The sequence below is a fragment of the Adiantum capillus-veneris genome, chromosome 14 (genome assembly GCF_014529385.1).
Source record: "Adiantum capillus-veneris isolate H3 chromosome 14, ASM1452938v2, whole genome shotgun sequence".
NCBI classification, from domain to species: Eukaryota; Viridiplantae; Streptophyta; class Polypodiopsida; order Polypodiales; family Pteridaceae; genus Adiantum; species Adiantum capillus-veneris.
This window is the reverse complement of record NC_140944.1, coordinates 141,849,190-141,921,278: the sequence shown is the minus strand read 5'-3', so window position 1 is coordinate 141,921,278 and position 72,089 is coordinate 141,849,190.

The following is a 72,089-nucleotide window of genomic DNA, read 5'->3' as shown; positions in this document are numbered from 1 at the left end:
TCCACTTCCAACCCATGTCGTAGATTGTCCCAACTCAACCTTACAGGTGGATCAGCCACACGCAACTCCTCTTCAAATGCTTTAGACCAAACTCGTGCATCACTCTTCAAACAAATTTGGAGAAGGCGTAACATTTGCGTAGGGTCATGAATCTGGTTGCTAATGCAGGCAATCTCCATATTTTCCAAAAATTCTTCCACATCTTCATCACTTCTTCCATGAAACTCCGGATAAGAGAAAGCCATGGCTACCCAAATTATGATGCTTTGAGAACCCCTTCGAACACACGTGCAAGAACCCAAAACTTTTCACTACCCAATCCCCAGAAACTTCAATGGAGCTCAACTTTAGATAAGGACAAACACATGCACATCAAATGAGTTTTCATAGTTAATCATCGGAATTACAACAGGCAAAGGACATTCCAGGATCTCTCTCAATCTTCTTGGCCCAAACATAAAGACTATGCGCTGCTGGAAAAAGATCTTCCTGGACACATGAACTGAGGGCCATTTTGATCATCCATTAAAGCCAACCATGAAGCTCCCAAGAAGGCACACCTGACTCAACGTCTGATTTTGCCAAAATTTCAGCAGCATAACAGCATAAATGGCTCAAAATACCAAAAAACCAGCCATCATAACTTGGGAAAATTTCGACAGAGTTTCCCCAGAAGTAGAGCAGTGTGAACCCAAAATATAGACTGTCTATGTATGCATAAACTGTCAACAATAGAACTCGAGCATCAATTAGGACTCACTAGTACATAGCCTATGGCGAGGTCACAAAAAGGGTGCTCCAGCTACCTGTATCACCGAAAGGATCTCCACATTTGAGAATCCCCCAGCTCAATAAAAACCTCACGCTATCGACCCTCACACGAAGGATAATGCAAATCGCGTATAGTCAAGTCTCAGAAATGACTATCTTCCAGACCAAGTCTCAGAAATGGCTGGGTCTGCCAAATACAACCAAGTATGGCTCCACAAATGCGTACAATGGCAGTTTTCACAAGTAACGTACAATCCAGCAGACAATGCGCTCAAATAGGCGCCAAGTGATGCATACCCACAACAACTGCAAGTGACATCACTGCTAGTATATCACTGTACTCCAGCTACCTGTACCTGTGTGAATCATCTGTACCTGTACCTGTAACCTGTAACCTGTAACCTGTAATCCCGAAGCTCGAAGCTCGAAGCTCGAAGCAGAAGGTACTCGAAGAAGATCCTCCGTGGGGGCGCCAAAAGAATGTGAGCGAGATGAAAACACACATAGCGCCTCTATAACGACCCGACACACACTCTTGGGAAGATACACACACACACTATGGGGCACCACTCGGCTTACACAACACACCTGGCCGAGACAGGGAACACACCTCTGGAGTGAGAGGAGAGAGACTATCCACTTGCCCACTCCACACACACACACACACACACCCAAAAAACTCAGCTCAAAAGAGGAGAATTTCTGATGTATAGATACAATTGAGCTTGGGCCAACACCAATGGGACAAACAGCTCACACAGTATGGGTAAAATAAGCCAGATATAATCACAAACTGGAGCAGAAACTTCGCTCATAGGAGAAACTTACACAGAAAAACAGCAGGAAAAGAATGAGGAATTTGGCAAAATGGACAGCGCCATCGCGTCCGGAACGGCCCAAAACCCCAGTCTACAATGTCAAAGTGCTCAAATCCGACCTCGGATGAGCAGTTTACGGCCAAAACAGGCTCCAAAAACCCAAAAAACACACCTGCGGCTGTTCCTCCTCTCTTCTCCACGTTTTTTCTGGTCTTCTCTCTGTTTTTTCAGTTCCCACACTTAGCTTTATTAGTTGGGCACCCTTGGCCTTTTAGATGACCTCAAACAGACCCCGAACAGGCCAAAAACTGACCTCGCAGTGCATAGTCGTCACCCTGCTACATCCATGCGCACACCTGGCACTCATTTCTTTTAAATAATGCGTCTCGCAACCACGTGAAGTGGCCCCAAAAAGTGGTCCTCATGATGACCTTTTTGCATAACTCTCACAAGAAAACACCCACGTTGTGTCCATCCTCATCCGCGTGCAAATATTGACCTCGTTCGCCCTCCTGACGCCACTAGATGCCATCTGATGCACCTGCTGACCTCACGTCGTCGGCCCGCGGATAGCTTTCTCGAGAAGTTTTACGCGCTATAAACTCCTCATTATTGTAGAAAAAACATACTGGTACTGGTGATAGTGAAAATCGATGCACTATGTACACACTGTCCTACCTGTACACATGTGGGCCCCACATAACCACTTGGCTAAGGAAAATGGGCAATCCTTTATTTGATGCACCATGCATGTATATGTACATATGCGCAATCCCTTGCTCCAAAAAACTCCTGACAACGCCATCCTCATCCTCTGCAAACGAGAGTACACTTAACTTATGGAATGTTGCATTACTTGAAGAAGACAAAAATTAGAAGGTATACTCCTGTATAAATATTTTTTTGCTTCCCTTTATGAGAGTTTCATGTGTATATACCAACACTTGGCTTTTATTTCTCATAGCTCGTAGTCTATGATGATAAGTTCATTCCTCGTCCCCGTGGACGAGGTAAAGGAGACTTGGGAAAGAATTCCTCTCTTGGTCAGTACTTGGAGAATTTGAACGCTCCAAATTTCCTCTGCTTCCATTCTAGCTTCTCCGAAGACAAGGCTGAATTTCCCCTTTTTGTATTGAAAACACTCTCAAGATATCTAGGAGGCGCGGCCGTCAAATGGAACGCAAAAAAGGTGATGCTCCTAGACAAGCAAGCAACGATCTCAATTTTTGGTGTAGGGCCTAGCATGTATGGGTTGCACAGTCGCTACTTTTTGACACATGTTGCGTATGGTGTAGCTTGTGGAATCATAGACCCACGCCAATTGTCACAATATGGAAAACATGATCTGTTAAAACAAAAGCAGCCAATCATTCAACTTATATAAGAGGCCCCGCAGGTTGAGGCAACTAAGGAGACCCAATTGCTCGACCTCAACGTGCTTGCGACGGATGTTGATGACAAAACGCATCATTCAAAGAGACCAAGGCACGAGGAAGAGGGTCCTTCAGATAAGGACAAGAGGCCAAAATATTATGTATCATTTCGAGATGACTAGAAAGAAATAGAATGTATTTGTTTTATGCATCAAAGTTAGATTGATTATGTAACAATGTCTTGCAATGTATTTTTTTTGTTGCAACCATCATTCATAGTATGAAAAGTTGAAATTACGTCGATTCTTCTAGATACATTAAGTTTGCTATTTGGATCTTGCTATGGCTGAGAGTTATGGCATACTTTGCAACGGTGTTGTCCAAACCCTTTCAAACGCGTTGTTTTCGTAGCCGCCAATCCTCACGCCGACGATAACTCCCATATCTCCTTTCTTCGCGTTTTTTGGCTAATCTCACCGCATGGCCAATCTGACTTTGTTTGACTTGTTCCTTGCGATGTGACTTGTGCATTAGTTTCAAATTCGTCCATTGGTGTAGCTTCTCTAAGCTATTTGCTTTGTTCGCAACACCTCCATGTCAAGTGTGACTGAAATAACCAGTACGAGATCGGTAGTGGGTTTTTTCCATGCCCTGTGTAGACCAAACACCCAAGCTGCCATATTGCCTTGCAAACCAAGGCATGTGGTTACAGATAATGTGTTGCACACAAAGCATGCAGACATTACTATAAGGATGAGTATTCGCATTTCAAAAGATTATCATGTCTTAAACAAATTACAGTACCATGTAGTGAGTAATATGTTGATTTGTCCATGCACTTATGAATGTTTTGTGGAAGGTCTCCACGGCTTCTTGGAAATTTATATAGTTTCCATCAGTCCATGAATTCAATTTGCAGAACCTAAATATTACGTCCAAAGTTTTCCATACCTTTGCTTTGCGAGTCCTTGATGCACCATTGTATGCATGGTCAACTACAACATTGTGTAGATTTTTCCACCTGTTGTATCTTAATGCTTGTCTTTCTTGTGCACTTTGGATTTTGCGTTTTTGTCCAGTTGTGGACACTGAAAGGAAGATTCGGGCTTTCACACCACCAATGGATAGCTTCTTTGGAACATCCCGACTATTTTTCGATCTCTTCTCATTCTGCTCTATCTTAACATGTCCTCCTCCGTGCAAACCCATTTCTGAGAAGGCCATCTCTAAATCCGAGATTGTCCTTTGCTTTGCAGATAGAGGTCGAGTGGTCTAGGCAAACAGACGTAGAGAAACAATAGTTTTTCTATTATTCTACAAAATGCATGCATTGTGCATATGTGTACTCTAGATAGTGGGATATCCAAAATGGATTGGAAGTTAGGGTCGCGCAAATTCCCATCTGGAGCTCTCCTCCAAAATGGTTTGTCAAGGATGTGAACCCCTCCCATGCAATACAAGCAAGGGCTTTTGCTTGTTGCTCCTTTGGAAACGTTGTACATGCATTTCAAGGTTGTAAGGTCTCCAGCCATGTGCCACTCAACATTGTAGGATCCAATGCCCTCCACAACCAATTTCTTTCCATTTCTCTTTTCGCTTATTGTTTTTGGTATGTTTGTTTGATGAAAAACCCAATTCAATATATCAAAGTTCTCAATGGGCACCTGAAAGGATAATTTTGAACTTTTTACAATGCACCTTTGAAAGCATTCAACTGAAACATAACGATAAATTATCTTAAACATAACTTCTACAAACCTTGAACATCGCAAGAAGAAAAATGTTGTGCTCAGATTGCACACTAAAGTTTCGAGGATCATCTGGTCCAATGCTTGCATCTAGAGCTCTATTCATAAGTGTGAGTGTGACTCTCTCAACCTTTGTCTCCTTTACAAGCTCGCACTCATCTAGCTTGATGACAAACTTCAAGACGTCGTTGCACTCTTCAGCAGTGACATCGAACAACTGCACAATGTATGACTGCAGCGCAATGATATCATAAAAAATATTGTTATAATTGTCATAGACCATTTCTTCTCCTTTTGGCGATCTGTATGTCAATTCAACATGGAAAGGACTTCCTAGCTTTTGAAGCACCTCCTCATTGATTTCTCATCTTGGTTTTTGAATAGAGAAAGGGTTTAGAAGAGGCGTGTGCTTGATGCGAAACTTTTTGACCTGTGTTTGCACATACCTGAGTAAGAGGAGTTAAGAATCAAAACCCTTTTCTAGTAGAATAGCACTGCAAATGATGCAAAACCCTTTTCTAGTCGAACAACACTACAAATGAACTATATACTTGAAAATGACAGCATATCGCTTATTGGATATACCAGCTTCACCCAAAATTGATTGAACGTCCTGTGCAAGGAGTTGGTTCTCCTTTAAAAGGCTTTCAAGCTGTTTAGCAACGATCTTACCATAGCGCTTATCATCCAAGAGGCCAGCTACAATTTTGCGATTCAATGTGAGCCCGTAATGGGCCGAGGAGGTGGTTGTGCTATGCTCAACTCCTTGTCAGGGTGAAGGAAAGATCTGCGCAAGCATGTTAGCAGTAAGAGATGTGAGAGTTTATGAATATAAACCTAAGAAGGATAGATACACTCACTTGATGGCTTGCACTCTTTTCTTAATTCCTCCCGAGCCAACTTTCAAGTCCTCGATGTCTCTTAGTTTTCTTTCTCTTTGGCGAAAACCTAACGTTGGTTTTTTTCTTTGAGTTTTTGTGTAAGCTCCTTGATGGTCTCCTTGCTACCTTCAACCTGTTGAGCACATTGCACGACTTTCTGGTGTAAGCGGACATTGTCGCAGTATACAATATCTCTCTCTCTTGTTTGTTACAAAACGTCATTTCTTATAGCCAACTGCTTAGTGTAACCATACAAGCCATGGTGGCCATCTTTGACATAGTTGACTAAGGATGTAATATCCTTAAAAAATGGAGTGGAGTTTGTGATGGGATGCTTTGGATACATTCTGTCATCCAGTCAAAGGTCCACATTTTTCATGCCTTGCGATCTTAAGTTCTCTTTCGAAGCTTCAGAAAGCGTCTGCTGTTTGTTTTTCTTGCAGAGGGATTCATACTCTCGTGAGAGCTCTATATGCATGTGATATACATCTCTCCTATTCCTCGTAGAAGTTCTTCGTGGAGAAGCTACAAGTGTCAACTCAGATATGACTGATCGAAACTGTGTGCGGAAGGAGGTAGGGGCGATTGAAGAATGGCAATTTGAATATCGCGCGCGTGAGAGAGAACGCAAGAGGAAATGGGGGGACAAGGAGGCGAGGAAACAGAGCTTAGTTTTCAAAAATGCAGAAGATTGAGATAGTCGGCATTGAATTCAGTAAGCCGCCGTGCACAGTGAAGTGTTATCATGATTGGAATACTTTTTGGGCTTTTTAATAAGCGTACCTTGCATGAATAAGATATCCAGATTTTAGAAAACAAGTATGAAAAAGGGTTAAAATGAATTTTCTATTATCTCTCTCTATGCTGACATGGCATTTCTTACAAGGCCCAAATTTGAGTCCAAACTTTTCCTAATGTCTGCATAGCGGTCATCTTTCTCTCCAACTACTGAGTTGACCTTCCTTCACTGCTCCACAGTGGCTCCCCCTTATCACGCCTTCATGTGGCTCCGAATTTGGCCCTCCCACTCTTCTCATCTAGCTGGCAGTCCTTGTAGCCTGCGAGCTCGCCCCTTCTTTGAGCTTTTTTTTCCCCTTTCTGTAGCCCTACAATCCTCTTTCACATGCCATGGCGGCCGTCCCATGAGCAGCCCATGCTCCCCCTTTTTCCATTTTTTATAAACGCCCCCTCTCGATGGCAGTGGCTCTTCACATGCACACCATGCGTGCAAGTTGCCAACCTTTCACACTTTACATAAACATTATGTTATTAAAGACCTCATAAGCCCCCATTCCCATAAAGCCTTTGCAACTTGCATCCGATCTTCTTCTTGGACTCGGTGAGCTTAATCCATTCCATTGTATACGGTGCCCTTACCATCTCCTCTTCTTCCTCAAAATCTTCTCCCATCCTTGGAGCTTTGATTTCATCGATGAGACGATAGCCCTTGACCAGATTATTACCAACTTTGAAGATCGATAGACTGTTGGCCAAAAAGTATTTACCCGATTGCCATCGTTAAGATTCAAAGAATTGATCCCAGGCAACTCGACCGTTGAAGCTTCTACATAGAGTTATCTTAGATTTTCTCTAGTGTCCACATAGTTGTATCCATCACGCTCAAAGGTAAAATTCCTCTCTTCCAGAATGCATAGTTTGAAAAGGATCTGGACATCATCTTTGGCCAACCCTCTTGTTGAGCATTCATGCTCAACTGAAGCTTTACTAGAGAACTATGCACATGTGCCGCCTCTAACCTGTACACTATATTGAAAGATTTGAAAACATGAAAAAGAAAACATATGTACATTGTAGTCGGCTTTTCCCTTTACTACCTCCACCTACTAGATACTCAAAAAGGAGCTTTGCCTCCATCAAAGGGAAAGCTTTGAGCCTTCCAACTTAAAGAGCAACACCCTCCCGGATCAAATGGGAAGCTCTCAACCTCTCTACTTGAAGACGAGCATCCTCCTGGATCCCAAATAAATAGAATGTCTTCTTTCGGCATATACCTTGAACACAATGCTCTAGAACAAGAACTTGAGCACGTAGACAGGGTGGGCATCCAAGCTATGCTACCGCTTGAAGCTCAACACTTGTAGTTGAAAGGCCATCATAAGCCCGCTTAAAAGCACAATCATCCAGAGAGTATATACCATGCATGAGAGAGGCATCTCCTTGGTTGATTTCTTCGACCTCACGAGTGCTCAGAGCAGTATCTTTTAACACTCGTTGATGCTGCCTTTGGTGCTTCCATTAGGAAGTGAATGGGGTAGAGGAGGACCTCTTTATTTGGCAGTTTAAGAGAATGCTTAAAGCTGAAGCCAAGTTTGACCAAGCATAAAAGAGAGGGCAAAAAGACCTATGCTGAGATTTTTTTAAAAAAACCATTTTCATATTTTGAATTTGATAATAGTCTATTTAGTAACCCAAAAGATACGTGGATAAATGAATTTTAAAATGTCATTTTCCCACCCCTCTTCTCTCTCTAACATATAGAACACTCTCTCTCACTTAGAACTCATCTCATTGTATTCTCTCTCTAAAACGTGAGCCAACTCGCTCTCTTTCTTTCCCCCCTTTTTTCTCATGTCACTTCCTCTTCCAATCATTAAGGAACATTCTTGGCTGCCTCTTTCTGAAAAAGTGCAGATCCTCCAAGGTTGCAGATCTATCCTCTCCTACTCTCTTCCTTTATTGTCTTTTATCCCCCACTCCCTCCCTCTCTCTCTCTCTCTCTCTCTCTCTCTCTCTCTCTCTCTCTCTCTCTCTCCCCTCATGCTTCTCCCACTCCAGCTCTAGCTGAGTGCAATGAAAAACTCTGTTACCTTTGTGTGCAACAACATTTCTCTCTCTACAATCCTGATCAACAATTCGAATTCAAAGGAGATTGAGTTGCACTCCCTCTCTTTATTCCCTCCACAACCTTTCTCCTATCTATGAGTACTCTCCACTTCTTTCCTCCATAGCCACATTCACTTGCTTGTAGCAGTCACCATTACACATTCTCACTAATTTTTCTTGATTAACTAACACAAATGTCATTCAATCCCCTACCACTGCAAGACATTACTAACAAGTCAAAATGATATCGATTAAATGCTGATTTAGAGCAGGAGTACGCTACTATACGACTTGGGACCTCTAATCTCAATGTTAATGACCAGCTACGGAACCATGGATGCAAGGCAATCAACTTATGGGTTGATGGACATATTTACCCTGGTGATCCAATGACCAATGCATCACCGCCTTTCCGTAATGTCACTGAGCTACTATGTTTTATTGGAGATGGAAGAGACAAACTGTTTGGCTACTACTGGAGATTACATTCAGCTTTTGTCAATGAAAGGGAAGCAAGAAAACATCTCTGTGCTGCCTATTCATCATTGCAAGAGAAGTACGTGAAAGGCATTCAACAAGTCAGAGGAAGCCAATGAGAAGACGAAGCAGCTAAATGACGAGATGTCAAAGATTATAAAAAAGACAGAGCATCAAAAAATGGAGCAAGAGCATCGTCTAAACAATTATGTTCAGCTACAACACACTGCACGTAATATGCGTCGGCGAATCGATCATCTCATACGCATTCCATTGGGCTATCACATTCGCAAGCGCAAGAGACATGCAATGTCTATGCTATCTTCAAGCGGTGGAGCTCGAAAGAAACGTATCCACTAAACTCAGTAGGAATACAAATGCAAGCTTTTAATTTCATACATTTTTTGCAGGTTGTTGTAATATTATTTTAATATGGAAGAACTTGGCTCGGACGATGATGGGAATCGATTCCAATGTTGAAACAACTGGACATATTCTGCTGCAGCATATCATCAAATCAAAGGAGTAAGTGGAGCTATTGGATGATCCATCCAATGCTGGCATTACTAAAGTTTTGCACCATAAGTATTTCAGTGAGCTAAAGAGCATTTTTTCACCTCAGGGAATGATGGAGGTGTGTGATAGCGTAGGAATAAGTTTCAAGGCCTACGAAGCTTTGTATAGACTTGTCACACTAGGTCACAGAGCAAAAGGTTTGGTTAAGTTGCTGCCAACACCTTACAGTGTTAGCATTGCGAAAAGGTGTGCCAATAATGATGTTGTAAGCTTATTGGGTGAATTTCAATATGTGGAGAATGCCCAACGATTAGAAGAGAACAAATCATTTTGTTACAACGAGTTCAATAATGTCTATGTTGAGTTGTTGAAGCTCCAGGAGTCAATGATCAGATTTTATGGATTAACACACGAAGAGTGTGATGGCAAAGTTATATTTGTGATGAAGCTTAATGAATGCCAGATTATCAAAGGTCAACGGCTTGAAAGGGTATTACGCTTATGAACAGAGCCTTGGTGGACGTCGATCTTGAGCTAAATGGCAACAAGAAGGGAAACACATGTTTAGGTGTTCAGTCCGAGAAGAATATTTGGTGGCTGGAAGCTTTTCATCTCCCCCATGAGACACATGAGTCCCTCAAATGGTATTTTAATCACACCCCAATCGTTGACGTCATTCGGCAACAACAAGAAGGACAACGATTGCAGGTTTCAGGTCTGAGTACGTTCGAAGTGGAGTGACATTTGGCAGGAGACTTGAAAACTCTCAAGTGTATGTTAGGATGCAAGCAAGGTGTAATGATCCTCTTTTCATGCATTTATTGCTGCCACAATAAAGTCTCAAATTACGAACTAAGGCCAAGGGTAAGGATAAGGGTGGCAAAGCTGCAGTCAACTCTGCAAAAGGTAAGGGTAAGGGTAAGGGTAAGGGTGGCAAAGCTGCAGTCAATTCTGCAAAAGGTGTGACCACTACACAAACAATGGGTAAATCACTACAACCATGGTTTCAAGGTATCCTTAGTTGTAACCAGACTGTACCCCCTAATCGAGACATGGAAAATCCAAATTGGCATCCTATTCTACCGATTCCTCTGATAAATGTGCATATGTGCACTCTTCATGCCCGTCTATGAATTCTTGACAAGTTGCTTATGCTCCATTTTAATTATGCTTGGAATATGGAGCCTACAAAAAGAATGGAAGAGTGTATCAGAAAACTCAAATCTACTCTATCAAGCATTGGCTTGCATGGAGATGTAGTAGAGTTATCAAAGAACAAGAAGGCATCTAGAAGTACACAAGATCGTCCTAATAAAATATGTATGAGTGGTAGAAAAGCTAGGCATATGTTTTCACACTATTCTAACTCCCAAAGTCCCAATAAGTTTCAATGGTGGAAAAAGGTGTATGACATTACCACCTACAAAGGTAACGAAGCAGCCCTAAGAATTAAAGGTGCTCGTGTGTGGCAGTTTGTAGATAATATTTTTTGTTTGCTTGAAAAGGACAATTTAACTTCTCCTGAGATATCCACCTTAAAGTTTGAAATCAATAGTTTCACATCGCAAATGGTGAGTGACTGGGGGGAGACGCACATAACACATTACATGGTGGGTTGAACACTTTGTCTTTGTAGTAAAAACACATCAGTGTTTGAACTAAAGTTTTATATTTTTGCAGCACATTCTTTTTGCTCATACCTCATTTTTTCTTGACACATTTGGTTCATTGGGCATCTGGAGTAGCTAAGGAATGGAGCGCTCACACTATCAAGCAAAAGCAGTGTATTTTAAAAATACAAGGCATGGAGGTGGAAGGAAACAGAGCAAAGCCCTACACAAAATGTTCAATTGGTTCTATAGAGTTTTAACGGGAAGAGAAAGGAAGAAGACTAGAGTGCAACAAAACTTGAAATGCACAATAGAGAAAGTGGTTAGCGTGAGGTGATCACAATCATATCATGCTTCTAGTGCAAAAGATCGATTCCGACGGTGATTGACGACAAGGGGACAAAATGGCAGGCGTTGGGTGGAAAACCAATAAATTTTTAGCACTAACCATTTCCATATTAAGCATATATTGTAATTGAGACATGGACAATCCAAATTGGGATCCTATTCTACCAACTCCTCTACTAAATATGCATGTGTGCACTCTTCATGCCCGTCTACATTTCCCCTAATCAAGACATGGACAATCTAAATTGGGATCCTATTCTACCGATTCCTGTGATAAACGTGCATGTGTGCACTCTTCATGCTCGTCTATGAATTCTTGACAAGTTGCTTATACTCCATATTAATTATGCATGGAATATGGATCCTACAAAAAGAAGGGAAGAGTGTATCATAGAACTCGAATATTTTCTATGAAGCATTGGCCTACATGGGGTGCAATAGAGTTATCAAAGGACAAGAAGGCATCTGGAAGTACACAAGATCGTCCTAATAAAATATATATGGGTGATAATAAAGCTAGGCATATGCTTTCAAACTATTCTAACTCCCAAAGTCCCAATGAGTTCAATTGTGGAAAAAGGTGTGTGACATCACCACCTACAGAGGTAACAAAACAGCCTTAGGAATTAAGCGCACTCTTGTGTGGCAGTCTGTGGATGATATTTTTTGTTTGCTTGCTTGAAAAGGCAAATCTAACTTCTACTGAGATATCCACCTTAAAGTTATAATCAATACTTTCATAGCACAAATGGTGGATGCCTGGGGGGAGACACATAACACATTACATGGTGGGTTGAACACTTTGTCTTTACAGTAAAAAAATATCTGATTCAGTGTTTGAACTAAAGTTTTATATTTTTGTAGCACAGTCTTTTTGCTCATACCTCATTTTTTCTCGACACATTTGGTTCATTGGGCATCTGGAGTAGCCAACAAATGGGGCACTCACACTATCAAGAAAAAGGAGTGTATTTTAAAAATACAACGCATGGAGGTGGGAGGAAAAAGAGCAATGCCCTACACAAAATGTTCAATTGGTTCTACAGAGTTTTAGCGGAGAGAGAAAAGAAGAAGACTAGAGTGCAAAGAAGCTTGAAATGCAGAGTATAGAAAGTCGTTAGCGTGAGGCGATCACAATCATATCATGCTTCTAATGCAAAAGATCAATTCCGACGGTGGTTTGGCAACAAGGCGACAAAATGGTAGACGTTGGGTGGAAAACCAATAAATTTTAGACACTAACCATTTCCATATTAAGCATACATTGTAATGCCACGTGATTTATTGACGTCCCAATCAATGCTTCCATGTAACAAATTTTGATAATTTTGGAGTTTTTTTTAATTTTTAATGATATTATTGAGTTTTTAAGTTTTTTTAAAAAAATCGTACTTTAAAAGTCAAAACTCACAACTTGAAGTTTATTTCTTGTTTGCACATTCTAAAAGATCCACTCAAGCACAAACACACACGCACTCACATCTTGCACCACGTGGACGATTCACACGAGCAGACTGATACTATGCACAACAATACCACCACAGCCACTCACACCGCAGAAAATCTGCAGCCAGAACCCCATGCAGAATCTACGGCTTCAAATCCACATCTCCAAACACAAGTGGATAACCCAGCACCCTAGCCTGCTCCAAACATCCAAGAGCCTCCCCAACCATTCGAATCCAGATGATTTAAGCAACATGCGACATATTTTTGGAGATCTCGGCGATATAACCCATGCCAATCGCACACCTCTGCCAGATCCCCCACCGATTTTAACTCTTCACAGAGCAACGCAAGAAACTAGAGAAACAGAAGAATAATACCGAGGTCCGCTTGAAAATCTGCTGCCCTCGCCTGCTGTCACGACCACTGGTGCTCAAGCCATCCCAAATACTACGCCACAAAAGTTTCCACCGCGAATCAAAAAAAAGTAATCAAAGTTATACCAGGCGACCCTGTTTCTAAAGCACAAGAGGCCAAGAGGAGGAAAAGGCAAAGGGAGAAGAAAAAGAAAGAGTCAGCTGAAAAGGAAGCGTTGAGAGTACAAGAAGAGCAGAGAAGACAGAGAGAGCAAGAGGAAAGGCAAAGAGCTGAGGCTGAGAGAGCTCATTTGACAAACTTACAAGCAAGAGTAGAAGCAGAGAGAAAGACGACACAAGATAGAGATCAAGCCACCCAACAAGCAAAGAGTGGGAGCTCAAGGCCTTCAAAAATCCCTTAGAGAGCCAAGCAATGTGCAAAGAGAAAAAGGGACAAGGTGACACATGAAGAGCAACAAACCCAAGAGGAGAGGAGAAAAAAATATAAAGATGATTCTCCTCAATGATCCAGGTAGGCGGCTCCTCCACCACCAACAACAACACAAAAAAAGCGGAGATGGAGTCCAGGCACAGTGGCTCTGCGTGAGATCAAAAAATATCAAAAGAGCATTGAGCATTGAGGCATTGAAAGTACACAAAGCGGGCTTCTCTCGGGTGAGTCTATCCTAAAGGGAATTTTGTATGTTTGTGAAATTGGTTTTTCCTGAACAGTGCATGTGCCTGGATGTGCAAGGGTGTGGTAGAGGACTGTCAGGTACGAAGTACGGGCTAGAGGAATGTCAGGTACGAAGTAGGGGCTATACAGATAATGTGTGTGTGTGTGTGTGTGTGTGTGTGTGTGTGTGAGAGAGAGAGAGAGAGAGAGAGAGAGAGAGAGAGAGAGAGTCTCACCCCAAACCTTTCTTTTACCTATCATATCACCATACCTCAAAAGAAGGACAATTTTGACATGTGATCCAATCTCCCTTGCAAACCTTAAGAAAACAAGGAGCATGATGGTCTGTCTTGTTGGCACAGTTCCATTGGAAAATTTGGAGGAGAAGTATTTGAATCTAGAAAACGATGGACAAGTTAACGATGCTTAGGGCGGTAGGCAACTATGTTAAACCAGTTCAAAGATGTTGGATTGGTAATCATGCTTTCCTTATCTTATGTCACTTTTAGAGAGAAATCATATGTACAAGCAAACATAGAGAAAAGTTCTTCAAAACAACACCCTACTATAGTTGTTTCCTCTTTACTATTTATACTACAGATCTACTCAGTATGCTTGTTGCATTGAAGTCCGAGGTATCAACATGTGATCGTCTTTGGGTGAGTAACCTCACTCGTAAATTGCACTCGTCCACAAGTCCAAGACACTTGCCCTTTGAAAGATTGAGAAGAATTGGATGATGTAGAAGTAAACGGGTGGTTGTATTCTGTTGAAGAGTCACTATAATCAAGAAATGTTGGCCTGGAGGGTATCTCAAGAATGCTTGAGCTTTCAGAAATCCATGAAGTAATCTGGGACATTGTTGGCCTTCGCTTGGGATTCTCTTGTGTGCATAAAAGTGCAACATGCATGACATGGAATGGCCAATTTCCATTCCCCGTTTCCATTCCAACTTCCTGTTCTGAATCCCCATTCCGTGTTTTAGACGCGAGTATCCCTAACAGCTAAGGGCACCTCCAGCACTTTTCCGTCCCTTGTATCGCGTTCCGATTTTCCATTCCCGGTCCGTTGTGCTTGCAGTAACCATAACCCCAACAAAAGTTCTCACATGTTTGAGCGTGCTCCTTCAAAGGATCTCCAAGGACAACTCCAACCCCCATATGTCATAGGACTTGTTAATTGGGACACGACCATGCACCCTGCGAGCATGAGAAAGAAAACAACGTGCACCATGTGTTGTAGTCGTGGTGCACCAATGATGAGATAGACAATGTCTTGGAGTGAAGGCTGTCACCACCTCATTCACTCCACTTCCCTTGCATGGTTGTGACTTGTAGCAAGATGGATACCTCCTCACATACAAAGCATCAAGAAGGAGAAATTTCCGAGAGTCCCCTGGGCACTTCTCCTCCTCCATCTCATCTCGCCAAGATGAAGACGATGATGGGTATAATGATGCGCACATACGAGGCAGAGGGCACGAAGAACTGGTCGAGTTTCAGATTCCTATCTGGTGGTGGCTCCAGTGTCTCCCGAGAACAGATTAGGGAGTGAGGGTTGTTTTGTGGCTATGCCCGGACGTGCCTGAGGTAGGCGTACCTTCTCGGCGGTGCTTTCCACTATTGTGCCCACCCAATAGGCTTGCATGAGCATGTGAGAGAAAACCTCTCTGTGTGCGTGTGTAATTTTTCAAAGACTCTCCAACAAGTAGCACTACCACTCTTACGGCCAAGTGTGAGGAAATTTTGGCCAGATGGCACTAAATGAGAGAGAGAGAGAGAGACTCGTAAAAATTTTTACACTGGCTGGTTTCTAAATCTCTCGTTACCTGTTGATTTTTTAGTCTTATTTTGTCACGTGACACATCCCAACCCTATGTGTCCGTGGACAAGCTACACCACAGCAGGGTTCAGTCTGTTCCGTCAACTTAGATTAGCAGTGATCTGACACTTTTGTGAGTCTATTTGTAGATTGTGCATGCCCAGTCACTTAGCATAGATGCATATCCTCCGGTTGCACACAACATGATCATCAGAATTTCCATCAGAATCCATTAGCATCAGTTAGGGCAATTTTCAAGTGCATTTAGCCTATTTTCCTATTTATTGGGATTTTCACTTATTATTTTTAAGTGACTTTCCAACAAAAGTAGGTAGGGCAATTTTGCTAAGTTTCTATATAAGCAAACCCAAGTTAGCACTAAATGGCAGAAGAGGCAACAAGACCACCTTCCTCATCAGCCAACTTCTCAGCAAGACCAACCCCCGCGACTACTCTGGTGTTTTCTCCACAAAAGACCTAGCGTTTTTGCATCAGATCAGCCTTGGCGATTTGTGCACAGCAGATCAACCCCGGCGTCATCACAACACAGCAGATCAGCCTAGCATTTTTGCGTTTGCAGAACCCCGGCGACAGAAGGACCAATTTCAGCCCCTGGCGTTTTTGGATTTCAGCAGCAAATTAGGACCGGCATTATTCACCTAAAGTGTAGCAGATTCAGCCCGTAACAGCCCGTAAAGACCACAGGTTTTCAGCCCTAAGAAGCCTCATTTTTCGGCCAAGAAAACGAAGCCAAAACAGTCATTTTCAGCCACCGAAACAGTCCCAAAATTCAGCGATTAGAAGATCATCAGATTTCAGCCATCGTCGTCGTCGTCCCATTGCATACGCATTGTACACCTTTGTGCAATCAAGTTAGACCACTCTCGCCAACGAGAGTGGGGCCTTCGGAGGAGGGTTTTACAACCTCTCGGGTGTCGTATCTCTTCTCTCTCCTTCTCTCAGTCTCATTCACTTGCACGCACAATATCCACTCACTTTGTTCGTGATCATAGCACTCTCCATAAGATGGAAAGCTCTCTCTTTCCCTAAGAACTAAAAGGAACCTTGAGCAATAAAGATCACTAATCTTGAGAAAATACAACATTCAGTCCGCTGCACCTAACATATTTTAATGTTACACACTCATTCTAAAAGGTTCTTAAACCTTAGGCTTAAAAACGAGTGTTAAAAATTGCAAGTTTCTGGCCAATCTGAAGCATGTTTGACTTTGTTGTTTCCATGTCCCTCCAGACTCAGTCTTGTCGAGACGTATTTATACTGTGTTTGGCCAGCCACTTTCTTGGGCGGCCACAATCAAAATATTAAATCGTGACTTTTCTAAACAAATTGGGGACACCATCTTATTTATGTGTTTGGCTTGACGCGTTCTGCACTGAATCCTGCTATTGTTCTACTTATCATACTATCTGGACACCAATAAATTTTCTAGATGGCACATTGCACCGAAAAATTAATTGGTACAAAATAATTCATAAATTAGTTATGTGTGCACAAAAATCATTTTTATTCATTTATAGTCTTAGCTAAAAATTACACCACCACTCACTCTAGTAGTAGGACTATCTTTGGGAGAGTGTGGGTGTCTTGAACCAATACGCGTGTCGTAGGTATATTGTTGCCTTGGCAACAACTGACGCTGCCATGTGCGGTGTCGCCAAGATGGTCCCAATATCCCTTGTAACATATAAATAACTAGGCAGGGCCCTCACTTCGCAGAGCATCTGGACGCAGAGTCTGAGAGTGAGCACCCTCCCACTCTCTTGTACTTTGAACACAGATTAATACAAAAAGAAATACCGAAAGGGGCGTCAGTCTTTGGGACCAATCTCTAGGCACGGAACTCTGCCGGGCCGTGTCGAATCAAGTGTGAATTGTGTACTGTTTTGAAGTGAATCTCTGTTGTGTCGCTGTAGAATCTTGACTTGGAGTGTCCAAGTTTGTTACATGTCGAGTGCGGAAGAAAAGGAAAATGAAAGCAGAACAGGTACCACATTGCGTGGGGACCGACCCGAATCATATGAACGAAAGCACAAAACTTTGCCACACATGGGGCACAGTGAAAGATCAAGAAGCGCTCATTTTCTTTGATGGAGGAGCCAAGGCAAACTTCATTGACGGCTCGACTTGGAAATACGCTCGATAGGCTTAGGCCGCAGGCGGAGGCAGTTCTAGAGGCACGCGGACGGGATGTTGCCATTACACCGGTCATTGGCAAACTACATTTGCATTGTCAGGGGTATTTAGGGTACGAGAACTTCTTATGTCATGCCATTGGAAGGGTGTGATGTCTCCTTTGGTACCACAAGAACAACGCCATGGTTGACTATCGGGCTAAGATAGCGATTTTGACAAATGAGAAAGGCAAAGAGATTATACTTGATGAAATCCAATTTCCTTTGCTCGATTTTCTTGAAAGAACTGAATGACGATTGAAGGTCGATTATGTTTGACCTCGAAAAAGGAGCGACAAGATTTTTCAGCAAGCTCAGGCTACTATTTCTTTGAGGGCATACCAGCGAGTTGCCTCCTTCACGCCCTGAAGATCACATGATTGATTCTTGGTAGTACACCACCAAACCCGCCACGTTACAAAGTTAGCCGAGGCCAAATTAAAGAAACAATGAACCAAAACACATTTCCACATTACGAGGATCGATGATATACTCGATAGACTTCAAAATTCTACTTGTCAAATTGATATGAAGAGTGGTTATCATCAGATTGCTCCTGGAGACGTCTACAAGACAGCTTTTAGGACGAATTTTCATAGAGTTTTACAGGCATCGCGGAAGCATAAATTGGTTATAAATGTGAAAAAGAGCGAATTTTTCTTCCCTGAGATACACTTTTGGGGACATATCGTCTCAACAGTAGGAGTAAAGATAGACCTGGCCAAAATTGAGACTATTTGTTACTGGCCTGATTTGAAGAATGTTCATGAGGTTCGAAGCTTATCTCGACTTGTGCTCATATTATTGGTGGTTCATTCGGAAATTTGCAGAGATAGTTTCTCCTTTGCATATGTTGACTCAGAAAGGAGTTCCTTTTATTTGGGAGACAGAGATTGCAGCCTTTGAGACTCTCAAAGAAAAGTGGACTACTGGACTCATATTGGCTTTACCAAACTTGCAAAAGCCATTCGAAATTTCTTGTGATCCTTATGGTCACCAATCTTGATGCAAGAAGGCCATGTAATTGCTTATGAGAGCAAGATGTTTTAACTTTTTACGTCCTGAAATGGTTGCACAAATATATGAAAAAGAGCTATTGGCAATGATCCATGCTCTTACTCAATGGCGATACTAGTTACTTGGAGCTGATTATACAGTCCTTATGGATCATCAGAATTTACGCTACTTCTTGAATGGTTGCACAGATATATGAAAAAGAGCTATTGTCAATGATCCATGCTCTTACTCAATGGCGATACTAGCTACTTGGAGCTGATTATACAGTCCTTACAGATCATCAGAATTTACGCTACTTCTTGTCACAAAAGCAGCTTTCGGAAAAGCAGATGTGATGGGCTACCCTCCAGTCACAGTTTCACTTCCAGATTGTCCATGTTCAAGGATAGAAGAATTTAGTGGCAAACACATTATCTCGGAAGCCCTTGGTTCTGGCTATTTCCGCGATTCATCGCAGAAGCTTCAAGGATATGGTTGATCAGTACGCCACGGGTTCCGACTTTGTTGATATTTTCACTAGGATATAGGATGGGGAGACAGTTTCAGGCTATTCCATACGGGATGGCTATCTGATGGGGAAAACGATGTTGATATTTTCACTGGGATACAGGATGGGGAGACAGTTTCAGGCTATTCCATACGGGATGGCTATTTGATGGGGAAAACAATGTTGTGTTTTACATAGCCTTTGAGGGAAAAGGTTTTGACACAGTGCCATTGTCCACCTTTTACAAGCTACCGCGGCATAGATACTACCTTGAAGGGTGTGGAGCGTTACTTCTTTTGGCCGAGGCTTAAAAAGGATGTAGATGACTTTGTTCGCAGTTGTTTAGTATACTAAAAGGTCAAGTTTTGACAAGCATAAGGCACACGGACTCTTACAGCCTTTACCCATTTCCACTCGCCCCTGGGAAAGCATTGCGATGGATTTCATTTTTGATCTCCCCAAGACTCAAAGTGGCCATGATGGCATTTGGACCATCATCAACACATTCAGTAAACAGGCCCACTTCATTCCAGTAAAGAAAACACTTAAGCCCAATCATTTGGCGAAACTGTTTGTTTTGCAAATTTTCCGAATATTTGGCATGCCTGAGTCCATTGTTTCGGACAGAGATCCCCGGTCTACTGGTTGTTTTTAAGGGCAATCTGGGAGAACATTGGCACGTGGTTGCAGTGCTCGTCCTCGTTCCACCATCTCAAAGCAGATCTTCTTCAAATGTTCCTCCACTTGTTCGTGGTAAAGGACGTGATTTTTCTCAAGATCGGCATTCCAATACTCAACAAGGCTCTTCCTCAAATGCATCTTCGACTTCAAAGAAAGATGGTTTATGTACAATTTGCGGAGGTGACCATAGATGGTATCAATGTCCTAAGAGACCAAATCCGTCTAATTTGAGAAAGAAATTCCAAGGCGGAAACATCATCGAATGCTGAACAACCAGATTCTGCTAAGGATAAAGGAAAATCAGTGGTCAATACAATTTATGTCTTAGAGGATACGACTATTCTTATGAAGCATGCTCAGTGTGGTTCATCAATTTTGGAGCCTCTTTCAAAGCAAGTTTTGAGTCTTCTTGGAACTCTCAATGGTCGCTTCATCAACGTTTTGGTGGACAGCGGATCCTCTAATAATTTCGTAAGCACTCACATAGTTCAACCCCTTGGCTTACCAACTCAGAAGACATCTCACTTATATGATATGAAATTAGCAGATGGATCAATTTTAACTTGTGATGAGACAGTTCGACAGTTGCAATTCGAGATACAAACTTATGCAGATCAAATGGATTTCGAAGTCATGCCTTTATCTTATTAGGACATGATTCTTTGGGAACATTGGGTATTCCGATATGATCCGCCATTAGCTTTCGAGGACATACTATCAATTTGTTCAAAGATGGACGTGAACTGATTTTACACTGACTTTATCATGCGGAATGAGTGATTCAAGCCTCACGTGTACAATTCAAACAACATGATACAATGTATTATGAAGTAAATATGATCTCGATGCAGATGCAAAAATTCTAAATGATGAATTTTTTAATTCATTAGCTTCTCCTGAATCAATTAATAAAGACAAATATGATTTTAAGCAAGAAGTTTTTGCAAGTGATACTTCGTTACCAGACAAAGATAAGGACGTAATTACAGATTTGAAGTCTGAAGACAACTTTGCTTTCTTTGATTCTTTGTTGGATGACGATATGCCAATTGCATTTATGAAGTGACAATTTCTGAAGATGATTTTGAAGAATTTTGGGATTCATTATCGGAAGATGATTACAGTCTCAAGCCAAAATCCTCTCCTGTGATTACTAAAGTTGAAGTTATCCCATCTGAAGAATGTCTTGAAAAGATTTCCTCTTCGCCAAATGTTGTGACCTTCATCATCCAATTGTCCTGTAGAGATCAAATTTTTGCGAAGAGAAAGAACATGCCTGACATCTTTAAGCTTCCATTCATTTCCATTAGTAGTTTTGACACAAATTGTACCTTTGCCGACAATTTCACAAGCTTCATCATCTCCCAGATATACATACCTAAAATTACCTTCGGTGTAATCTTGGAAATGTTGTTTGTGCGGTGTCGCATGGAATGAAGCCAGGAATTAGACACGTTGTCTAATGAGAGAATTAGAGCATTTTGCTCTACTTTGCCACATTGGCCTCTGATGTTGGCTTGTTGTCTTGAAACTCCGACTCCTTCTTCTTGGACCAACAATCCTTCTTGACGTTGCCTTTCTTGCCGCAGTTCCAACATTCAAGAACTAACTTTGTGCATGACTTGCTCCGCCTCGAGCCATCGCGACCCTTTTGGTTTTTGAACCTCTCCTTCGATCTTCCCCTCGTTTCCGCTGACAGTGCAGCACTTGATGATTCACCTGTGCTTCTCCTTCACATTTCCTCGCTTAGAAGAACACCCACAACATCATCAAACTTAAGAGTCTTTGTGCCAGAGATAGAGTTACTTACAGCCATCACAAGGCTATCCCAACTATTCGGTAGAGACGATAGTTTAAGGAGGGCTCGCACTTCGTCGTCGAAATTGACCTTCACCGATCGAAGTTGACTTATATTGGTTTTAAAACCCTTTAGGTGTTATGCAACTGAACCATTCTCTGCCACTTTTAGATTGAACAAGCGCTTCATGAGAAATACCTTATTGGATGCCGATGGTTTCTCGTAGAGGCCTACAAAAGACTTCATCAAGTCCTCCATGGTCTTCATCTCCGAAACATTGAAGGTCACCGTTGACGTCAAGCTTAGCCGGATTGTTCCTAATGCCTTTCGATCAAGGACAATCCATGCTTCATCTACCATCGTTGCGGGCTTGTTTGCAAGACCGCCTAGTGGCAAATAAAGGTCTTTCTGGTAGAGATAGTTTTCAATCTGCATCTTCCAATGTCGGTAGTTTTTGCCATTGAACTTCTCGATCTTGAGCTTCCCTTCCTCCGTCATTACTCCCACTCAATTCAAGGAATCCTATCATTGAGATACTTTAGTTACGGGCAACCCTTGCTCTAATACCAGTTATTAAAAAATAGGACGTAGCTAAGTAGATATTAGAGTAGTTTACTTAATGGAGAGAGATAATTTTCACATACGAGAGATTATAAAGAGAGAGAGAGAGAGAGAGAGAGCACACACGATATACGTGGTTCACCTAACGTGGGCTATATCCACCGGGAAGCAACCACTCAATTAGTACTTCAAACAAGAAGTAGGTTACAAAGGGATTATACCCTTAATAAAGCTCCCGCCTTGCTTTACTCTCACCACCTCACACACACCTTGCTGCATCAACTTCACAATGCATCACAATATATTTTGTGTGTAGAAGAGGCCTCCTTTTATAGGCCAAAAGGGTTGCCCTCTCTCATGAGAGGCAGCCGTGTGTAGCCGCCCTTGTGTGGACAAGTCCAAGTTGGACTCTCCAATGCGCCCATATGTGGCCGCCCTTGAGAAGACAAGTCCGCCTTGAAATCGGCCACCGGCCATTGATTACCAGCCGGCCGGCTGACCGTTTTCCGACTACTTTCCGGCCGCCTGCCAGCCATAATATTCCTGTCACGATTGTGACTATGTTACAGTATTACATCTACTCCTAGTTGCAGATACGCGAAGTGCCATGCCAAGGAGGACCCCTACGCTTGGATGATCACACCCCTTCGCCCAAAAGACATCTCTTCACCAAAAGCCACACTCGACGACTGGTCACACCCCTTCACTCTATGGGTGCGCCCAATGGTTGCACTCTTCGTCGAAAGGACGTGTCTTTACGTCTAAAGTCGTGTCTCTTCACCAGGACATGTCTTTTCATTTGTGTCTCTTCGTCTCCTATATAAGGAGCCCTTGTATCACACATTCAATCAATCAACACCGAGTCTTCTAAGTTTTGTTTCTGAGTACAGCTCAAGTTTCTTAAGTCTTGATCATGAGTTTAAGTAGTTAATGAAGGATTAGCAACTAGAATCCTTAAAGTGATATCAGAACAAAAAAATTTCTAGGACCCCAAAGTTGTGAGCCTCTCACCCTCGCCGCTACCCTCTCCCCCCTCTCCCCGAGTTGTATGGAAGCAAAAGAAAGATGGAATTCAATCTCTTCCGCGATGGTATGAGGTAACATGGTATTTGTTATCCTAATAATAACTACATAAGTACCAATTAGGTGTGTGAATCTGCATTGGAGTCTCTCCTCGAGTATGAAGGCTTCAGATTAAACGGGTGTACCCCTTTGCAAGAATTGCTGTGAATACACTCCTGATCTGGAAATCCCATCTTCTGTGACCCTTTGAGGTACCTCTTCATAATATTAGCCTTGGCATAGATGTATCTCAGCCAGCGCACAGAGAAAGCAAACAAAATCTTGGGTGACTTGCCTCTTCGGTTACACCCTTCGCCATGACTCTTAGCACACGGGAGTCTCTTCGCGAGCAATCACACCCTATCAGCCCTGCCTTAATGCTCTTTCAACATCGTAGTGCCTCTTCATGCCTTGCGCTCTCTCTTGGCTAAGTTTTTACGTTGGCAAAATTCTTACGCTGATGATTTTTTTTACACTGGCTGACCTTTATAAGCCTTATAAGTTTATTATAAGTGACCAACCCGCCCCAAACTTGGATGACCGGCCAAAGAACCAAATTTTTAAACCCATGTGAACTCACTCACTTGATCATATAAATTCCCAAATAAACTAACTTAAAAAAAAACAAAGAGAAAACCCACCAGATCAACAAGAATTCACGCATTCGTTTATTGCCGGCGTCACCCTCTCTTCCAATCTTCCGCGGTGGCCTTGTGTGCACTTTCTGTACGCGAGACTTTTTGCCATCATAGTTGGCGACGAATTCCGAACATTGTTCTCTTTTCAAAAAAAAAACACTTTGCATCCAAAGTGAGAGTTCATTTTAGATTATTACCCAACCCCAGAGCCGGAACCCGTTCGGAACAGAGTTTTCGCTCGGAGCACCCATCCCAGAACCTGTTCCCGAACCAGAACCTCCGTCTGTTCGAGAGTTCCCTTTGAGGCGTAACCATGCCGAATTCTCACGACCGAGGTGGTCAATCTGACGACACCCTTACTCTTATCAAGGAGCAGATGGCCACACCTTCCACAAGCCTCGCATCACTTCACACTCGCTTGGATGAGATGCAGACGCAAAACACTTCTCGAAGTCGTCCTGCTGCTTCCCAGACTACACATGCAGCATCTTCCACACCTTCGTCTAAAGCTTCAGTGGACGAACCAAACAAACCAGATCCAACTGAAGAGGTAGACAATCGCGAACTTCGATTACTTTATAAAATTTTTAATGTTGCACAGAAGAAGAAGCTTGATGTTAAATTGCCGAAACCATATAATGGCCGCCGCAACAAGCGCGTGCTGGACCAATGGCTATTCAAAATGGAGGTCTACTTGTCCAACACGGACTTAGTCGAAAGTAAAAAAGTTGCACTTGCTAGTTCTCTGCTCAAGGATACAGGATTTCTTTGGTGGCAACGACGGGTTGCTTATGGTAAACACACACCTTCTTGGAATAAATTTCCGACGTGCTATTCGCAAGGCATTCGAACCTGCCAATGCGGATTTTCATGCCCAGTCCTCTCTTCGCCGCCTGAGCCAGACAGGTTTCTTGGCCGCAAACATCAGAGAGTTCCATAGGCTAACTCTAGAGATAGAGACTCTTAGTCCCCCTGATAAACTTCACAACTTTATCGACGAACTCGAACCCAACCTTAAGGACGATGTACACAAATACAACCCTACCACCTTGGATGCTGCAATTGCCTATGTGAAGCGTCTTGGCGATAATCGGCCCCCTACATGGAATTTTCTCCGTGGCGATAGATCTTCAAATAGCGCTCGCTTTTCACAGCGCAACTGCAAAGACAGCTATAGCCAAAGTCAGCAACATCAATCTCAGTTCAGGGAGCAAGCTAGAGCACCTTATTCAACTTCAAGGTTCTATTCTCAAGATCAACAATCTCAAAGCAGATCTTCTCAAGATTGGCATTCCAATACTCAACAAGGCTCTTCCTCAAATGCATCTTCGACTTCAAAGAAGGATGGTTTATGTACAATTTGTGGTGGTGACCATAGATGGTATCAATGTCCAAAGAGACCAAATCCGTCTAATTTGAGAAAGAAATTCCAAGGCGGAAACATCATCAAATACTGAACAACCAGATTCTGCTAAGGATAAAGAAAAATCAATGGTCAATACAATTCATGTCTCAGAGGATACGACAATTCTTATGAAGCATGCTCAGTGTGGTTCATCAATTTTGGAGCCTCTTTCAAAGCGAGTTCTGAGTCTTCTTGGAACTCTCAATGGTCGATCCATCAACGTTTTGGTGGACAACGGATGCTCTAATAATTTCGTCAGCACTCAAATAGTTCAACACCTTGGCTTACCAACTCACAAGACATCTCACTTATATGATGTGGAATTAGCAGATGGATCAATTTTAACTTGTGATGAGACAGTTCGACAGTTGCAGTTCGAGATACAAACTTCTGCAGATCAATTGGATTTCGAAGTCATGCCTTTATCTTATTACGACATGATTCTTGGTCAGCATTGGTTATTCCAATATGATCCAACCACTAGCTTTCAAGGACATACTATCAATTTGTTCAAAGATGGACGTGAACTCATGTTACACAGACTTTATCATGCGGAACAAGTGATTCAAGCCTCACGTGTAGAATTCAAACAGTATAATACAGTGGATTATGAAGTAAATATGATCTCCGATGCAGATGCAGAAATTCTAATTGATGAAATTTTTAATTCATTAACTTCTCTTCAATCAATTAATGAAGACAAAGATGATTTTAAGCAAGAAGTTTTTACAAGTGATACTTCGTTACCAGACAAAGATAAGGAAGTAGTTACAGATTCGAAGTCTGAAGACGACTATGCTTTCTTTGATTCTTTGTTGGATGATGATATGCCAATTGCAAGTCATAAAGTGACAGTTTCTCAAGATGATTCTCAAGAATTTTGGGATTCATTATTGGAAGATTACAGTCTCAAGCCAAAATCCTCTCCAGTGATTACTAAAGTTGAAGTTATCCCATCTGAAGAATGTCTTGAAAAGATTTCCTCTTCGCCAAATATTTCACAGTTAGTGGAAGATTTTGAACCAGAAATCTTACATCGCATGAAGAACTTTGAAGATCAACCTCTTGTTGCAATCAACCTAGTTATGCCAGATTCCTCTAAAAAGTCTTAGAATAATGCAATGACATGGGATTTAGCAGTCAAAGCAAAAAAGGTTTCGCAAGAAGTGAAGGTTCAAGACAAAGGTTTTCGATAACTCAAAGATTGAAGATTTTCGAAGATTCAATGCTTTTCCAGAGTTCTATCAACATCAGAAGTCATTTCTTTGACACGGGCTCTTATTTTAAATGGGAGGGAATGTCACGATTGTGACTATGTTACAGTATTACATCTACTCCTAGTTGCAAATACGCGAAGTGCCATGCCAAGGAGGACCCCTACGCTTGCATGGTCACACCCCTTCGCCCAAAAGACGTGTCTCTTCGCCAAAAACCACACTCCTTCGACGACCGGTCACACCCCTTCGCTCTGCGGATGCGACTCTTCGCCCAATGGTTGCAGCTCTTCGCCGAAAGGATGTGTCTTTACGTCTAAATTCATGTCTCTTCACTAGGAGACATGTCTTTTCATTTGTGTCTCTTTGTTTCCTATATAAGGAGCCCTTGTATCACACATTCAATCAATCAACACAGAGTCGTCTAAGTCTTGTTTCTGAGTACAGTTCAAGTTTTTTAAGTCTTAATCATGAGTTCAAGTAATTAATGAAGGATTAGCAACTAGAATCCTTATAATTCCGACGGACCCTGTCTCGAGCGAAGCTTGAGATTGAACGTGAATTTTTGGTTTTCCCACGAGTAATTTTTATTCACGCATGATGGCTTCTCCTCATAACGGGGGCCTTACAAATGTACGTTTTTAATACTAAAAATTACATGGGGTAAATCAGGCTCCATACATAACAAAATTGTGAGTGCAAAGTGCATGAGAGTGCTAGAGAGAGAGAGAGAGAGAGAGAGAGAGAGAGAGAGAGAGAGAGACGACACCAGACGAGGTCCCAAACCCCCCTCTAAGGGGCCCCCTCTCTATTGCTAGAGAGGTGTTTGCTTTGGATTGCACAAAGGTCTGGTACAATGCTTCTACATGCTGTAGTACCTGATGACGACGACGATGTCGACAAAGATTGAGGCCTGAAATAAAAAATGCTACTGAAGGCTGGCCGAAAATTGAGCGCTATCCTAGGGATGAATTCTGTAACTGTGCTGGCGACCACGACGAGGCTATGCAAAAACGCTGATGGCTGAAATCTGAAAGCGCTGGCTGAATCTGATGGCGCTAATGGATTCCGGCGAGGGATCTGGTACAAGAATGGTGTAGTACCGCAAGGCTAATGGCTGATCTGTCACCTGTGATGCAAAACGCTAGGGCTCAAATCTGGAAACGCTGACTCTTGCTAGCAAAAAGGCTAGGTCTGCGGATTTTGTTGAGAAAACGCCAAGGCTGCTGAGCCTTGAGGGGCACAGCTTGTCTGTGCTCTTGAGTCTTTTTCAACCGGTGTGTCTTCTGCTTCTTCATGGCGCCCCCTGGCCCACATATATAGGTGCGAACTTCTGGGTCGAGCAGTGCTCCCATAGCCTCCACGATTTGGATTAAAAAAGTCACTTATTCATAATAAGTGAAAAAAGGTGGTTCTTGTGTACTTGGCAAAAAAGGGTTCATGCACTGGAAAATGCTCATGCTGGGTACTGAATGTAATGCTAGTGATCAATGGTTGTGCAATCAAAGGGTATGCAGCTACTCTTAAGTGCCTGGACATGCACGGCCCGCGTATAGGCTCACAAGGTTGCTAGAACACTTCCTAAGCTACCTAAACCTTAGACGTAGGAATAACTTGTCCACATGCACATAGGGTTAGATGTGCACGTGAAAAGAGATAAGAACATAAAACGCTAGAGAGAGATATTGTGTAGCCCAAATGTTGGCAAGCTCTGCTGACACAACAAAATAACGGGGGGGGGGGGGGGGGGTAAAATAGGGAACCCCAAATCTGCCCTATCTGTGGCTAGAAACCCCATGACCCAATAAATATATTTGTAAGCCCTTAAAAAATGAAAAGTTATTGAAAGTGCGTGGAACTACTAGAGACTCTGACCCTGGGAAACCTTAGGAACAAGGGTCCCGCCTCATCATAAAATGAGCCTTGAGATTGTCTTGAAAGTCGGCCAACTGTAAGACAGTAGTTTGCGCTCCGCGGCATGCTAAAGATGCCCGGCCAACCATACCTCTTGCCAGGCTTAATACCAATTAATGGCATCCCCTGAAAATTACATGGAGACTGTCAAAACTTTACTTTTACTATTTTTCTTGGTAGTAGCACAGTAAGCATTAAATTGATGCAGCCAAGAGTAAATCAAAGATGCATCCATCTTACCATCATACTTACTGGAAGTCAACTTTCAGTGACTAGATTGGTTGAGTCGTCGTCTCTACCTGGTCTACATGATGACTCGCTAATCTCCTTGATTGCGTTGCTCTTCGAGGAGAGCACATGAAGGACCAAGTCTTTCATGCGTTGGTTTCGCAGCACATCACACTCTACCTCCATAGCTGCTGTCACAAATGGTGACGTTGCAGTAGACCCAAACACACCTTGACACGTGGCAGCCACTACGGATGTCGGATAACACGCTGACCTAATGCTGACATGGCAGCTCAAAATTTGCGGCGGGTTTCGCGTTGATGACGTGGCAGTCCGTATGTTGTACGGAATCCCTAAATTTGCGTTGGTAGTTTTGTACAGTAGTTTTTGGGGCTTGATGCTTTAAAGTTTTAAAGCTTTTGGAACAATTGCTTTTAATTTAAGAAGCTTTTAAGTTTAAGAGCTTTTGGGGCTCTGCTTTTGGGCATCCCTTGTAACCAATAAATAAGTGGGCAGGGCCCTCACTTCTCAGAGCATCTCGACGCAAAGTTTGGAAGTGAGCACCCTCCCACTCTCTTGTACTTTGAACACAAATTAATACAAAAAGAAATACCGAAAGGGGCACCAGTCTTTGGGGCCAATATCTCTAGGCACGGAACTCCGCCGGGCTGTGTCGACTTAATTGTGAAGTCTGAACTGTTTTGAAGTGAATCTCTACTGTGTCGCGGTAGAATCTTGACTTGGAGTGTCCAAGTTTATTACAGTGGTATCAGAGCCCTGCCAATTTCTCTTCTACCGAGAAATCTGATCCTTTTCTCGCGACACTTATGGATTCCAACAGAGAACAGTCGACTTCTCCTGCATCTGGGGATGCGGGAAGAGATCACGAAGAAGATTCGCATGAAGAGTACGGCCCACCTCGGCCTACTCAGGCAGAGATTGAAGAGATGGAACGTCGACAATTGGTTGACGACGCAACAAAGATGATGATCAACATTGCGAAGGATCCAAAATTTGCAAAATTTTTGACTCAGCAATCCTTCGAAGAAATGCACGCACAGTGGCAGAAGGCCACAGAGCCACCCATCAAACCGGCACTCAAGAAACCTCCTGCTCCGAGGATGTTTACAGAGCAAGAATTAGAAGAAGTGGTTGATACACAGATTAGTCAGCTTTTGGACGTGAACAACAAAGCCAAAAAGCACGACAAAAAGCAGAAGAAAGGAACTGACTTCCCAGGTTATTTGGGTCATAGATCTACTTTTGCCTCGGCAAGAAAGCAGAAGAAGCGTGTACAATTTGAAGGACTACGAATTCTTCTTCTTCAGATAGTTCTTCTAGCTCTTCTGACTCGAGCGAAGAAGACAAGAAAGGGAAAAAGCGAAACAAAAAGCAAAGCTTCGGAAAGGGCAAGAAAAAGGCAAAGAAGCCTAAGTTTTGCCCAGTTTCTGACAGTTCTACAGAGGACTCTTCCTCAAATAGTTCGGACTCCGACGATCACAAATTTTACACAAAGAAGAAGCATTTCTATAAAGCCAACCAGTATGACTTCCTCGAAGATAAAAGCAAAAAAGTTAGAGAATTTAAAGAAGGTGGACAGCCGATTAATTTGACACTTTTTTTGGATTACTACATGCTTCGAGGGCTTTGGCCTTCATACAACAGTTTGACATAGCTTTCTCTGGAGAGCATTACTCAAAGCACTCCAAGATTCGGAGGGCTACCTCTTTCTTCAAGGGAAATGCTCGAACATGGTGATCCACCCTTCTATTGAACAAGGAAGCTCCGGTTAAATGGTTGAAATTCAAAAGGCTTTTTATTTCTTCTTGGCTGACTCGGGAGTACGAACGAGATATACGAATAGCTTGGAATCATCTTCGCATGACCAAGGGAGATTCTCTGGACGCTTATTGCGAAAGATTTTGGGACTCTTTTCTACCGAGCTCTTCATTTAAGAAGGTCTCGTTTAAGGAACAGATTGAGCGGTTTTGCTGCGGACTTCCTATGGAGATCCGAGACTACTGCTTGGAACAAAAGTCGAATTCTATTCAAGAATTGATGGGTTATGCGAAACGGGGTTTTGCGATACATTCAGGCACGTCTCGTACCCCACAAATGAGATCTTGACTCAGCGAACCCAACAGACTTCTAAACATGAAAGTAGAAAGCGAAAGGGTTCCCAGGACAAAGAAAAGAAAGATACACATCCCCGACAGACTCTTAGCGAAAGGGCTATCTATCTCAAAGAGGGGAAGTTTTGGTTGCGGAGAATTTGGACACATCTCCGCTAAGTGCCCCAAAAAGGCACAGCAAGAACAGACTGAAGACAGGCCAGACAGTTCTAGAGCAGCAAAGGAATGTGGCAGAAAAGGCAGATGCAAATAGAACTGGTACCACATTGCGTGGAGCCCGAACCGAATCAGATGAACGAAAGTACAAACCTTTGCCGCACTTGGGGCAAAGTGAAAGATCAGGAAGCCCTCATTTTCTTTGATGGAGGAGCCAACGCCAACTTCTTTGAATTGGTGGCTCGATTTGGAATTATGCCCGACAGGCTAAGGCCACACGCGGAGGCAGTTCTAGCAGCACCAGGACGAGATGTTGCCATTATACCGATCATTGGCAAACTTCGTTTGCAATGTCAAGGGTGTTTAGGGCACGAGGACTTCTACGCAACGCCCTTAGGAGGTTGTGACATCCTCCTCGAAATCCCTTGGTACCACAACAACAACACCGTGGTTGACTATTGGGTTGAGAAAGCGACTTTGACAAATGAAGGGCACACAGATTGTACTTGAGGAAATTCAGAGAACTGAATGATGATTGAAGGTCAAATATGTTTTGACCTCGAAAAAGAACGCCAAGATTTTCTCCACACTTATGCCAACTGTTTTTTCTGAGGGCATGCCAAGTGAGTTGCCACCATCTCGTCCTGAGGATCATACTATGATCTGATACCTGGAAGCACACCACCGAACCGGCCACCTTACCGTGTGAGGCGAGCCCAGAATGAAGAGATTATGAACCAAGTGAAAGATCTCTTGGAAAAGGGTCTTATCCAGCCGAGTACTTCACCTTACTCCTCTCCGGTGTTGTTGGTTTTGAAGAAAGACGAATCTTGGAGAATGTGCATTGATTATAGAGCTCTCAATAAAATCACCATCAAGAACAGATTCCCGATTCCGAGGATAGATGATATTCTTGACCGACTACAGGGATCCTCTTGTTTCAGCAGGATCGATTTGAAGAGTGGATATCATCAGATCCGAATCGCGCAGGGAGATGTCTACTAGACATCTTTTCGGACAACCTTCGGTTTATTTGAATTTTTGGTGATGCCTTTTGGCCTTACCAATGCTCCAATGACCTTTAACCGAATGATGGACAGGATTTTCAGAGAGTGCAAATCTTTTGTTGGCACTTTCTTTGATGACATTATTGTCTTCTCAAAGGATGAGGCAGAACATAGAGAACATCTGCTACAGGTCTTTCAGGCGTTGAGAGATGACAGATTGGTGATCAATGGAAAGAAAAGTGAATTTTTCTTATCAGAGATACATTTTTTGGGACACATCATCTCAGCAGCAGGAGTGCAGATGGACCCGGCCAAGATTGAGACCATACGTGATTGGCCCGATTTGAAGAATGTCCATGAAGTTAGAAGCTTCTTGGGCTTATGTTCTTACTACCGGCGGTTCATTAGAAAGTTTACAGAGGTTGCTTCCCCTTTGCATATCTTGACACAGAAAGGAGTCCCTTGCTTGTGGGGACCCACAGAGGTGACTGCCTTTCAGACATTGAAAGAGAAATTGACTACAGGACCAATTTTGACTTTGCCAGATTTGCAGAAGTCATTCGAAGTATATTGTGATGCTTGTGATCGTAGTTTGGGTGCGGTCTTAATGCAAGAAGGCCATGTCATTGCCTATCAGAGCCGATTGTTTTCAAGGGTGGAATTGACAGCACAGATATATGAGAAAGAGCTTTTGGCGGTTATTCGTGCTCTTACTCAGTGGCGACGTTACATACTCTGAGCCAATTTTACGGTCTTCGAAGATCATCAGAGTTTACCCTACTTCTTGTCACAGAAGCAGATGCGGTGGGCTAACATCTTGTCACAGTTTCACTTCCAGATTGTCCCTGTGCAGGGACAGAAGAACTTGGTGGCAGAGGCTTTGATCCCGTAAACCGTTGGTCTTGGCTATTTCCGCAATACATCATAGAAGCTTCGAGGACATGGTCGATCAGTACGCCACAGATCCAGATTTTGCAGGTGTATTCAGTCGAATATAGAATAGGGAGGTAGTAGCGGGATATTCCATTCGGGACGGCTACCTGATGAAGAAAACGATGTTGTGTGTTACACAGCCATTGAGGGAAAAGGTCCTAGCCAAATGCCACTGTCGACCATTTACAGGTCACCGCAGCATTGATACCACCTTGAAAGGTGTGGAGCGATACTTCTTTTGGCCGAGACTCAAGAAGGACGTGGACGATTTTGTACGCAGTTGCTTAGTATGCCAGAAGGTCAAGTTTGACAGGCATAAAGCACAAGGATTGTTACAGCCTTTACCCATTCCCACCCGCCCCTGGGAAAGTATTGCGATGGATTTCATTTTTGATCTCCCGAAGACACAGAGTGGGCACGATGGTATCTGGACTATTATTGACAGATTTAGCAAGCAAGCTCATTTCATTCTAGTGAAGAAAACATGGGATACTATGGACCTTTCTAGATAAAAGAACCGATACATGATGTCTCCTTTAGAATGAAGCTGCCCAATACTTGGAGAATTCACGATGCTTTTCATGTGAGTCTCCTAAAGCCTTTTAAAGGCGATGTGTCACGTGACACATCCCAACCCTATGTGTCCGTGGACAAGCTACACCACAGCAGGGTTCAGTCAGTTCAATCAAGTCTAGATTAGCAGTGATCTGGCACTTTTGTGAGTCTATTCGTAGACCGTGCATGCCCAGTCACTTAGCATAGATGCATATCCTCCTGTTGCACACAGCATGATCGTCGGAATTCCCATCAGAATCCATTAGCATCAGTTAGGGGAATTTCCAATGCATTTAGCCTATTTTCCTATTTATTGGGATTTTCACTTATTATTTTTAAGTGACTTTCCTACAAAAGTAGGTAGGGCAATTTTGCTAAGTTAATATATAAGCAAACCCAAGTTAGCACTTTCTGGCAGAAGAGGCAACAGGAGCACCTTGCTCAACAGGCAACTTCTCAGCAAGACCAACCCCCGCGACTACTCTGGTGTTTTCTCCACAGAAGACCTAGCGTTTTTGCATCAGATCAGCCTTGGCAATTTGTGCACAGCAAATCAGCCCCGACGTCATCACGACACAGCAGATCAGCCTAGCGTTTTTGCATTTGCAGAACCCCGGCGACAGAAGGACCAATTTCAGCCCCTGGCGTTTTTGGATTTCAGCAGCAAATTAAGACCGGCATTATTCACCTAAAGTGTAGCAGATTCAGATAGCATCCATTTCAAACAAATTTCAAACAAGATCACCAAACAAGTTCTCAAACAGATTTGAAACTTAAAAAAGCAATCTCGACATCAGTCGAGCTCGAAAAGTCGATCGACTTTCCATCTTGGAACCCGCACAAAAAATTAGGGTTAGGTTCCTTCCATGAGGTCGTAGCCGAGCACAGCATGGTCCGTCATCTCTTGGACAAACAGTGTTGCTTTGGCGGCGATGGTAGTCCCAAGATAGCAACCGCACTGAATCTCCAAGGTTATCTGATCGTGAAGAGACATCTACTGAGGGATGTCGAGGAATTTCAAGATATAATCTGCTAGGGTTTCCATGGCAAGCATTTCAGGATACCCCACTCTGCCAGAAGTTGCACTCCGAAGGAAGATGTCAAAAACCATATAACTTCGGGCAAAAAAATTCTTGAAAGCTTGCCAGGTACTTGGAGTATGCTACTTGGTAGCTGTAGACATCAACATCTGCATGGCACTGCTTCTGATTCAGCCCGTAAAGACCATCAGTTTTCAGCCCTAAGAAACCTCATTTTTCAGCCAAGAAAACGCAGCCAAAACAGTCATTTTCAGCCACCGAAACAGTCCCGAAATTCAGCGATTAGAAGATCTCAGATTTCAGCCGTCGTCGTCGTCGTCACCGTCGTCGTCAACGGCATAGACCAAGTTGCATAGTCCATTGCATACGCATTGTACACCTTTGTGCAATGAAAGAATAGACCACTCTCGCCGACGAGAGTGGGGCCTTCGGAGGAGGGTTTTACAACCTCTCGGGTGTCGTATCTCTTCTCTCTCCTTCTCTCAGTCTCATTCACTTGCACGCACAATATCCACTCACTTTGTTCGTGATCATAGCACTCTCCATAAGACGGAAAGCTCTCTCTTTCCCTAAGAATTAAAAGGAACCTTGAGCAATAAAGATCACTAATCTTGAGAAAATACAACATTCATTCCGCTGCACCTAACACGATGTGCCCAATGATGGGGAGCCAGGTGAGCAACCCGAAGTGGAGGAAAGCGAGGAGATACTCGTTCCACGACAGATACTGGCACATAAAGATAGAAAGATTAAAGATAAAGTGATGAGGCGGTTCTTGGTTAAATTCAAGAACTATTCCGCATTGGATGCGAAGTGGATGGAGGAGGAGGACCTAGCAGATACTCCTCAGATTGTGAACCTTTACCTTGAAGCATTCGGTTCAGCATAGTGTACTCCAATAGAACCCGATTTCAGCATGGGCGAATCTAGTGCAACGGGTTAGCACAAGAGGGGAGTCACTCCGCTCCTTTGTCAACAGATTGCCCTGTGTCACGTGACACATCCAACCCTATGTGTCCGTGGACAAGCTACAGCATGATCAGGGTTCAGTCAGTCCTGTCAGTCTAGACTAGAATTGATCTGGCACTTTTGTGAGTCTATTCGTAGACCGTGCATGCCCAGTCACTTGGTGTAGATGCATCATGCATATCCTCTGGTTACACACAGCATGATCATAAGCATTCCCATCAGAATCAGTGAGGGGAATTTTCCAGTGCATTTAGCCTATTTTCCCTATTTTTGAAATTTCACTTATTAATTTAAGTGACTTTCCAACAAAAGTAGGTAGGGCAATTTTGCTAAGTTAATATATAAGCAAACCCAAGTTAGCACTAAATGGCAGAAGAGGCAGCAGGAGCTCCCCGCTCAACAGGCATCTTCTCAACAAGAACCCCGCAGTACCCTCAGCACCCCTTGGCGTTTTTGGTCCTACCTCATCGCCCACACTCAGCCCTAGCGTTTTTGGCTATCTCTAGCACCTCCCCAAACCCCTGGCGTTTTTCAGGTTTGCATCATCGCCAAACTTCCCAGATTGCCTAGCGTTTTTGCTAGCGCTACCCCAATCTGCCAGCGTTTTCATTTCCAGCCTTAAGTGCAGCAAATGCAGCAGCGTTTTCAGCCTTAAGAACAGCAGCAAATTCAGCCCTAAGCACTTGCAGATACCCCCATTTTCAGCCTCCCAAAAACGCAGCAAACCAGCGTTTTTTAGCAGTCCGAATCAGCCCCGAAATTCAGCAGTTAGAAGAACGCAGTTTTCAGCCCTTAAGTCATCGTCACGTCGTCGTCACCGACATAGTCCCAGGTTGCATCAGTCCATTGCATCGTCATTGTACCACTTTGTGCAATCAATAGTAGACCACTCTCGCCGACAAGAGTTGAGCCTTCGGAGGAGGGTTTCAAAACGTCTCTGGTGTCGTATCTCTCTTCTCTCTCTATCTCTCAGTCTCATATACTTGCACGCACAGTGTCCATTCACTTTGTTTATGATCATAGCATTCTCTCATTAAGAACGAAAGGCTCTACCTTCCATAAGAACAAAAGGAACCTTGAGCACAATTCGGAGCACTCATCTTTAGCAAAGCGCAAACAATCATTCCGCTGCACCTAACATTGGTATCAGAGCTTTGGCAGTATTCTGTATCACTCAAGGAAAGAACCACAAGAATCACAAGAATTTTTTTGCTTCTTGTGATCGCACGAACCCAAGTTCGCTTGGGCGTGTCGATTCCTAATCGTGTTTTTTGAAGAGTGACAGGAATTCCAAGAAAGAAGGGCTTGTCCAGCCTCCCCTTGTGTCTCTCTTCACTCATTGAGAGCGGACCATGCACTTAGCGGCCGGCCAATCGACGTGAGGTGGGGAAAAGCAACCTTGGTGTGAGCGCAAGGCCGCCAAGGGGTGCGCCCGCAGAAAGGAGTGGAACTCGGGTGAAGAGAAGATCCTTCTCAAACGCGATTTGCAAGCAAAAGAAAACCTCAAGATCCCAAGACCCTCAAGAACCCAAGTTCCTCGTGAACTTAAGAACCAAAGATCATAGTGCATGGTCGTCACCCAAAGCGGAATGGATACTTCGCATACAGGTGATGAGCATGAGAGAGGCGACGAAGATTTTTCCCCACCAGGAGATTTTTTCGACCCTCCCCCTTCGCCATCTACGCCACGAGTTGTACTAACTCCTATGGAGATGATGGTCAAGTCAATGATGGACATGATGCTGGCACAACAAGAACGAAATGAAAGAAATGCAATACAACAAGAAGAAAATCGAGTTGCGTTCGCACAACAAGGAACCAATCATTCGAACGCGAGCGCGATGAACGAAATGAACGAAAAGCAGAAAGGGAGGCCGAGCGTGCAGCTCAAAGAGCGCTACGCACTCAAGAATTGCTTCGACAAGTGCTAGCCTCGAAGACCGAACCACCCAAAGATCGTGGGAGTTCCTCAAGTGGTTCAAGCCACGATGTGGATTCCAACCATCCAGTCACAGAGAAGTTGACTTTCAGTAAGTATGACGATAAGATGGATGCTACGGTTATTCATTCTTGGTTGCATCAATTTAATGCTTATTTTGCGACAACTAAGAAGAAAGGAAATAGCAAAGTTTTGACGGCAGCTATGTACCTTGCCGGTGATGCCATTAATTGGTACCACGCATGGCAAGAAGCACAATTAGTCGCGCACCTAGAGGAAGCCAACGAATTCACGCCCCTTTCCTTCAATTGGGCTGATTTCCAAGACAAGCTCAAGGCGCGGTTTATGCCACCTCAGTACCTTGCACGATTGAAGGACGATTGGCACGCTCTCAAGCAAAATGGTGTACTAGTCATGTCTTTTTCTAATCGTGTTTTGCAGCTAGGCACTCAATTACGCAGGTCAGATGATGAGCGCAAAGAGGCTTTTCTCTTTGGATTGGACGAGTATATCAAGTACGATGTCGAGGTGCTCGATCCAATCGATCTTAACAAGGCGGTAGCGATCGCTCTCGCACAGGAGATGAAGCACAACAAGGGAAAGCCTAAGGAGAACAAGACTTCCACAAGTACCTCGCAGACTTCTCAGAACCCTCAGAACGGTAAGAATGGTAAGCATGGTAACTCTTCTAACCAATCTTCCAACAGTCTCTCAGAAAAGAATTCTTCCAATGAATCTAAGGGTAAGGCTAACACGATTGCTAAACCTAAGCTTACTCCAGATGAAAAGGTAGCACAAGGAATTGTAGGAGGATACATCACGTCGGAAGAGCAAAGCACTTATTCTAAGGAGGGTCGTTGTTTTCATTGTCACATTAAGGGTCACATAATAAGAACATGTCCTAAATTTGAATTGAATGAATCTAAAGAATCCACAAAACCCACTTCCTCTGTCAATGCAATTAATGATAACACGAGTGTACCCCAAGTTTCTCATGACCCTCCCATTGATGATTCTCTCATTAAATGTTATGGTCGTACGTCGCGGCAGCATTTTGTCATATTGTTTGACCCAGGTAGTATGCATGATGTGATCAGTCCCTCTCTTGTTGAGAGAGCCCGCCTCGAAGTTAGTCCGAGATCTCCTATGGAGGTCTCCGGCTTTCTTCTTGGTATGGACGCTCTCATCACGGAAGAGTGCCTTGATGTGTTGTTTGGAATTCAACAAGCTGCCTTCACTAGAAGATTTGTTGTTTCTCCTCTCTCAGGATGTGATATGATTTTGGCACTCGATGGTTTCGTGATAATAACCCTCTCATTGATTTTGAGGCTAACACTTTCACTCTCAATGCCAAAAGTGATTCTCCCATTGTCATTCATGGAGAGGACATTGTTCATTCTCCATCTCTCATTGCTAATATGCAGAACAAGATTGAAAGGATTCATGAGAAGGAGACTCGCTCAGTCTACCCCAATCTGCCAGCGTTTTCATTTCCAACCTTAAGTACAGCAAATGCAGCAGCGTTTTCAGCCTTAACACTAGAATGGTAACAGGAGACTTTTATGTCCTTGGATACTTTTGTGTCCTGTTAAGTGACCATTTTGCTTAAATTATTTGAAGAGTATGAAAATGAATTTCTAGGTGCTATATATCCACAAAGTTGCCTTATGAGCTAAAAAAACTTGGCATTTTTTTTGGAGTATCGATCTCACCATTAACCTTACTCTTGCACAACATTTTTGAACCTAAACTGTGTGAAAAAACGGGTCCTATTTTTGGCTTTTTTTCAATTTTTGGCACCTATACCACTCTAAACTTCATGTTTGTGAGGTTTAGATGGCTAGAGGTTAAGCCTTCATAGTTCTCAACATGTTTTGATGCTTGTAGGGAGAGCTAAGTGTTAAAATTGAAAGTTATGACCAATTTACAAGAATTGCATAATCCTGTTTTTGGGCCAAAATTAGCACTTTTATTATTTTTTTGTTGGCTTTCTTGATATCCAAATTCAATTTTCATTGTGTAAGTGTAATGTATAACATAAAGCTAATCTTCCTTGAGTTTTGGGGGACCTAATATGCTATATAGCATAGTATATGATGATGGTTGAGTTTTTTGATTGCTGAAGAATACGATACATTTTAGAGTAGCAAGTAAAACTTTCTCAATATTGCTAGTTTCTTAGGCCAATTGTGTGTATTTTGTAGGTAGTAACTATATCTAATCATAGACTACAAACTTGGCTAGATATTGAGTTGTTTCTATGGGTTTCTAGAGGTCATAATGCTAAACCCAGTTTTTTCATGTTTGCTGTATTTAGCACTTTATCATTGCCCCCAAGGTTCCAATTGTAAGAGATCCATTATCCTTTTGACATCCTCCATGGCTCCTTTTGAATCCAAAGGCCCAGAGGGAACTAAGAAAACATGTATATAGTATCTGTATTGAGCGTGACTATACAAACTTTGATGATAGGTCCACAGAATGGCTAAAATGCAACTTTTTTGTACCTATTTTTTTTGGCCAAAAAAAAATTAGTGAGGTAAAAGCAACCATATGTTTTGGTCACCAACCCATTGAAGTTAACAGGGCATTTTATCTCATGTCCTACAAAAATCCCCACTCTTATTTATATGCAATCAACCGTAAGAAATTGCTGTTTTGGGCAAAATGCACTGGTCCATCAACTTTGGAGGCTTGTAGTGACCAAGGGATGAGAAAAATTACAAGTTTCTCATTTTTTCCATATGAAGTAGTTATTGAACTATAAGCTCATGAAAGGATTTTTCAAAATGAGTGGATCTACTATGGTTTTGGAATTTTTTCCCAAAACCCTGAAAGGACACTTTTATGTCCTGTTAGGTTACCATTCTAGTGTTAAGAACAGCAGAAGATTCAGCCCTAAGCACCTGCAGATACCCCCATTTTTAGCCTCCCAAAAACGCAGCAAACGCAGCAAACCAACGTTTTTAGCAGTCCGAATCAGCCCCGAAATTCAGCAGTTAGAAGACCGCAGTTTTCAGCCCTTAAGTCGTCGTCGCCATCCCCGTCGTCGTCACCGACATAGTCCCAGGTTGCATCGTCATTGTACCACTTTGTGCAATCAATAGTAGACCACTCTCGCCGACGAGAGTGGGGCCTTCGGAGGAGGGTTTTACAACGTCTCTGGTGTCGTATCTCTCTTCTCTCTCTATCTCTCAGTCTCATACACTTGCACGCACAGTGTCCATTCACTTTGTTTGTGATCATAGCATTCTCTCATTAAGAACAGAAGGCTCTACCTTCCATAAAGGAACCTTGAGCACAGTTCGGAGCACTCATCTTGAGCAAAGCGCAAACAATCATTCCGTTGAACCTAACACCCCGATATTTTGATATAGAGTCACTGATGTTCCTTTGGGTTTCAGGGATACTGCTGGGCTGACAATATTCTGCTATGTGACTTTATGAACTGGAATTCCTGAAAATGATACTGCTTGATTTGTAATTGACTTGTAGGAACTGAAAGGTGAAATGACTGCAACATTTCGGTCTCATAAATCTCTATAAACATGATTGAAATATGGATTAGTTAATCAGGTATCTGTGAGGTCCCGACTGGATGTAGATGCGATTGTTAAATACGTGCCGATTAATCACGGTTTGAGATTTGGAATGATTGTGAATGTGATTTGTCATGTGATGTCAAGTGATGTCCTGTGATGTGACTGTCGATTGGTACATGTGCTAGATGTGTTGTGCCTAGTGCGTCGGTACTAACACTCAGTGTTTGCTAAGACAGTTTATAGCTTCTGTCTGTTTTGCAGGCGTAATCGAGGGCGATTACAATGCTTTCAAGAGGGGGGTATGTCACAAATGGTGACGTGGCAGCAGACACGGACACACCCTGACACGTGGCAACCAGTACGAACGTCGGATAACATGCTGACCTAATGCTGACGTGGTAGCCCGGAATTTGCGGCGGGTTTCACGCTGATGACGTTGCAGTCTGTACGTTGTACGGAATCCCTAAATTTGCGTTGGCACTTTTGTGCGGCAACTTTTGGGGCTTGATGCTTCAATTTTTTAAGCTTTTGGAACAATTGCTTTTAATTTTGAGAAGCTTTTAAGTTTAAGAGCTTTTGGGGCTCTGCTTTTGGGCATCCCTTGTAACCAATAAATAAGTGGGCAGGGCCCTCACTTCTCAGAGCATCTGGACACAGAGTCTGAGAGTGAGCATCCTCCCACTCTCTTGTACTTTGAACACAGATTAATACAAAAAGAAATACCGAAATGGGCGCTAGTCTTTGGGGCCAATATCTCTAAGCATAGAACTCCGTCAAGCCGTGTCGACTTAATTGTGAAGTGTGAACTGTTTTGAAGTGAATCTCTGCTATGTCGCGGTAGAATCTTGACTTGGAGTGTCCAAGTTTGTTACACATGCCCTCTTTTCTTCAGCCACTATGCGTTGAGCTTCACATGCCTGCTCTACTGTAGCCCTTTGAGCCTTCTTTTTTCATTCGACTTCGGCTCGTTGGGCCTCCCGTTGTAGCATCATCTCCATCACAAACTTTACCAAAGCCTTTATAAAATTTGGTGCAAACCGTAGTGTAGATGGGGATGGAGGATGATCCGAAAAGGGCCCTCCTGGTGTAGGGACTTCTTCTCCAATTCCAATCTCATCCCCGTCAAGCAAAGTACCCATTCCGCTTTGGGTGATTACCATGCACTGAGTTCTAGGGTACTTGGGTTCTTGGAGCACCTAAGTACTTGAGGTACTTGGGGTTCTAGGGTACTTGTGGTGCCTGGTACTTAAGGGTTCCTGGAACTTGATACTGCTTACAATTTGCGTTTAAGAAGGCTTTTCTCTTATCCAAGTGGAACTCCTTTCTATGGATGCACCCTTTGGCGGCCTTGCACTCACACCAAAGTTTCTTTTTCCCATGTCACGCTGATTGGCCTACCGCAATGTGCAAGGTCTGCTCTCAACAAGTGGAAAAGAGAAACAACGAGAAGCCCTTCTTTTTTGGGTTACCTATCACTCTTCAGAAACACAGACTAAAGAGATCGACACGCCCAAGTAGTCTTGGGTTACGTGCAATCTCAATGGTTCTTTTATGGCTTAGTGGTCCTTCAGCCAGAGCAATGAAGACAAGAGCACGCCCTATGCACAATAGACTAAGGGTGGGAGTGGCTAATAAATCCGAAGCAAGGACACAAAGAAAATAAATCTGACAGAAGGACACAAAGAAAATAAATCCGAAGCAAGGACACAAAGAAAATAAATCTGACAGAGGTTCTTTAGGTTCTTTTCTTAAGTGATGATATTGAACACTACCAAAGAGCTTTGATACCAATGTAATGTGCAGCGGAAGTGATTGATGGTGAATGCTCAAGATGAGCGCTCACTGCCTAGTCAAGGTTTCTTTTACTAAATGAGAGATGTGCAAAGACTCTAGAGAGAAGAGAGAATGATACAGTGAGCGAAGGTTCTGTCAGTGATAAAGAGAGAAGAAGAGTAACACCGGATGGGGTCCCAAACCCCCTTCCTAGGGCCCCCCTCTCTATCGCTAGAGAGGTATTTGCTTTAGAATGCACAAATGCTGATACAATGGTCCTAGATGTTGAGATGCTGATGGGATCTTGCTATAGGTGCTTGGATCTGAGAGACTATGGGCTGAAATGCAAACAGTAGGCATGTTAAATGGGATCTGCAGGCTCGACGACGATATGGGCTGATTTGCTATGGCCAATGTCAAGGATGGGCTGAAAATTGAAAAACGCTACTTATTGGGGACTGGGCTGATGCTGGGCAAAAATACCATGGTATTGTGGATGTTGGTGCTTGTACTTGACTTATATATGGAATTACAGCTGGCTCGGGCAATCTCATAAAAGATCCCACGATTTCTTAAAATGTCACTTATTAATGAGTTAATAAACTCACTTATAAGAGGGTATTGCACATGTAGGTAAATACCTAGGCTGGGTACTAATGCAAATGTATGGGAACACTCCCCAGTGCCTACACCTAGCAGACACTGACTGTGCTCATGTGCAATCAGAGCGTATGCAACTAATCTAGAGTCTATCATCTCTTTCACAAGTCAAACAAGTCTTCACATACTCATGAGCATCCCTGAAAACTGAGGGCCGCCACAAACCAGCCTGAAAAATCTTTTTTTTGCACTAATGTCCCCTGAAAAGTACCTGCCTACATCACCTGCATGTCCTTCAACCAATACTACCTTTTGTTCAAAATTTTGAACACACCTCAAAATCTAATCTATCCCTCTCTTATAAAGAAATCCCATGATAATTGTAAATGTTTTGCTTCTCCATGCCAACTTTTTCCTCTTCTCTATTGATCTCTTTTGGAAGAACTCCCTGGAGCTCTTTATACCAAGAATCTTCATCATCAACCAATTCTATTGGGAACAAACTTGCATCAAGCAACTCATCTCTCTCTTTAGTAGGGGTTTCTTCTATAGCCAACCTACTCAGATAATCTGCTATCACATGCTCTTGACCTGGCCCCTGTGAACCATTGTATAATCAAATTCCTGCATTAGCAACATGGAGACAGTCAAATCTTGGCATTCAATTTGTTTTGCAAGTGTAATTGAGGGTGATTACTCTTCTTTTAATGGAGGGAGATGTCACAAAGTGATGACGTGGCAAGACCAACTAAACCTGAGGAGGAACAAGAGCCAGAGCCTTATCAGAAGTGATGAACCAGATCCAAGCTGAGCCACTGGGAAGCATAGCGCAATTTGCAGCACAAATCGTGGCGTGATTCGAGCACACTACTGATGTGGCATGTATAGTCGCGTTGATGTGGCATCTTACAACGGTGATGACATGAACCTTTTCACCCAAGTTATTCAAAGCGTTGACTTCCACGGCCTTTTGGGGCGCCAGTTTTTGATAGCAGATGCTTTTGAGCATCTTGTAAAAGCAAGGCCTCGATGCCTTTGAATATGAGACTTTGTGAGAGCCAAACTCACTTGTGTGCAGTTGCAAAATTTGGCCTTTCCCAACAAATCTAAAATATGAAGAGCTTTAATCAAAAGAAAGTACCATAAGGAGTGCCTACCTCAGGGTATCCAGTGTTCATTTCTCTTGCAAGTTCAAGTATTTGCTGCTTTCAGTTCAATTTTTGGTGGTGTTGTATGTCTACCACCTTGTCACATGACTACAAAGTAAATAGCGCATGATTTTTAGTTGCATTTGGGGACCAAAGTGCCTATAAATTTGAAGCCTAAGTACTTGCAAACACAATTTAGGCATTTCCTGTCCTCTTCTCCGAACGAAATCATTTTTTGTGGTGGAACGTTACCATTGATGACTTCGATGAGGCAATAGAAACATCTTTCTTGGCGTTTCAAAACTTTTTCCTTTTTCTATACTAAATCACCTTTTCGATTCTTTACCACTTAAGCCCATAGTCTCCAATTTTCTTCGTAGTCGTACACCTAAGCTCAAGATTGTTTACTTAGAGTCTCTTCTTCTCTGTGCAGGACTTCATCTTTTTCGATTTGTGAAAAGGGGACTTTGAAAGCACTTTCTAGAACCTTCGAGGCACACCGTGTGGAGCTTGGCAACTTGGCGTATGCAACAGATGACCCTACTTTAGAATTGTCGGGGTAAGACATCTACATATATGAGGTGGCATTTTTCACCCTCATATTACATTAAGTGACATAGCTCTTTCTTAGTTTTATCCATTTCTATGATGGTGTTACTTCAATGATGCTCCAAATAGGAACCAAGTATCTTGGTCAAGGAAGAGACACATACCATTGGGTGATAATTAAGTGTGAGCATTCCCCATAAACAATATGATTAGCATGCTGAACAACTGAGGCAGCTTAACATGACCAAACTCCTTAAGTGATCCACCAAGGAGGAGAAACCAGTGTTTAAAGGCAGAGGGTAATGAGAACACACCAAGTGACCATTGGTGTTCCCTGCTGCATGGGCGAGTTTAAGGGAGCTTGAAATTGAACCAAAGAGGGGCTAAAGCCATACTCTTAGCCTTGCTTGTCATTAAAGGTATCAAAAGTTATGACCCACCCATTCAATAGTTCTTCTCACTAAACACATTTGTACAAAACAGGACACTTATGATCAATCTAAATACTTAAGCACCTTCTATTCTTATCCAAATCATTCCTCTGATCATTCAGTTGATTCTTTTCTGCCGTGAAGAATGAGCAGGCATCAATCCATACAACATGGCACAGGAACTTGAAGGCAACATGCAAGTTGACATGCATCTTCTTCAACAACATGTCATCAAATTTTGTCAGCTGGATCACTCGAACTAATTGTCAGGCGTAGTCGATCTGAGGGACAACAGTGGATTTAAAAGGGTGGCAACTAAATATGAAATGTACCTTGTAGACAATGCCAAAGCCACCCTCTCCAAGCTTGTTGGTGGGATGGAAGTGACCGGTGGCTTCCTCGAGCTCCTCTAAAGGGAATAGCTGTGCCTTGTTCTGCAGGAGTTTTCGTGGCCAGCTCTGTTCTTTGTTCAGCACACCTGACTCTCCTTTTCATGGGCATACAAAACACACACACAAACGTGATACTATACTAACCCACAATAGTTAGTAATGGCTTACCCTTTCTTTTCCGTGCTTTGTAACGTCGCATTAGTGCACAGAGAGCTCCTCCGACAACAATAACTCCAGCAACCACACTCCCAGAAAAAATGACGGGGGTCTTGAAGCCGCTTTTAATACTAGGCGGACGGCCTGATACCTTTTTTTACAGAAGTTACCCATTTTAAAAAGACAATCATCCACCTCAATTGTTCATTACAAGTGCTCGAAAAAAACCTAGGTTTAGTGTAATCCCACCTACAAATTTTGAAATTTACCTCAAAATTTTTTTATTGAAGGTGAGAAAACCCATAAAATTTTGAAAAAAGTAGTGTAATTTGGTGTAAAAACCTTCGGATTTTGTCAATTTACCTCTGTTGTTTCAGATATGTAGGTTTGCCGAGTTTTAGGAAAAAAGTTTTTTTCGAGCACTGGTTCATACGCACTTGAAAAGCTTTTCCCATACCTCAAGTGTTTCATAATCCTTTGTTGTTTCTGTTTTCTATAAAGCTACAACAAAGATCTTTACTAAAAGCAAGTGATGGACGCATTAGGGTTGCCACTTTGAAAGTGGTAGGCCTAGTGTGACTAGCCCCCCATCATCCATACATGAAGCATATTTGCATGTGGCAGGTTGGTGATATTATAATGGAAATTATGAATATTTATTAATTGCAATTGACAAATGGCAAAAGCATAAGTGAATCATGGATTATGCAAAGGATTGCAAGCTTACGAATATTTCATTATTAAAGAGCTATTTATGAGCAAGGGTCATTTTATGTATGCATGGATCGTTTGTAATCATTTTGAGCATTGAATAAATCCATAAATAAATACGTGCAAAAAGAAAAGGCTCACTTCGTAGGGGTCACTATATGTAAACCCTTCATATCACGTGCATTCAGGGGTTATTTTAAAAATCCCTTACCTATAGATTTTTCATGAATAAAACAAACCCTTTGCTTATTCAATATGTATAAACCTCTTTTTTTGTACCCATTTATATGTAAATACGAGTAAAATCTATGTTTTAAAAACCCCTTATGTTGAACTCACGTGCTATATTAACATATCTCTGAGAGAAGCACCCAGAGGGCTGAAGGATTGCAACTGAGGCAAGTGATTGCAAGCTTACAACTATCTCATGACATTGTCTCTGGGGATTTCAATATGGTTTGTGCAGGGCAAGATACCACTATTATCACAAAACTAGAAAGTAAATCTTGGGAAAGCATGGTAAGTGCTCGCAATTTGCAGGACACATGGCTGTCAACTACTCACCAAAACCAGGTCTTTACCTTCCACACTGAGTCTCATGTGTCCTCATGGTCTAGGCTAGATAGAATTTATTTTGTTGTTAGTCATTGGTTGTCATCTGATGCTGAATTGGTTGTTGATTACCATTGCTCTCTATCAGATCACTTTCTTCTTGTCTTGTCTTTGTTTGACGTACTTAAATCTGAAATTAAAAAAGCTAGTCTTCAACATCCTCTGTCATAATAATCAATATCTAATTCTCCTAAATGATTTTCTCATGTTAAAGTGATCATTTAATATGGGGAAGGGCCAACGGAGAAAAAGCTAGAATATTGGTTAAGCTAGCAGCCCGACCATAGTAGGGATCCAAAGGAGGGAAAATAGGGATCCAAAGGGGGGGCCATCTACAAAAGAGCAATGTGCAACAATGGGCTTAAAAGACCCTAAGGTTCAACCCATTAAGACTTCCAAAATGCTAAGGTTCCAAAATTCAAAGGTTGTGTCCTAAGGTCAAAAGCCTATGGAAATTATGGTGCTTTGAAACTGGAGGTGTTTGCAAATTGAAGATGGATAGGGCAAGTAATGACATGCGGTCAAAGCCAGTTTTAAATGGTAGATGTGTAGAGCTCAAGTTGTGCAGACTATTGGTCTTCTTAGATCGTCAATCAAAGCCAGCATGAGAGAGATATTGCCAGATGAAGTTTATCGGGGGGCAATATTGAGCTGGTTTGATTGCTGAGGATAGTGTGCCATCTGGGAGTTTTTGAAGCTTGACGGGGTTTTGAGGTGTAGCATGCATCATATGGCATTAGCAGGAAGTGACATCACGTCAGTAGGAAGTGACATATGGCGTTAGCAGGAAGTGACATCGCGTCATTCGGAGGCCGGAGGGCAAAGCTATAAGAGTCAAAAGTTGGCAGTTGGTGGTGATCGCAGGGAACCTTGATGATTTTGTGTCGTTTTGAAGCTCCTCATTTAAGGGCTTCGGATAGTCAAAGTGTGGATCAAGTAAGTGGAGATCAAAGCCAGTGATGGGCTCTTCCAGCATGGCTTTGCGGCTCAACAATTGGGCTTGTGTGTAGGAAATGAAAAGTGTTCAAAGTTGGAGTAAAAAAAATGGTTTTTTGGAAGTGTTTTGTGGAAATTCTTAAGGCCTTGAAGGGCAATGCTTCTAGGAGCACCACATGGAGGCATAACCCACATGAGGAGTCATGGGCTACTTGTACAAGGTATATATACAGGAACGTAGGGGCTTCATAACACATCAAAAAGGCGTGAACTTGATCAGCTTAACCATGGCGGGACTCTTCGCAGCGCTGCTGCTAGCGATTATTGTCCCTTTGGATGGCGCATGATGTAGTGGATGACGGCAAGGCGGCGGTCTTGCTGGCTGTTGATTGTCAATAGTACAATTGGATCTGTGCTGACATGGCACATGTAGCTGAGGTTCCCACGGTGCACCTAGCCGCCATCTCTTTATTGAGGGAAAGGGGGGTCCCACCCCTTTTCACAACACCCTGACAACAAGGGAGGGCCCCATAAGGTGGTTCACACATTGTGGTAGAGAGAGGAGGAGAAAGTCTAGGGTCAAGAGGGACTTCACATGCAATGGGACGGTGAGCTCGAAGAGGAAGCTTGTCGATTTGTCATACCCTGCAGGACATGCCAAAAATGTGATGTGACACTTGTATGAAACGCCATGAAAATTTCAAATGAGGCTCGGTTGTCTGCATGAGCTAGGGTACACCCAATTTTTTCTTTTTGAAGCCTTTGGAAGCCCCTATAAAGGGAGGTTCTTGCATTCTTGGAAGGGCATTTTTTCGTTTTTGCTTCGTGAAGAGGTGGAGCCATTTTGTGTTGTCGAGGTGCAGCTACAGTGCTTGTGCGGAGCCGGAGGGCTGCTAATTCCTGCTTTGAGCTCCCCAAGGGTGTGTCGCCATTGAGCATTGATTATACGATCGTGTTTTTCAAAGAGAAGCCATCGTTTTTGTGCAATTGTGTCAAGTTCCCCTTCCCCTTCTCTTCTCTGCTTGTGTGCATGTGTTTCCGGGCGTGTGTCAGCAGGTATGCCCCCCCAAAGCCTTTTGTGTGTAAGGATGAATAGAGAGAGGTTGTGTGTGGGGTGAAGGTAGTGAATCAGGTTGTATGGAATGATTGGTCATGTTTGTGGTGTCACAACGTGTGCATGCATATTTGGTTGTGTGCAAATGGTGGTTTTCATGTGAGATTGTCGAGTTTTGAAGGTGAAATCTAGTGGATTGGGGTGTTGTGTGTATCATAGGCTATAGAGAGGCATGTTGATTGTGTGTTGGATGTGTTCCCCTTTTGCTCTTTCCATTTTGTGGTGCCCCACAGAGGAGCACATTGATGCTTCGGTTTGAAGATTGATGGTGATGTTTGACGTTGACTAGCAATTGGCATATGATCGAAGAGTGTTCATTGGTCGAGTCTAAAGTTGGGAGAGATGGAGGTGCCATGTTTTGCCCCCATATTTATAGGCGTTGAAGACCTTGAAGATTGGGTAGTAAATTTTGAGTTATTTGATGTTGGCATTGGAGATGCAAAGTGATGAAGAAAACCTACAAATGGTGCCACCTGCTGATGCACTGACGAGCAAAATTTTGGTTTGATGATCTGAGAGTGCAAATTGAGGATCATGGCAGGAGTTGCAGAGTCAGTTTTAAAAGCAATTTTGAAAGGTAATTACTTTGGTCGAGGCTAGTGCAAAGTTGAAGGCGGTACGCCAGGATGGAAGTAAAGATTTTTCCGTCTACCTTAAGCAATTTGAAGCCTATTGGAGGTAGTTAGAGATTGCTCTACTGGGGTGAAAGGCAATCAATATTTGAAGTTGTCAAAGTTTTTTGAGTGCCTGCATCCAAAAATCAGAGAAAAAGTCAAATACAATGCTAGCAGCTATGATGATATGGTGTATCTGGCCAAGATGAAGAGCAAAAAGGTCAAACAAAAGCTGGAGTTGGGCTTGCTGAGGCCTGTATTATGTGCAAGTTGCGACGATAGTGGAGTGTTTTGTGGTAAAAATAAAGGTGGTGCCGATTGTTCAAAGTGCAGATCTCGTTGAGGTAATGCCTATGGTCAATTATGTTCCTTGGGGGTTTCCAGTCTGTAAAGTGTCTATGTCGATGGTGGAAGAGCTTGTCAATGAGGATAAGCCCCTTGCTAAAAAGAACCACTATGCAAGAGGACATGGATGCAGATACAAAATTGGCATATGGTTTTGATGAAGATAAAGTACAAACTCGAGTTTCTGGGAGACGAGTGAAGATGATAGAGCGGATGGGTCCACATCTTATGGGAAGGAGACAAAGTCTGATGAATTAGTGCTAGTAAAGGTAAAGCTACCTTGTTTGTCCGCTAATATGGTGATAGCCAATGTGTAAGAAGAGTAGGTTGAAGTGCTGAAGCTTGTGGAAGAAGATATGCGGTTGAAGGTGTTATGCAATACCATGTTGGTGACTATGTTGCCAAGCGGGTTTACAAAGTCGACAAGAGGATGAAGATGAAGCAGAAACTCAGGGAGTTGGGAATTTTCCTTATGCTCATGATGCATTGGATGCAAACCAAAGGGAGAAGCAATTATAGGTGCCTATGTATTGCCATGGTGGTGCTGTGTGGACACAAGTTTTTTGGACTAGGAATGTCTTGAAAGTGAAGCTGATTGGGGATTTGATAATTCCACGGTTTCCATGGATAAAGGTATGCAAGTGCTTGTGGATAAATCTTGGACCAGGATAGAGGTAATGCAAGGGTTAGCCCCTCCAAAAGTGGATGTTCCAGTGGATAAGCAATGTGTTATGGCTATGCCGGGAGAGGCCGATGTCAACAAGGGTTTGTGTCAACCACATGTTTTTTTGGAAGAGGTTTCTTGCATGGAGGCCTCCAATTTCATGGGAGGGAGGGTCAAGTATGTCTGTTGTGCTTGTATTTCAAGCTGCTTGAATGTAGATGGATGCTTCGACCATTGAAGGTAGGCCAAGGGCGGCCTATAAGCATGATGGGCTAGATGTTGGGGTGCAACTAGTATGGAGTGCGATTACAGGTGGATGGAAGGAAGTAGAGCCAGGTTTTTGACCTAGACGAAAACTATGTGATGCAAGGGGTGGGGCAACCCACTTGAGGTTTGATGGGAGTAGGCTAAAATAAGACTACACATATGGTTTTGATTTTTTCATAGTGTTTGCCAGTTTTTTCATAGTGTTTGCCAGTTTTTGCAGTTGATAGAAGAATAAAGCAGTGTGGTGGTTGAACATAAATGTTCAACAAGGGGGTGGGCAATGATGGTGCATCCAAAGTTGGTCGACATTAGAAATGGCACAAGGAGGATGGGTTGGCTAGCAGGTGCATGGACAAGAGTTGAAGCAGGTACCAAGTCCTAGCTAGACACGTAGCAGTGGATATGTATGACTGATGCAGTTTTTTAGGCCAAGAGATCTTAAAAGTGGGCTAAATGGGATGGAAAGTGAAGGAGGATTACATGGCTAGTTTTTGGCTTCGCAATGAAGTGCTTCAAGCGCTGAGTGAGCAGGCTTATACGACTCATCAAACAGAGCCACTCTATGCAAGATATGGTGCTTTGAAACTAGAGGTGTTTGCATATCCGAGACGGACAGGGTAGGTAAAGACAAGTGTTCAAAGACAGTTTTAAGTGGAAAATGTATAGATATTGAGTTGTGGAGCTTGTCGATCTTTTTAGATTGTCAATCAGGGCCAGAATGAGAGAGATACCATCAGATGAAGTTTTGTCGGGGGGCGATTCTGAGCCGGTTTGACTGCTAGGGAGAGCATGCCATCTGAGAGTTTGGGAATCTCAACACGGTTTTAGGGTGTAGTATGCATCAATTAGCAAAAAGTGATATCACGTCATTTGGAGGCTGAAGGGCAAAGCTATAACAGTTGAAAGTTGGCAGTTGGTGGCGACCGCAGGTTAACCTTGATGATTTGTGCCATTTTGATGCTTGTCATTCAAGGGCTTCGGATAGTCAGAGTGTGGAGCAAGTAAGTGGAGTACAAATCCAGCAATGGGATCTTTGGCATGGCTTTGTGGCTCAACAGTTGAGCTTGCGTGTAGGAAATGAGAAGTGTTCAAAATTGGAGTTAAAAAAAGGGTTTTTTTGGAAGTGTTTTGTGGAAATTCTTAAGGCCTTGAAGGGAGTGCTTCTATGAGCACTACATGGTGGCATCCTTAACCCACATGAGGAGTCATGGGCTACTCGTGCAAGGTATATATACAGGAACGTAGGGGCTTCATAACACATCATAAATGCATGAGCTTGATGAGCTTCGTCATGGCAGGGCTCTTAGCAGCACTAGTGCTGGCAGTTATTGGACCTTTGGGCGGCACTCACTATAGTGGATGACGGCGAGACGGTGATCTTGTTGGCTGTTGACCGTCAACGGTGCTGTCAGATCTCTGCTCACGTGGCACTTGTAGCTAAGGTTCACATGGTGCTCCTGGCCACCATCCTTTTATTGAGTGAAAGGGGGTCCCACCCCTTGTCATGGCATTGTGACAACAAGGGAGGGCCCCATGAGGTGGTTCACACGATGTGGGAGAGAGAGGAGGAGAAAGGCATGGGCCAAGAGGGCCTTGACATGTAGTGTGCTCGGGTGAGGAAGCTTGTCGATTTTTCATACCATGCAGGACATGCCAAAAATGTGATGTGACACTTGTATGAAGTGCTATGAAAATCCAAATGAGGTTCAGTTGTTTGCACAAGCCAAGGTACACCCATTTCTTTCTTTTTGAAACCTTTGGAGGCGCCTCTAAAGGGAGGTTCTTGTGTTCTTGGGAGGGTTTTTTTTTTGTTTTTTCTACGTGAAGAAGTGGGAGGTGTTGTGTGCTGCCGAGGTGCGGCTATGGTGCTTGTGTGGAGCCGGAGGGCTGCCAATTCTTGTTTTGAGCTCATTGAGGGTTTGTCGGCTTGGAGAATTATGTAAATGGTTGTGTTTCGCAAAGAGAAGCCATCGTTGCTATGAAATTGTGTCGATTTTCCCTTCCCCCTTCTCTTCTCTGCTTGTGTGCATGTGATTTTGGGCGTGTGTCGGCAGGTCCCCCCCCCCCCCCCACCCCTGAAGTCTGTTGCGCAAGAAGGGATAGAGAGAGGTTGTGAGTGAGGTGAAGGCAGTGAATTGGGTTGTATCAAATGGTTGGTCATGTTTGTGGTGTCACAACATGTGCGTGCTATATGGTTTGTGCAAACAGTGGTTTGCAGGTGAAATTGTCAAGTTTTGAAGGTGAACTCTAGTGGATTGGGGTGTTGTGTGTATCCTGGGCTATAGAGAGGCGTGTTGATTGTGGGAAAAAGTGTTCCCCTCTCCCCCTTTCCATCATCCATACACATTCTTGGCACGCTTAATTGTTCACATAATGATTTTGCTACATATTGTTTTGAGATTTTTCTCTTGTTTTATAAGAAAAACTCTGTCGATGTTCTCTCAGAACTTTTTCCATAAGTGTTTTGGCCACATTCTCTTGAAATATGGCTACTAATAGTGCTTAGTACATGGATGAGTACTACATTAAGAATTTTGATCGCACAAACTTTGCAATCTAGAAGTGTATTGATAAATAAGGGCTGGATAGCACCATTGCATGAGAGAAAGGAGAATGCATACACTGATGATCAATGGAAAGATTTGAATGAGCATGCTATGGTGACCATTTCCTTGCACCCTGGTGAATCCATTTACTTCACAATAATGGATGAGACCAATGCCAAAGATTAATAGGATGTCTTATGTGCAGCATGGGATGATAAAAGTGCCTCAAATAATGTTTTTCTCATGAAGAAACTTATGGGCATGAACATGGAAGAAGGCAGTAGTGTTAGCTCTCATTTGAATGAGTTTAACAATGTTTTTTTTAGTTTACTTCCAAAGCTCTTAACTTTGATGATGAGATAAAGGCCATCTTCTTGCTATGTTTGTTGCCATCATCATGGGATATGTTCAATATAGCCATAAGTAACTCAGCACCTGGCACGAAGCTAGTGTTGAGTGATGGTACTAGTGCATTTCTCACTGAGAAGATCAGACGTTAATCTCTTGATGTGAGTGGGCATGGTGATGCATATATGGCTAGTGGAAATCGTGACAAGACGAGGTAGCACATGGTCGTAGTCGCAGTCATTCTGAGGATCGCAAGAACAGTCGTAGCAAGAGTCATCGTAGAGACAAAAAGATCGTTGAATGTTATCACTACCATAAAAAGGGACACATGAAGAAGGATTGTCGTGCATTACAATGTGAAAAGGGCAAAGAAAAAGATAAATTTGACACACCTAAGAGCATCATGAAGATAGAAGAACTTAATGTTGTTGAGTCTCACGATGTTGAGATTGTTTCAAATGTGTTAATCTTCACCTCAGATTTGAGTTCCGATAAATTGTTAGCTCTTGACAAGTGTAATGCCCAAAATTGGATAGTGGACTCAACTGCTAGCTTTTATGTGACTCCTCATAAGGAGTGGTTCTCCACATATACTGCTGCACATGGTACAGTGAAACTGGGTAATTCTTATGAGCTCAACATATGCGGTATTGGGGCCATTAAATTTGCATTCACAACGGCACTGAGTTTATGCTGCAAAGTGTGAGACATATGCCCGAATTGGCAAACGAGTTTTGATGTCTGTCGGACAATTAGACGAATTGGGTTATGCTACTTTTTTCGCACATGGTTCTTGGATAATCAAGAAAGGAAACCTAGTCATGATTAAAGGCCAGAATTTTAGCTCATTGTTTTCACTCTATGTCTCTTCCATGAAAGAGAATCATTGTATTTGTGTAGCCGAGCTGCCGTTTATAGAGTTGTGACATAGCCGACTACAGCGTTCTAGTTATATCCCCATGTTAGACTACTCTAATTTTTCTTTATGTGAGCATTGTATTTATGAAGAACAGAATAAATTGATCTCAAGGCCTTTAGACAAGGATAGACTTATGCATACCTATGCCTGTTAAGTCTCTAGGGAGGCACTATACTTCGTAACATTCATAGATGACTCTACTAGGAAGGTGTTGGTTTATCTATTGAAGCCTTCAGAGTGGTTTTCACATTGCATAGAGATGATGGGCATAGGATGAACCTATGGTCATGCTTCACACTTGTATAGTTGTACATACTAACCATTACACTAATAGCCAGTTAGGCCACATTGGCCTTCAAGAGGGAGATTGTTAGGGTTCAATCCAATTGGCCGGCCACCCATCACTAACCACACCAACTTATTCTTTGGATATATTGAAAGAATAAGGAGTGGTGAGTAATTCTCACCAAGAGCTCCACCAAATTTGTGTCTCTTGTTGCACTGCATCACATTGCATACCTGCATGCATGCGCTCTAGTACATCCAGAGGAGTAGCAAACTGCTCCTCTCCTCCTCTCCATTAGGAGAAAACTACTGCATTGAGCACGATACAACTCTCTTTGGCTGGCAGGGTTGTAGTGGCCAACTAGTTCGCTACTATGTGGTACATCACTTCTTGTTGAGTCTTTCTAAGATTGTGAATTAGCCAGCAGGAGAGGCCGATTAGGAACTTTCTATAGTAAGGGATGACACCCACTCAGTCCGGGCCAAAGTGTCCTGGCAGGTCATTACTTTACCATGTTTTTAGGGAGGGTTGGGAATCATCGGCCCAACACACAAAGTGGAGCCCTACTTGGTAAGCTTGTGGTCAGAGGACTTCTTCAAGTGGATGAGCCCTAGAAGGAGTTGTTGCTTCATTAGATTCATGTCTGAGTCCCTCATACCACCAAGTGGATCTTCACCGCCGAGATGCGCAGAGTTGGCATGAGCACGAGCTGGGAGGACCGCTTTGTTGTGAGCCTGCTTAGGTCCTAGGAGCAGCTACAAAGTGGCCTTGTGTAGCACCATTCCACATGCATTGAGGAGTCCTTGAGGGAACCTATTGTTTGGAACCCCATAGTTGGCACACAGCGAGGCCACTTGGTTGGTAGGAGGCCTCATGTTTCTTGGGGTCCCATGGCAGAGGGTCCCCGACCCGAATTTGGCAACAATTTTAAAGGCTTCTCAAGGAGATTCAGAGCATCCATCTGTGAGGCATGAGGGCAATGCAGATAATGTGCACAATATTATAGAGGCTATACCTTCTGAGTGGCATATCCTGCTCGAGATAGTTGTTCCTAGTTGGATGGGGGCTTTTGCATGATTGGAGGTCCTCATTGCATCTAGGGCTTGTTCAAAGCTAGGACCCTATAATTTATTTGAGGTTCAGGGAGAGGGTCTATGAAGCCTCTCATCTTCATAGAGTTTCAGTAGGGGCACCACAGGTTGCAGTGTTGTTTTCAAAGGATCCAAATTGTGGGCATCTGTGAGAGAACTTGTGTCATAGATCCCGACTCAATAGATATTGAGTCAGGACACTTGCAACTTTGGGCTTGGGAGAGCCACCCTTTGGTACAAGTGTAGTGGGATCCGAGAGAGTGGTTTTGGAGAGATCCTTTCTCTTCATTCAATCACCTAGGGACCTTTTTTCAAGTACACAACTCGCTTGGGTACCACATACTGGTAGCATAGAGTGAGGCTCGTCCTATTCCATCACTCCACTGGCAGGAGGAGGGTCTCACAGTCGAGTTCTTGTAAATTTTTTGGGAGCTCTTGTCAAAAAACAAACAACCAAGGATAGTTACCATGCTTTACTATGCTAGTTGTGCATAGAGCTATACTGCAGCTAGGAGCTAGTTTTGGTACACAGTAGCCTCTCAATAAGATGTGTAGCTTGTGGCTACCCGTTGGAGACATACCATTGTTGTTCGTGGGATTTCCCTATGGCATAGTAGGTTTGGCTTTGAATTCTTTGACTAATGCCAACACTTTCCACAGCCAGCCTATACACTTGGGGTGCTCCAGCTTGGTGCACACTCACAGGCCTAGCACTCCAATTTGAGATGGCTTCCATTAGTAGGATGATTGTGATTCAGGGGGATCAGCCTACACTCCACCCTACCACAAAGCTCATCCCTCGGGAGTGGTGTAGTGATAGAGTGGTGTTGGAAGCTCATCTGTGGCCTAACACTCTAGTTCATCTGGTGGGCCCACTGCTTCCGCATCTTTAAGGGGATGATTGTGATTCAGGGGGGTTGGCCTACACTCCAACCAACCACAAAGCTCATTCCCCGGGAGTGGTGCAGTGATAGAGAGTTGTGTTGGAAGCTCATTTGCAGCCTAACACTCTAGTTCATCTAGTGGGCCCGCTGCTTCTGTATCTTTGAGGCTCATCTTGTCCCAGCAACAGAGTTTATTTGTGACATTTTGCTCAAGTTGAAATTTTATTATTTTTTTGCAAAATTCACAATTTGTGAGTGAATTGTATTAAGCCATCATAAATTTAGAAAACAACCTCAACCTTAGATCGAGCCTTGAGGTGCTGAGGAATACAAACTGGATGTCTACCGTCTCTCACCAAGGCCTATCATTATTGGCTTAACAAAGTAGGTGCACTATAGTCCTAGGCTTTACTTGGCATCGCAGGTTGCCAGCACGGCATGGGTAGCCCAAGACCAGTCATCCGAGTCTTGATTGCGTTTGAGCGTATAGATCGTCACCATGCTTTCTTGTGTAATCGTAAAGAAGCTTGCCACATCTAGATCTCCTTCAAACACACGATGGTTCTTGGCCTACCGTATATGGTGAAAGAAGAAGTACCTGACAGTTTCAGTGCATATGAGAAGGGCATGACTTCCCAACTTCTTGTCACTAAGGAATAGATTAGTCTTGAAGAATCTAACCTGCCATGTCCTTTGGACCCACTTGCAATTTTTTCATGCGAGGCCTCTAAGTGCCTGGCATTCCATGAATAGGTTGGCAAGATCCTCATCTACACCCCAAGCAACGATCTGACCTAATTCCTCTCTCTTGGATCTTGACGTCCGTCGCTAGAGCACCCCACATTACCTTTCACAAAAATATCTTCATAAATTGAGGCCACTTTGGCTTCCAGATGTTCTCCACGACTTGCTCCCACCGTTTTTCTGGCCATTGTCTCTTCCATATTTTATTAAGGGGGCTAAACCAATTATTCTGGTGTATAATTGCATGATATATGCCTTTGGAAAGGGGTTTCCAAAACAGACTACTTTCGGGCCATCTCCAGGCATTCAACTGAAACCTGCATTCACATCCTAAATATTCTCATCGTCTTGAAACATCAGAGATTAGACTCCCTACTTTGAGAAGTAATTTGTTATGAGTGTGATATTTTTATTTTATTTTTTTCCAAAACTCACAATTGTGAGTGAATTATATTGATCAACCCAAAAAATTACGATGTCTTGTCATGCTCGTGTGGAGCCATGACATCATCCAGGGACCATAATTACATCGGCAGCGATCCCAACCAGCTCGCCCCCTTATCCTTGATACAAAAGGTCCATTATCATGTTCTTTTGAGATCTTTTAAATACCGATAGCCAGGATTTTTCCCCATCGTAGGCATACCCTCTGCTGACAACAAGGCACAAGTAGTCCTAGACCAATCCTCTGAGTGTTGCTTGCGCCCGAGCGTCCAAATTAGCACTTACTTTCTTGTATAATTTCTGCGAAGCTTGCCACCTCAAGACCTCCTTCAAACACACGACAGTTCCTTGTCTACCATACATTATGCAAGAAGAAGTACCTGACGATTTGAGTGCTGATGAGGATGGCAGGACCACCCGAATTCTTCCCTCCAAGAAATAGATCAGTCTTGTAAAAACCAATTTTCCATGTTCTTTGGACCCATTTACATATTTTCCCTGCGAGGCCTTTGATAGTTGGGCAATCCATGAAGAGGTGGGCCATATCTTCACTAGCCAACTTGCACCCCAAGCACCGATCTGACCCAATCCCTCTTTCCTGAATCTTCACCCCCGTCGGTAGAGCACCCCAAATTACCTTCCATAAAAATACCTTCACGTGCTATGAGTGTAATTTGTTATGAGTGTGATATTTTTATTTTAGCACACTTTATAGCTTATAAGAATCACAAGATCTGTGTTTTATACTTTGGGAACTTTGAGTATGTCCCTTTAGTGTCAGCAAAGTTAATAGCCTCCTTTAACCTCAAAGCCATACAAGAATCCAAGGAGATTCCACTTAATGCGACCCTTAGAAAGATTGGCAGCACCTAGTTGACCACTCACATTTGTTTCACCACAATATATAGACTTTCCAAGAATCACATCACCCTGTTTTCAAAATATTTGCAAACAACTTAGTTTATGGCTTCTCTCATACATGTTATAACTAGCATGTGGGGAGACTATGGCAAAGAGTGGAATGGTCAATAAGGCTAGCTAGTACATTAGATCAACAAATCAATGCATTGACATTTCATATTGTGCTAAGTGATTTATAAAAACAAAGTAAGGGGACCAAGATATCTACAAATAGAAGCCCTCCCCTCGCTCTACTCGCTAAAGCAAGTAAAGATTTAAGGATGCCCAAAAATTGTCCCCAGCTAACATGGATTGAGAAAGATATTACAAACTTGAAATCCCTTCAAGTGTCCACAGATGGCCTCTCCTTGCATAAATGCCCTATGAAATTTTGCATAAGTAGAGTCGCAAATGGGATGTGGGAAGGACACAAACAAAGCAAAAAGGACCGCCAGTTGTGCTTACATTAGAAGAGGAGGAACCACTGTCGCAATGGATATATCAAATTGTGGCTTAGAGCATGGGGTTTATATCTTAGATGTGAAGATAAAAGCTACAAAGGCAAAAGGATTAGATAAATCAAGTGCAAGTAGATTGAGACCAGAGGGTAGTGCAAACATTACATGACCATCTTCAAAATTTGTATGAATAGAATAACTTTCCACCCTCAAATATATGGAATGCTGATAAAATTGGTTTTCAGCACCAGAGAGATAAGGGCATGAAGGTACTAGCAAAAAAGGGATCCACATCTATGGTAGTACATGCAACCCTCACAAATGGGTGGTTGTGCTATGTTGTGTTAATGTAGATGGTCATGGAATCTTGGGGGTTGCACCTCCAACCAAACTCAATGTATAGCACATGGTTCGAAATAAGGGGGATTATATTCAACAAAATTGCAAAATTTATAGGATTACAATGAATGTAGGAATTAAGGTTGTAGGGACGCACACACAGCTTAGAAAAGGTGAAGAAGCTCAAGGCACACAATAGAGAGGATATTTCTTAATGCGCAAATAGAAAGATAAGATATCCCTAGAGTGATGTTGTATTATATACAATGCGGAGGGAGAAAACCTCCTAGTGACAGAAAAAACGCTCAGCGGTTCGAAGTGTGTTCACACACATTAGTACCACATATATGGTAACAAATCTCCCTAGGAGTGATGGTGAACAAGAGTTGGCACATAGTGTATAGGGAAGTTCCATGCCCTAAGGACATGATCAGTTCACAAAGGGAAGCAAGCCCAAAGCTTTGCTAAAAGCTTTGAACTTCTGACCAGGCAATGCCTTTGTTAACAGATTTGCAAAGTTGTCATGTGTTAGCAAATGCTAATCTCTCTTGCTAAGATTCTTTCCCTTGATATAGTGATAATGTAACTCAATGTGCTGTGTTCCTTGCAACTGCCAATGCACTCTGATTGTCAGTGTACTCAATCGTAGTTACAAAGAGTGCTTAAACTCAGCCTCACAATTGGAAGTGGCTATGGTAGTTTGCTTATTGGTCAACCATGATATACATGAACTACCAAGCATGAAATAGAAACTAGTTGTGGGCACTCGTGTGTCATAACAATTAGCCAAATATGAGTCCAAAGGAACATGCAAATTTAATGGCAATGATCCCCCCTTGGGGTAAAACAATCGAAGATGCAAAGTGCCACTCAAGCACCAATAGATCCTTTTGATAGCCTACCAATGCTTAGACCCTGGGCTATGCTGATCTATGAGACTACAAACTGAATATTTGACCTAGTATTGGATACATAAAATAAGGCATCAACAACACCGTAGTGACATCTGCAAGATCTCTAGCATGATGAAGACTCAATTTCAAACTTGTCTCCATTGGAGTAACAATAGGTTGTAGTCCTCAAGTACAAAGGTACATAGTAATGTCTATGTGTATCTTTCTTCACAAAAGGCAATACCTCTATCACACTGCTTAAACTGTATGTCCAAGTGATGATGCAAAAGCAATTTTTTCAGCATGAAAGTAGCAATCATTTCAAGCTTGAATTTAGCAATGTCTATCTCATTTGGACCAGTAAAATAACAAAATCATCTACATAAAAGAACAATGATGAGATATACATCACCCTTAGTTTGACATACAAAGTGCTTTCAGTTGGACTATTAAGAAAACCTTGTTTAACCAAATGAGTGTCAGCTTTCTCATGCCAAGCACGAAAGACTGCTTCAACCCATATAAAGCTTTCTTGCATTTGCACACTTTCTTTTCTTGTCCATTCTTGACAAAATTGCGAGGCTGTATCATGTACTTCCTCAAATATCTCACCATTCAAGAAAGTAGTAACAATGTCTGATTCATGTACATTCCATCCAAAATAGGTTGCCAATGCACATAGAAAACAAACAATAGTCATACAACAAGTGGGACCAGAAGTCTCTTCATAGTCAATACCACTCTACTGTGCATTATGTATAGGGACACATGTTGGTGCTTACCATCATCTACAATCCAACAAAAGAATGATCTATAGGCTCCTCTCACTTTGAGGGTCTTTATACTAGCTTCTCCACCCTAGATCACCAGCTCATTGCATTCATTCTTTTGAGCTAAGAGAATAAGCGTTCTAACCTAAAGAAAATACGAGCATGCTACTTTTAACAAAAACAAGAGAAATCACTTAACTCATATCAATGTAGTCGTTATTTTGGGTGGATAAAATAATTCACATAAAAAACTCATGTCATTTTGGACTTAGGAAAAAAATCCTCGGGCGCTTGACATAGTCCTTCCTTTTGTATACCAAAAAGGATAACATCTTTAAGAAAACAACAGTTAGGATTCTGGCACACCAAGGATGTTCTTAAGATTAGAATCTCATAAAAAATTCAATGGAGCCAAATTTTTTATCTTACCATATAGACCAATGAGGGCCAACCTAATTTTGAATGCTTGATTGAAGTCAAGCATCCATAAGTGGGTTTGGGCCTCTAAGGAGGTGGTCTGGCCGAAGTATTGAATCATTTTCAAGAAGAAATCACTCTTTGTGAAATTGATAAAGAGATTTATGTGTGATGATTTCATGTAGCCTCAACACCAATTGCATAAATAAAGTGCTTGTTTTCCACGTAGGAAACACTAGCTTCTTCTCTCAATACTTTGTTGAGGTGACATTCACTTGGGAGTGTATTGAGGCATCATGTAGCAAGTGTAATGCATCCCACCTCCCCAACCGCTTCTTTATGTCTTGCATCCATCCCGTGCTCAAGATCTTGCTTTTATGCTTCTTGTGAACTTTTTTGCTTACTTCCCATGCAATTGTAAGAAGTTGATGTGAGGGGATTTTGTGCATCTTTATCATGTACTCCACAACCCTTTCCATGTCTATAGCCTCAATTGGAAGAGATCCCAACCCAAAAAGTAGGAGCATATATGGTGTTTGTGTCTTACCTTGGAGAAAGTTTGTAAGAAAATTCTTTTAGACATTCTCAAACTCTTTCCAAGTAGACTCTGAGATGCTCCCACCCCACACTTCAACTCCATAATGAAGAACCGGTGTCACCAATGTGTCAAAAAGGTACTTCTTGCGAACCCAGTTGTTGATGCTTCCCACATTACACATGTTCTCAAATGCATAGTACGCTCTCTTTCCGGCTTCCAAATGATGCATAGCACATTCATGCCACTTGTGATTGGCCGGAACCTCAAGACCAAGGTACTTAAAGTTCTCAACAACTTCAAGTGTCTCATTGTTGTACACAATGCATGGCTTCTCCTTATGGTTGTTTTTCGCAAGCATAACCTTTGTCTTGAATGCATTCACAATCAACCCACTATGCAAGCAAAAGTTATCAAGGACAGCCATAAGCTTTTATGCGTCCTCTAAAGTGTGTGCTAGAAGAACTACATCATCTGCATACAACAAAAGCATGATGAGACCACATTGCAAATAGTGACCTCTTCAATGCCTTCTTCTTGTATAAAGTCAAGGACCATTTGTTCCAATTGATTGATGCATAGACCAAAGAGAGTTGGTGACAATGGACATACTTGTTTAAACCCAATTGTGCTTGTAAATTTTTTTGATATTTCTCTTCTCAAGTGCAAACTCACTTGGCGCTTGGTGTTCTTCCATCCTTCTCCACAAATTGCTACATGGAATCATATCAAAGGGCTTTTTAAAGTCCACAAAGCAACAATACAATCTCGTTTCAACGAACTTTCTTCCATAAGAACACAAAGAGTGACAAGATGATCAATGGTGCTATGGCGTTGACGAATACTTGCTAGGCCTTTTGCACTCTTGCCATTGTCTTCAACACAATCATTCAATTTTATTTCCATTGTGCACCCAAAAAACTTTGCCATAAGAGATCCAATCATTATAGTCCGGTAGTTATTTACATTCTTTACACCCCCTCCTTTATGCAAAGGCTTGACTCAATTAGTGCTCCAATGACAAGGCATACCATGTTAAAGTGCATGGTTGAACATATCACATATCCACTCATGTAAAATCTCCCGTACATTTAATCATTTTCGGCTTGATACCTTGAAGATCTCCCACTTTGCAAGTTGCGAATTTTTAGAGCCCATCGCATACATCCTATCAATAGTAAAAAAAAAGAGGACATACATGGGAGTGAACCAGAAAATGGCATTTTTTTAGCATTTGGTTGCTCATATAGTTGTCTACAATGTGTATACATATCCACAAGACTCAAGTTATCAAAACTCTCAACTTGCTTGCCCCTCAAGTTTCTCCAAAATCTTCCACATGCACGTACCTTTTCTTGGACTTGAAAAAATTGATGCTTTACTTCCCATCTTCTTCTCTTCTTTTGAATCAATGCCTTGTATGTATGCAAATGACTTTGAGAGAGGGGGAAGACGGAAAGTGTATATAAAGGTGGAGGGGATAGAGAAAGAGAGAGAGAAGGATTGAGAGAGACACATAGATAGATAGATTTTATTATCGTCCTCCAAGGTTAAATATGACCTATGGGACCAAAGTTACATGTGATGTAGTATGTGTGTGTCTGATGAGTGGTTCTGGATGATCCAAAATTATGGTGATTAGAGTCGCAATGAAGAGCCCACACTATGGTTGGGAAAGGAAAGTGTGTAGGTCTAACTCATGGCTAAAAATGTGAGGGAAGCAAGTTTGGATGTAACCAGAAGTTGAGCACTCTAGTAGTGTGTGGTACTCAGACTCTCAAACTTGCAGTGGGCATAATGTGCACAATTGATTTGACTCTTCTCCAAATTTGCCCCAACACCCTATCTCACATCAAAGGGAGTGGGAGCAAAGTCGAATGGCTACGGTAGTCTGCAGCACTGACAAGGGCATAGGCTCAATAATGTAAGTGTAAGTATGGTTTCCTCTTTCAGCGAAGAACATGGTTTTGTAGTTGGGGGAAATATGGGTGGTGTAATGTATGAAGCGTGACCCACTGGATTTCTCCCAAGCCATAATATATTGGTATTGTAGAAAAGCTTCATTCACTTTTCGGAATCTATTGAGGCATTATGTAGCAAGTGCAATACATCCCATCTCCCGAACCACTTTTTTATGTCTTGCATCCACCCCGTGCTCAAGATTTTGCTTTTATGTGTCTTTTGAACTTTTTTGCTTGCTTCCTATTCAATTGTAGAAAGTCAATGTGAGGGGTTTTGACGCATCTTTATCATGTACTCCACAACCCTTTCCATGTCCATAACCTCAATTGGAAGAGATCCCGACTCAAGAAGTAGGAGCATATATGGTGTTTGTGTCAACTTTGAGAAAGTTGTAAAGAAAGTTTGTAAAAAAACACTTTTGGACATTCTCAAACTCTTTCCAAGTAGACTTTGAGATGCTCCCGCCCCACACTTCAACTCCATAAAGAAGAATCGGTGTCACCAATGTGTAAAAAAGATACTTCTTGAGAACTCAACACTTGATGTTTCCCGCATTACACGTGTTCTCAAATGTATAGTATACTCTCTTTCTAGCCTCCAAATGATGCATAGCACATTCATGCCACTTTTGATTGGCCAGAACCTCAAGGCCAAGGTACTTAAATCTCTCAACAATTTCAAGTGTCTCATTGTTGTACACGATTCATAGCATCTCCTTATGGGTTGTTTTCACAAGCATAACCTTTGTTTTGGATTCATTCAATCAACCCATTAGGACTCCCCAATCTCGAAAAATAAAAAATCTTGGGATGGAAAAAGTGCTTCTAACAAAGGTTTTTTGATGAAGAAACTTATGCGTTTGAATATGAAAGAAGGTAGCAGTTTAAAAATAAATAAAAGGTATTCCTAAGGTCTCCCCAATCTTGAAAAAAAAATTATTGGGATGGAAAAAGTGCTTCTAACAAAGGTTTTTTTAAGAAGAAACTTAATAATAATATAACACCATATTACTGAGTTTGGGAATTGTTTAATTCCCACTTACAAAATGAGCTTAAGATTTAAACGCATGGCTAAACTTTAGCAAACGTTTTGAGACGATGGTTCAAAAGAGCTTTTCAAGTACTACCTTGTCGAAGGATTTGGCTTTAAAAAAATAGTTTGAGATTTGTCTATAGGGCCAAATCTTTAAAGACGTTGATGATTCCCAAATTGTCTCTAAAGTCTCAAACACTCTAATATGGTGTAATATGCATTTGAATATGAAATAAGGTAGCAATTTAAAAAATAAATAAAAGGTTTCTCAAAAAAATAAAACATCTTGGGATTAAAAAAGTGCTTCTAACAAAGGTTTTTTAATGAAGAAAATTATGCATTTGAATATGAAAGAAGGTAGCAATTAAAATAATTAAATAAAAGGTATTCCTAAGGTCTTCCTAATCTCGAAAAAATAAAAGATCTTTGGATGGAAAAAGTGCTTCTAACAAAGATTTTTTTATAAAGAAACTTATGCGTTTGAATATGAAAGAAGGATACCTTTTAATATATTCTAACTACGCTATATTTATGAAGTGAGGGACATGGTTGGGAGATAAAATCTCATCGTAGAAAATTCTTATAGATTCATTCAAATTTCAACTATGATGAGATTTTATGTCCCAACCATGTCCCTTACTTCATAAATATAGTGACACTTTAAAGAGAAAAAAAACGCTAAAGAAAAAATAAAGGAGAAGAGAAACACCTTTTTATATGGACACAAAATATCTTTTTACTTTCCACCTTCATAGGCCCTTTGACTTTTCACCTTTGTATGTCTTTTGACTTTCCGCTTTCATCTGTCTTTTCATTTCTTAAACTCACCCTTCACTTATGCACTTAATATATTTTGAAAGAATTTTTATTTTTTTTGAGATTGGAAAGACCTTATTGTGTTTTTTTGTTTAAACAAGAGATTAGCTGCCATGAGGCTCCCTTAGGAGATTCATTTCATCCCATGAGTTAATTGCTTCACAACAAGTCCATTCCTACCTGCTACAAATGGAAAACCTCATCTATAGTATAGTTCTTGCCGCTGCAATCTTATGCAATTACCACAAGCAAACATACCAGCCTCAAATCTTCCTCAACAGAGTAGATAATGTTATAGTGAAAGCGTAAACAATGATTCGATGGAGTTAATCCCACTGTATAGGAACGCGATGCATGTATATGTTAGAAAAATAGAGTGATAAGACCTTGGATTCAATGATAATTTAAACAGTTTGAGCCGATGCCATACATGCTTTGCACAATTTGTACTAGCATGTGTACATCACAGTTCAATGTTGCCAAACATAAAATGTGATCTTATATCTGTATATTTCCAATTCACCAAAATTGTGTGCCATTACCTTGATCCTAAGTCAAAGGGTAGTATTTTGGCATGGAATAGTAGCCTTGCTTCTTGTTAAGTCTGTCAAAGCACTTAAATAGGGAAATTGTTTCCAAATGAAAGGTTAAAACACAAAAAAACAAGAAGAACTTCAAATTGTCTAACCTTGTTGCCCCTCTTTGTCTAGTTGTCTTAAAATTCAAAAGCAAACTCTCGCTTGAGAATGAAGTACAATTTGATTTTGTTGTCTTGGCGTGAATCAAGTTCATAGCCATGTATACTAAGAGTTAGAGATCTATCGTACAAACCATGCGTGTCCTCTTGGCTTGGTTCATACTGACCTCTAGTGAAAAATCATTTAGACATGTTGCAATGTCCCCCAAGTTTATATGTTGATAGAATATTCCAAACGATGAAAGCTTTGGTGCAATATGGCTAATAGTGAGGCCTTGCTTCAGAGAAATACATCAAAAAGATAAGACAAGATGGAACATGTGCTCATAGCTAATGGATGCTCCTACTGACAAACATATGTCAAGGCAAAAGGAAATTGACCTTCTTGAGCTATCATAGAGAGTCGAGTGTGTTGAATTGTATATCTTATTGACAATAATTAAAATAGCATAGATTACCTAATATTGAAAGGGGATAGCTCAAGAAACTTAGCTATCGAAATTCCTCTCACTAAAAAACTCTTCTTGACCAAAGAAACTTTTGCTTGTCAAGCTGGCTTGTAAAAAAAGCTACAACATTGAATAAGTTCAAGATGTGAAACTTAAATGTACTATGCTTACCAATTTTCCCTTGGCACCATAATTTGTATCATCGCTTGTTGTGGTTTGCTTTTGTAGGATGCCACATATTTGTAGAAGCCTTGCTTTAGCATGTATAATCGCATCCCGATTGATCAAAATCTTGCTCATGGGATATTGATCATGGTCGTGTATGAGTGCATCTAGCTAGAAAAAAATTCCTAGGAGACATGCCCTAGCAAAACTCAAAATCCAAAACTCCAAAATAGAGAGAAATTCATGCTTACTTCTTGAATTGAAACAAATGGTTGGTCATGCCGATCACCTTTTCCTGACAAGCCACATGCCTGCCTGAATTTGTCTTACTGCAATTGGATGACTTACAAAGTGGTGGGAAAAAGGGAGCCTAAAGCTTTGCTATCCTATGTATAATCGCATTTTGAGCAACTTAAGCAGACTCTTCAGGAACATGCCATGCATTAAAAAAAATCCAAGGTCAAATTGTAATAGCCGTACGATAGCAAACATGCCTTGCTTTGATATGCTAAACCAAACACAAACTTCAAAGTTATAAAATTTGTAATGCTTTAGCTTGGCTTAACAAGCTTGGTTTGTGAGTAGCCTTGTACTGTTCCTGTCGGCTCTTGTGTCCAAGTATGATCACATGTAAAGCCTTCCTATGTTCGTCAAGCTAGGGGCATACCATTGCAAAAAGAAATTCTAGAGCAAGTTAAAAATAAACAGATCTACTTACTCGCAACCTTGTCGATTCCTATAAAAAGCCTGCATAAAAATTTCTTGCTTGCCCTTTAACAGTCCACGGTTGCTCATAGCCAGAAGCCCTTTACTAGAGGTTAACCTTATAAGGTGGCCAATCCCTTAGAGATCTCTGCATGATCACTATGTCTGGCATAGTTGATCACTATCTTAACATGGCTATCAAGTCACTCAAGTTTGAAACTTGACCTTGAAGATCTGCTCAAACCATGGTTGTCAACCTTCGATCGTGAGCCACCCAATTCCCAACTCTTCAAAATTTCTATTTTTGCAACTCAAAATTAGGAATCTTTTTTCTAAGTCGAAGCTGTGCAGTTTTGAGGGCTTCGCACCAATCCTACCAATCCTTACCAAACATGCCAAATTTGCCAATCTGTGCCATGGGCTAAATCCCTTAGTTGGTAAGGGTGCCCAATTTATGGCGCCGACTTTGTTAACCCCCTTGAAAGATGAAAACAAAATTTTCCTCTAGCATGGTGTTTTAGGAGCATTGAGAGAGAGAGAAAAACCTCGTGCTACCCTGATTAGGTCCCGACGGCCATAAAAACAGAAGCGGAAAAGGTAGACAGCCAAGGGGCCCTTACGTGCCTTTGGAGCTAGAACTACCACAATTATCACTACCCACCATGGATCTTTCTTCCATCCAAGAGGATGTTCTTATGGATCCACTCCTCAAGTATTGACTCTACAAGGGAAGCTTCACGTGTCCGTGCCTCAAAGCCCCCCAAAAACCATCTTGCTCCATAGTTGAAAGACTTGCCTTGTATGCATCATGCCCTCCCTAGGATGTAGCAGCTTTTCCTCATTTCCTTCCTCCTTCTTGCAGGCATGCATGAGAGAGAGAGAGAGAGAGAGAGAGAGAGAGAGAGAGCCCTAGGATTTGATACCAACATAAGATGATGGGAACAACTACATGCTCTTCACCACCCAATTGTGTTCTATATAGGCCCTTGGCCATGCTATTTATAGGACCCCCCTTTACCACATGTATGTGATGGCCCTTGGCCGACCAAGTTCTACCTTAGGCCTCATAGCTTGCTCGAAAAATCTCACTCCAAACAAAAGTTTTAGAGCAAGATTTTGGAGATCTCTCTCTCTCTCTCTCTCTCTCTCTCTCCATCTGTGTACTCTATTGTTTCTTTGTGAACTTTAAGAAAGCCTTTGATATGATTCCATGTAACAATTTATGGAGAAATATGGAAGAACTCTAAGTGCAAAGTGAGTTTATACTTGCGGTTTCTTGAATCTATGAGAAGGCGACGTGTCAATTGTGCATGGGAAGAGGAATTTCAAAAAAATTTGCAAGCACTATTGGGGCTAAACAAGGATGTCCTTTGTCACCAACTCTCTTTGTTCTATGCATCGATCAATCAGAACAAATGGTGCTTGACTTTATGCAAGAAGAAGGCATTGAAGAGGTCACTATTTGCAATGCGGTAATCATGCTTTTGTTGTATTTGGATGATATAATGCTTCTATCACACACTTTAGAGGATGCAAAAAATCTTATGGTTTTTGTTGAGAACTTTTGCTTGCATACCTAATGGCTTCAAAAAAAAAAATCACCACCTATATAGTACAAGGACACTCTAAAAGAGCTAAAAGAGAAGAAAACTCTAAAGGAAAAATAAGCAAAAGAAAAGCGCAAATGTATGAATGTGCACTCCACCATATCTTCTTTATATGGACACAAAAAGTCTTTTGACTTTCCACCTTCATGGTCTTTGCATTTCCTAAACTCATCCTTCACTTATGATGCACTTAAGATGTTTTGAAAGGGTTTTTATTTTTCGGAGATTGGGGAGACCTAATGAAAATAAAAATTCTTTCGAAACATCTCAAGTGCATAAGTGAAGGGTGAGATTAGGAAATGAAAAGACATAGGAAGGTGAAAAGTTAAAAGACTTTTTGTGTCCATATAAAGAGGTGGTCGACTTCCCATTGATCCATTTATGTTTCTCTTCTCCTTCATTTTGCTTTAGTGTTTTCTTCTCTTTAAAGTATCCTCTCTCTCTCTCTCTCTCTCTCTCTCTCTCTCTCTCGTGTGTGCACATGTGCATTTCTCATGTCCATCCGATACTGTTGCAAATCTACGTGCTTCGTCATTGCCCGTTTTTGCATGTTATTGCTTAGTGCATTGTTTTTGTTGTTGTTAAGAGAAAATGTCTCTGATACTCCAATTGTACATGTCTCCAAAATGTGACGAGGATGATCTGGCCATGGTGTCCTCTAGACCAGCACTCATTGTGTCTACCACGTGTCATTGTTTGGTTGAGAGTAAATCTAATGTGAACACAAGACCAATTGTAACTGCCTTTCCTGTGCAAATGGCAGTGTAGCCTACTACACCATTCCGGAGAGTGGTGGTATAGCTCTCTATTGACTGTAATGCCTATGGTGGATAGACCAACGAGGCATTCATCATAGTGATATCTTCATAACAAATTAGGAGCAAATAGAATATATAGAATGTACTCATAATGGAATTTCTTGATTGATTAGAATGAGAGAGCATTGTGGCCTTATATAGGCTCAATGGTGGAAAGTGAAAATTAAGGACAAAAGGATATGCCCCACAAGTGAAAAGGGGTCAAGTTGCATGTGGGATATAACATGTAGATTGTGGCTTGAAAGTGTAGCATGGATGTCCATCCCTAGGCAAAGGCACGTTGCCTTTACCCCAACAACCTCCCACTTAGAGACAGATGTGTCGATAAGTGAGTCCTACTAGCTAAACTACTAGTACGCATAGGAAAATAGGTGAGAAACTCTCTCGACCTACACCCATTGGCTTGCTCACTCGATCTACATGTAGCTAGAAAGACTTCTCTCTAAGCAATATGTGACACCCACAATCTTCTAGCTACTACCTCATTGACATCAAGCTCTATCTTAGCTAAGGAACGTAGCACACATGTCGTAGCATATATGATACACCACTAGGTGATTGACAAGCAAACATCCCTTCCACTTGCAATGTCAAACACCGAATCATTGGTCAAGTGTACACAACCAAAGCTCCCACTAGAGAAATTGTTAAACCACTCATGAGGTGGTGTGAAAATTGTTAAACCACTCATGATGTGGTGTCATGTAGAAAACTACATCCTCGTCTAGTAATCAATGAGAAGGAGTGTCACCTTTTGAAGACATGTAAGGAGGAGTAGCACTAAAGGTAAATGTGAC